Source organism: Bufo gargarizans, unplaced genomic scaffold (assembly GCF_014858855.1).
Source record: "Bufo gargarizans isolate SCDJY-AF-19 unplaced genomic scaffold, ASM1485885v1 original_scaffold_2076_pilon, whole genome shotgun sequence".
NCBI classification, from domain to species: Eukaryota; Metazoa; Chordata; class Amphibia; order Anura; family Bufonidae; genus Bufo; species Bufo gargarizans.
This window is the reverse complement of record NW_025334628.1, coordinates 123845-184792: the sequence shown is the minus strand read 5'-3', so window position 1 is coordinate 184792 and position 60948 is coordinate 123845. Positions and strand designations below refer to the sequence as shown.

Genomic DNA, 60948 nt, shown 5'->3' with positions numbered 1-60948 from the left:
CCACCCCTCAAGACCTGTACCCTACCGGATACCATCCCTCAAAAGCTGAACTCAACCATATACCACCCTTTAAGACCTGTACCAAACCATATACCACTCCTTAATACCTGTACCCAACTGTATACCACCCCTCAAGACCTGCACCCAATCATATACCACCCCTCAAGACCTGCACCCAACCGTATACCACTCCTCAAGACCTGCACCCAACTATATACCACTCCTCAAGACCTGTACCAAACCATATACCACTCCTCAATACCTGTACCCAACCGTATACCACCCTTCTAGACCTGCACCCAACCGTATACCACCCCTCAAGACCTGTATTCAACCGTATACCAATCCTCAAGACCTGCACCCAATCATATACCACCCCTTAAGACCTTCACCCAACAGTATACCACTCCACAAGACCTGCACCCAACCATATACCACTCTTTAAGACCTGCACCCAACCATATACCACTCCTCAAGACCTGTACCAAACCATATACCACTCCTCAATACCTGTACCCAACCGTATACCACCCTTCTAGACCTGCACCCAACCGTATACCACCCATCAAGACCTGTATCCAATCATATACCACACCTTAAGACCTGCACCCAACCGACAACCGTATACCACCCCTCAAGACCTGCACCCAATCATATACTACCCCTTAAGACCTGCACCCAACCGTATACCACCCCTCAAGACCTGTATTCAACCGTATACCAATCCTCAAGACCTGCACCCAATCATATACCACCCCTTAAGACCTTCACCCAACAGTATACCACTCCTCAATAACTGCACCCAACCGTATAAGGCCCCTTAAGACCTTCACCCAAACGTAAACCACCCCTCAAGACCTGTACCCTACCGGATACCATCCCTCAAAAGCTGAACTCAACCTCAACCATATACCACCCTTTAAGGCCTGCCCCCAACCGTATACCACCCCTCAAGACCCTGACCCAAATGTATACCACCCAAGACCTGCGCTCAACCGTATACCCCTCAAAAGCTGCACTCAACCATACATCAACCCCCAAGACCTGCTACCAATTTTATACCACCACCTAAGATCTTCATTCAACAGTATACCTATCCTTTAAGACCTGTACCCAACCGTATAACACCCCCCAAGACCCGCACCCAATCATATATCACCCCTCAAGACCTGCACCTAACCGTATACCACCCCTCAAGAGCTGCACCCAACCATATACCCCCCAAGACCTGCACCCAACCATATATCACTCCTCAAGACCTGTACCCAACCGTATACCACCCCTCAAGCCCTGCACCCAATCATATACCACCCCTCAAGACCTGCACCCAACCGTATACCAACCCTCAAGACCTGTATTCAACCATTTACCACCTCTCAAGACCTGCACCCAATCATATACCACCCTTTAAGACCTTCACCCAACAGTATACCACCCCTCAATATTTGCACCCAACCATATAAAGCCCCTTAAGACCTTCACCCAACCGTATACCATCCCTCAAGACCTGTACCCTACCAGATACCATCCCTCAAAAGCTGAACTCAACCATATACCACCTTTTAAGACCTGTACCAAACCATATACCACTCCTTAATACCTGTACCCAACTGTATACCACCCCTCAAGACCTGCACCCAATCATATACCACCCCTCAAGACCTGCACCCAACCGTATACCACTCCTCAAGACCTGCACCCAACCATATACCACTCTTTAAGACCTGCACCCAACCATATACCACTCCTCAAGACCTGTACCAAACCATATACCACTCCTCAATACCTGTACCCAACCGTATACCACCCTTCTAGACCTGCACCCAACCGTATACCACCCATCAAGACCTGTATCCAATCATATACCACACCTTAAGACCTGCACCCAACCGACAACCGTATACCACCCCTCAAGACCTGCACCCAATCATATACTACCCCTTAAGACCTGCACCCAACCGTATACCACCCCTCAAGACCTGTATTCAACCGTATACCAATCCTCAAGACCTGCACCCAATCATATACCACCCTTTAAGACCTTCACCCAACAGTATACCACCCCTCAATATTTGCACCCAACCATATAAAGCCCCTTAAGACCTTCACCCAACCGTATACCATCCCTCAAGACCTGTACCCTACCAGATACCATCCCTCAAAAGCTGAACTCAACCATATACCACCTTTTAAGACCTGTACCAAACCATATACCACTCCTTAATACCTGTACCCAACTGTATACCACCCCTCAAGACCTGCACCCAATCATATACCACCCCTCAAGACCTGCACCCAACCGTATACCACTCCTCAAGACCTGCACCCAACCATATACCACTCTTTAAGACCTGCACCCAACCATATACCACTCCTCAAGACCTGTACCAAACCATATACCACTCCTCAATACCTGTACCCAACCGTATACCACCCTTCTAGACCTGCACCCAACCGTATACCACCCATCAAGACCTGTATCCAATCATATACCACACCTTAAGACCTGCACCCAACCGACAACCGTATACCACCCCTCAAGACCTGCACCCAATCATATACTACCCCTTAAGACCTGCACCCAACCGTATACCACCCCTCAAGACCTGTATTCAACCGTATACCAATCCTCAAGACCTGCACCCAATCATATACCACCCCTTAAGACCTTCACCCAACAGTATACCACTCCTCAATAACTGCACCCAACCGTATAAGGCCCCTTAAGACCTTCACCCAAACGTAAACCACCCCTCAAGACCTGTACCCTACCGGATACCATCCCTCAAAAGCTGAACTCAACCTCAACCATATACCACCCTTTAAGGCCTGCCCCCAACTGTATACCACCCCTCAAGACCCTGACCCAAATGTATACCACCCAAGACCTGCGCTCAACCGTATACCCCTCAAAAGCTGCACTCAACCATACATCAACCCCCAAGACCTGCACCCAATTGTATACCACCACCTAAGATCTTCATTCAACAGTATACCTATCCTTTAAGACCTGTACCCAACCGTATAACACCCCTCAAGACCCTGACCCAAATGTATACCACCCCTCAAGACCTGCACTCAGCTGTATACCCCTCAAAAGCTGCACTCAACTATACACCACCCCTCAAGACCTGAACCCAACCGTAAATCACCCCCAAGACCTGCACCCAATTGTATACCACCCCCCAAGACCTTTATTCAACAGTATACCTATCCTTCAAGACCTGTACCCAACCGTATAACACCCTTCAAGACCTGCACCCAACCGTATACCCCCCAAAACCTGCACCCAACCATATACCACTCCTCAAGACCTGTACCAAACCATATACCACTCCTCAATACCTGTACTCAACCATTTTCCACCCCTCAAGACCTGTATTCAACCATTTACCAATCCTTAAGACCTACACCCAACTGTATACCAACCCTAAAAGACCTTCACCCAACCGTATACCACCCCTCAATACCTGGACCCAAATGTATACCACACCCCAAGACCTGCACTCACATGTATAACACCCATAAATATCTGCACTCAACTGTAATGAAGACCTGCACCCAACCATATACCACTCATCAAGACCTGGACCCAAATGTATACCGCCACTCAAGACCTGTACCAAATCATATACCACTCCTCAATACCTGTACCCAACCGTATACCACTCCGCAATACATGTACCAAACCGTATACCACCTCTTTAGACCTGCACCCAACCGTATATCACTCCTTAAGACCTGTACCCAACCATATACCATCCCTCAATACCTGCACCCAACCATATACCTACCCCTCAAGACCTGTATCCAACCGTATACCACTCCTCAAGACCTAAACCCAACCATATACCACTCCTCTAGCTGTGAGGCTCAGCAGTGGGTAGTATGATGTGTCCTCTCATTCTGCTTTGGATTGGATACTATGGGGTGAAGCAGCTGTTGGTCCACATTGTGCCCTTCACCCAGAGTTTAACACATTCCTTTCTGGACAGCGCAGCTGATAGAGAAGTATACAGACGAGCGGCATCAGAGTGATTATAGATTTATTACATCCGGTAATAACATGCAATTCTCCTTCATGTGTGTAATGTCCTAATACTGCATATCGGCTTCACATGTCAGCCAGCAATGTTCTCCGTCTATGCTGGGAGCTGTAGTCCTCCAACAAGTCCACATTAATACCACAGAAGATTTTGGCACAGATTTGGTCATGAGGACACACTTTTAGTTCTTGCAGATGTCACCTCCAAGATGACAGCTGTGACCCTCTGATGACACTTCCTGCCTCTCCTGTAACGTACAATACCATCTGGTGGTAAATGTACAGCAGGGTCTGTTCCTGAGTCATTTAGGGTTCACCATGACCCCCTGAGACGTCCAGCACCCCAGGGTCCTCAATATGGCAACCACCGCCTGCCCGTCCTTCCTGGCAGACCCCATGAGCCACGCGGGGCGTCCTCAGTCTTCATGGACTCTGTCCACCCACTAAGCAAGGTTCCAGTTCACTTTGGTGACCCGGTCACTGGGGGTGCAAGGCTCTGCGCAGGACGTAGCGGGAAGCAGCCTCCAGGTTCCACTGACACTTCTCCAGGATCCGCCGGCAATCCTCCTTACTGTGCCGACTCACATTGTACAGCTGCTCTACCTGTGCGGAGAACAAAGGGTTACACAGGTCAGACTCATCACCACCGTCATCTCCAGACATGGAGGACACACTGATCACCACCATCATCTCCAGACATGGAGGACACACTGATCACCACCATCATCTCCAGACATGGAGGACACACTGATCACCACCATCATCTCCAGACATGGAGGACACACTGATCACCACCATCATCTCCAGACATGGAGGACACACTGATCACCACCATCACCTCCAGACATGGAGGACACACTGATCACCACCATCACCTCCTGACATGGAGGACACACTGATCACCACCATCATCTCCAGACATGGAGGACACACTGATCACCACCATCATCTCCTGACATAGAGGACACACTGATCACCACCATCATCTCCAGACATGGAGGACACACTGATCACCACCATCATCTCCAGACATGGAGGACACACTGATCACCACCATCATCTCCAGACATGGAGGACACACTGATCACCACCATCATCTCCAGACATGGAGGACACACTGATCACCACCATCACCTCCAGACATGGAGGACACACTGATCACCACCATCATCTCCAGACATGGAGGACACACTGATCACCACCATCACCTCCAGACATGGAGGACACACTGATCACCACCATCACCTCCTGACATGGAGGACACACTGATCACCACCATCACCTCCTGACATAGAGGACACACTGATCACCACCATCATCTCCAGACATGGAGGACACACTGATCACCACCATCATCTCCAGACATGGAGGACACACTGATCACCACCATCATCTCCAGACATGGAGGACACACTGATCACCACCATCATCTCCAGACATGGAGGACACACTGATCACCACCATCATCTCCAGACATGGAGGACACACTGATCACCACCATCATCTCCAGACATGGAGGACACACTGATCACCACCATCTCCAGACATGGAGGACGCACTGATCACCACCATCATCTCCAGACATAGAGGACACACTGATCACCACCATTATCTCTAGACATAGAGGACGCACTGATCACCACCATCATCTCCAGACATGGAGGACACACTGATCACCACCATCATCTCCAGACATGGAGGACGCACTGATCACCACCATCATCTCCAGACATAGAGGACACACTGATCACCACCATCATCTCCAGACATGGAGGACGCACTGATCACCACCATCATCTCCAGACATGGAGGACGCACTGATCACCACCATCATCTCCAGACATAGAGGACACACTGATCACTACCATCATCTCCAGACATGGAGGACGCACTGATCACCACCATCATCTCCAGACATAGAGGACACACTGATCACCACCATCATCTCCAGACATGGAGGACACACTGATCACCACCATCATCTCCAGACATAGAGGACACACTGATCACCACCATCATCTCCAGACATGGAGGACGCACTGATCACCACCATCATCTCCAGACATAGAGGACACACTGATCACCACCATTATCTCTAGACATAGAGGACGCACTGATCACCACCATCATCTCCAGACATGGAGGACATACTGATCACCACCATCATCTCCAGACATGGAGGACGCACTGATCACCACCATCATCTCCAGACACGGAGGACGCACTGATCACCACCATCATCTCCAGACATAGAGGACTACTCACCTTCAGAGACTGCACAGCGCGGGTGACATCACCACCATAGCTGCGCAGGGCGCCCCGGCTCTCTTCTGTCGTCACTCCATGAACTCGCTCCTCCACCTGAACGGAAGAAAAAGCTCAGTGTCACATCTTATACTCCAGTCACATCCAGAGCTGCAATCATGTTATGTCCTACACTCCAGTCACATACAGCGTTGCAGTCACTACTCTGCTGTTACATAATGTCTTATACTCCAGTCACATCCAGAGCTCCAGTCACTATTCTGCTGTGACATCATGTCTTATACACCAGTTACATCCAGAGCTGCACTCACTATTCTGCTATATTATATCTCACACTCCCGTCACATCCAGAGCTGCACTAACTATTCTGCTGTTACATCATGTCTTATACTCCAGTCACATCCAGAGCTGCAGTCACTATTCTTCTGTTACATCATGTCTTATACTTCAGTCACACCCACAGCTGCAGTCAGTGCCTCACTGTTCCATCATGTCTTATACTCCATTCACATCCAGGGCTGCAGTCAGTGCCTCACTGTTCCATCATGTCTTATACTCCAGTCACACCCACAGCTGCAGTCAGTGCCTATTACACCGTGTTTTGCACTCCAGTCACATCCAGAGCTGCAGTCACTATTCTTCTGTTACATCATGTCTTATACTTCAGTCACACCCACAGCTGCAGTCAGTGCCTCACTGTTCCATCATGTCTTATACTCCAGTCACATCCAGAGCTGCAGTCAGTGCCTCACTGTTCCATCATATCTTATACTCCAGTCACATCCAGGGCTGCAGTCAGTGCCTCACTGTTCCATCATATCTTATACTCCAGTCACATCCAGGGCTGCAGTCAGTGCCTCACTGTTCCATCATGTCTTATACTCCAGTCACACCCAGAGCTGCAGTCAGTGCCTATTACACCGTGTTTTGCACTCCAGTCACATCTAGAGCTGCAGTCAGGCTCATCTTGGGATGATGGGGGAGGTCCTTAGCTGGCGGTCTCACCTCCTTGACCTTCCTCTGGAGGTCGCTCTCGGCTGAGCCTCCTTTCTGTGACGCCGTCTTTCCGTCTGACGGTAAACGATGGACTACATCCCCAGCAGGTGCCAGGGCCGGAGATGATGAGAACTTCTCTTTGCTGGTGCGGCTCATCTGTGGGGAGGGGTAGTCCATGCTGGGAAGGGGGAGGTGCCTCTCCTTGGGGGCGGGCAGTTTTGGTTTGGGCAGGACAGGGGGGCGGAGGTTGGCGAGGATCCTCCGGGGCGGGAGGTCGCTCATTCTTCTGGGGGACGGCTCGCGGGGTGGAGAGCTCTCCAAGTCTCGCACGCGGCTCTTGGGTCCGGGCCGGTTCTGACGAGTGTTCTGCTGGCCGAAGTCTGACAGAGACTCCAGACTTTTCGAGAGCCCTGATTGGAGAAAGAGGGAGGTCAGTGGGGGGTGTCCAGTGTACCCCACGATGGGAGGAGCCACCCAAAGGTGACCATAAAACGGGCACTCACCCTGCATGCGCAGTAACTTCACTCCTCCTCCTGCGCCTCCTCCTCTCCGTGCAGCTTCCTTCCCTCTGTTCCTCCTCCTGGAAGAAACACAACAAGTAAATACTGGGCAGAGTCTCCTGACTACATCCTAGAGCCGGCTATATACTGGGCAGAGCCTCCTGACTACATCCTAGAGCCGGCTATATACTGGGCAGAGCCTCCTGACTACATCCTAGAGCCACCTATATACTGGGCAGAGCCTCCAGACTACATCCTAGAGCCACCTATATACTGGGCAGAGCCTCCTGACTACATCCTAGAGCCGGCCATATACTGGGCAAAGCCTCCAGACTACATCCTAGAGCCGGCTATATACTGGGCAGAGCCTCCTGACTACATCCTAGAGCCGGCTATATACTGGGCAGAGCCTCCTGACTACATCCTAGAGCCGGCTATATACTGGGCAGAGCCTCCTGACTACATCCTAGAGCCGGCTATATACTGGGCATAGCCTCCTGACTACATCCTAGAGCCGGATATATACTGGGCAGAGCCTCCTGACTACATCCTAGAGCCACCTATATACTGGGCAGAGCCTCCTGAATACATCCTAGAGCCACCTATATACTGGGCAGAGCCTCCTGACTACATCCTAGAGCCGGCCATATACTGGGCAAAGCCTCCAGACTACGTCCTAGAGCCGGCTATATACTGGACAGAGCCTCCTGACTAGATCCTAGAGCCGGCTATATACTGGGCAGAGCCTCTAGACTACATCCTAGAGCCGGCTATATACTGGACAGAGCCTCCTAACTACATCCTAGAGCCGGCTATATACTGGGCAGAGCCTCCTGAATACATCCTAGAGCCACCTATAAACTGGGTAGAGCCTCCTGACTACATCCTAGAGCCGGCTATATACTGGGCAGAGCCTCCTAACTACATCCTAGAGCCACCTATATACTGGGCAGAGCCTCCTGAATACATCCTAGAGCCACCTATATACTGGGCAGAGCCTCCTGACTACATCCTAGAGCCGGCCATATACTGGGCAAAGCCTCCAGACTACATCCTAGAGCCGGCTATATACTGGACAGAGCCTCCTGACTACATCCTTGAGCTGGCTATATACTGGGCAGAGCCTCCTGACTACATCCTAGAGCCAGCTATATACTGGGCAGAGCCTTCTGACTACATCCTAGAGCCGGCTATATACTGGGCAGAGCCTCCTGACTACATCCTAGAGCCGGCTCTATACTGGGCAGAGCCTCCTGACTACATCCTAGAGCCAGCTATATACTGGGCAGAGCCTTCTGACTACATCCTAGAGCCAGCTCTATACTGGGCAGAGCCTCCTGACTACATCCTAGAGCCGGCTATATACTGGGCAGAGCCTCCTGACTACATCCTAGAGCCAGCTATATACTGGGCAGAGCCTTCTGACTACATCCTAGAGCCAGCTATATACTGGGCAGAGCCTCCTGACTACATCCTAGAGCCAGCTATGACGGAAATGAAAGTCACCCGATGAACCACTCTAACTACAAGCCTCATGCACACGGCAAACCGGCCGGTACATTCTACATCTGAATACATGAGGAAAAATACCACTCGGCAGCAGTGAGCTCAAGCTACTGGCACTGCCTCCTGACTACCGCAGCACACGGGGCAGAGCCTCCTCTGTCTACTCACTCGCTCTCAGCTTCAGCATCTCCCAGGGACAGCTTCCCCAGGCCGCTCGTCATCTGTACACAGCTCCGCGCCTGAGCCATGTCCTCCGGGCTGACCAGTGAAGATGGGAACTGTCCCACTTTCAGGGTTCGGCGGTTCTGCCCCCTCCACATCTGCAAGTCTGACCTAAGAACCAAAATAAGGAGGAAAGTGAATGATGGGGTGAAAAGATGAAGGGAACCCCAAATCTTCACTCCAGTCCCTATACCAGGAGAACCTACCCGACATCAATGAGGGTGACCACGTCCCCAGCGTCCAGACGCAGCAAATTGGCATCCATCACATCCTGCAGCACCCGAACCTCAACTGGCCGCGCCTGCCAAAACATGCCGGTCAGACCAAGTGTAAAGACTGGGGGTGCAGGAACAGAAAAGAGGGTGCTGAAGAGAAGAGGGGGTACAGAAGAGAAGAAGGGGTACTGAAGAGAAGAGGGGGTACTGAAGAGAAGAGGGGGTACCGAAGAGAAGAGGGGTCCCAAAGACAAGAGGGGGCACTGAGGAGAAGAGGGGGTGCTGAAGAGAAAAGGGGGTACAGAAGAGAAGAGGGGGTACCGAAGAGAAGAGGGGGTACCGAAGAGAAGAGGGGGTACCGAAGAGAAGAGGGGGTACCGAAGAGAAGAGGGGGTACCGAAGAGAAGAGGGGGTACCGAAGAGAAGAGGGGGTGCTGAAGACAAGACGGGGTACCAAAGAGAAGAGGGGGTACAGAAGAGAAACAGTTTTCTCAGGATGCAGTATTGGGGTGCTGCTTACCTCCTGGATCAGGGCCATCAGGTTGCTGAAGTTGGGGCGATGCTCTGGTTTGTGGGCCCAGCACCTCATCATGATGGAGTACAGGCCCTGTGGGCAATCATCCGGCCGCTCCAGCCGCTCGCCCTCACGGTCAATTTTGTTTAGGATCTGGTGAGAGACGAGGAAGCTTATAGAAACCATCATATAGAGGACCCCAGGGTAATCACCCCCCAGGTGTAGGACTTGTGGGGTACCTGTCGTCCGCTTAATCCCAGCCAAGGCTCCTGGCCATAGGTGAACATCTCCCACAGGGTCACCCCAAACATCCAGACATCGGACGGGTGAGAGAAGGTGCCGATCTTCAGACTTTCTGGGGAACACCTAGAAGATAATGTAAGAGTCACGTGTGTGCTCGTAGAACTTCGTGCCTTGCCCCCCTTGCACTGCATCATACGGGGTCTCACCATGCGAAGGGAATCTTGCGGTGAGCAGACATAATGTAATGGTCGCTGTGCCCGTTCAGCGCCCTCATCAGCCCGAAGTCGCCAATCTTCACCACCTCCTCACTGCTCATCAGGATGTTTCGTGCTGCCAGGTCCCGGTGGATGAACTTGCGGGATTCCAGGTAGCTCATGCCTGAGGCGATCTGCAGGGCGTACGACCACAAGAGCGGCAGAGGGAAGGTGCCGTAACGTGAGCGCAGGGTGTCATGGAGGGATCCCAGAGGTGCCAGCTCCGTCACCTGTAACCACAGAAACCACCAGATGACATAGTCCTCTACTGACTGACCCCCTGTCCCAACCTCAGGATAGCAAGGCGGTTACTCACCATCTTCAGCGGCTGCGCCAGGACCACACCATACAGGCGTATGAGGTGCGGGTGATCCAAGGCGTACATGGAATTCACCTCCTGCAGGAAATCGAGCAGCGCGTCGGGGTCTGAGCCAGCATCTGACCGGAGGGACTTTACTGCGACATTCACCTGTGGAGATATACTGTGTCATTATATGAAAGGATCCACCCAAATCTATCCCATGATCCTCCAGGTGCCAGCACAAAAGTCACGTACCACTCTTCCGCCTGGTATCCTCCACTCTCCTCTTCTGACCACGCCAAAACATCCATCCCCCAAGCGCTCAAACAGGCTTAGGTCCCGCTCGTTGATCAAGCATTTCAGGGAGCAGTCTGGATCCCCCTTGGGGGAGGAAGACGATGGCGAGATGACAGAATCCGGGAATGGGGCAGAATCTGGGCTGTCAGGGCTTCTTGTGGAGAACATCTGGGAAGGAAAAATAAGAGGTAAGTGAGAACCAACAGATAAAGTTTACACTATAGAAGGATTTCAGAGCTCTGCACCCACTGCTGACATCAGTGTAATGTACAGCACTAAAGTGTAACTCCACCCAGTGTCTTCTGATGACCCAGAGAACCATCAAGTGGAGGATGCCTAGGACCCAGTTATACGAGTCTCAAAGGAAATGGCTAACTCTGGGTGGAGCCATTAGGATGTAATGTTCTCATGGAAAGGTCTACTAGAAAATACTCATGGAGAGTCCTGAAGTTCTCACGAAGTTCGAATGAAAATCTCCTATTAAACGTTCTAATAGAGAGTTCTCATAGAAAGTTCTCCTGAAAAGTCTTAATAGAAAGCTCTCATGGAAACTTTCTCAAAGATGAGGCTGGCCATCCCTTTCCAGAGCGGAAGCCTTTACTGACTCCTCCTCGCCTGCCAGTCAACGTGAATCTTATTGATAAGCTTTAGCTAATTATCATCTTGCTAATAGTGAGTAAACAGCCGGCAGTGAATTGACTTCACCCATGGGCGCACCCACTGCCGGTGAGTCACTTGTGTGAACTGTGCTGTGGATGCCAGAGAGTGCGATACAAAGATCACCTGCAGCTGAGACAACAACCACCTGTCCTCACAGGGGTCACTCAAAGCAGCCAACTTACTCTTCAAAGGGAACTCCGCCTACATTCTTCCTGTGCCATGGGACTCTACTACATTTAGATGGAGCTCCCCTTATAGAACAGCTGTAGCCACAATGTTGAAGCCCCAAATGTAAAGGGACAACTAACAACCAATATAAAATATCAGATTCTAATAAAGTGTGGTGTGATGGATTTACCACCATAGACACAAGGACACAAGCATCCAAAAATAAGGGGAGCTTCCATTTACACCTGAAGAAGGGGTGATGGTAGGGTAAAGGTCATTGTCCCTACTACAAATCCCATCATTTAGGTAGATAGAGACCTACAGATAAGTTGAAGAATTTTTTTTTCTAGCAGAGATGAGGTCCTCAGCCTCGGTCCTCAGCTTGTTCATATACACTAGTGAATTATTTGCCCAGTTCCAGATTTGTCTGTCCCAGAAATCTCTATCATATCTGGAAAAATGGTCATCTGGAGACCTTCTACTCTACTGCCTGGAGTCATTCTTGTTATATCAGGGGCTCTTACCTTGTACATCCACGATTTTGGGCGCACTGGAGGCTTCCTTCGCTTCAGTGCTTCAAAGAGTCTTCTCTGTGCTGAAATTTGAAAATTGTCAGAGGTAAATATGATGAAGAAATAACAATCCTACCAACCTGAGGGAATGATGAAGAGATGCCAGACCCAGACCAAGAATCTACAGAGGGCTTAAAAGACAGTAGATGGTGGATGATGGGTCTAGATCAGAGGTGCACAACCTGCGGCCCGGGGGCCACATGCGGCCCTTGATACCATTCTGTGTGGCCCCCAACCATCTGGTAACAGACATGTATGCCTATGGCTTGTGGCTGCTCACATGTATTTTTCATGTATTTCTCCCATTAGATGGGAGTCCTGGAAGTTTAACTAGACATTAATGGTATATAATGTGTGTTCAATATGCCATAAGTACAATATTTCAGTTGTTAATACACATTTAAATTTTTATTTCGGCCCGCGTCATTAGTTAAGTCTGGCAATGTGGCCCTCAACCAAGAAACGTTGTGCACCCCTGGTCTAGATTGACTAGAGATGGTGGATAATGGATCTAGACTGACTGGAGACAGTGGATGATGGGTCTAGACTGACTGGAGATGGTGGATGATGGGTCTAGACTGACTGGAGACAGTGGATGATGGGTCTAGACTGGCGATGGTGGATGATGGGTCTAGACTGACTGGAGATGGTGAATGATGGGTCTAGACTGATTGGAGACAGTGGATGATGGGTCTAGACTGGAGATGGTGGATGATGGGTCTAGACTGACTGCAAAGTCTGAACAAACCACAAGACTTCTGGGACAATCTTCTTTGGACAGATGAGAACAAAATGGAGATGAACATATTGGCCATAATGTACAGCAACAAATCTGGTGAAAACCAAACACTGCATATCAGCAGAAACCCCTCATACTTGCTGTTCAGCATGGGGTGGAGGGGAATGATTTGGGCTTGTTTTTCAGCCACAATCTTGCAGTCTGTATACCAAATTATTCTAGTGTCAAATGCGAGGACATCTATCCAACAGCCAAGAGAGCTGTGCATAAATGAATGCCCACAAACCTCAATGACATGAAGAATGTGGTAAAGGAGAGTGGGTTAAAATTCCTCCAGAACCATGTGAGAAACTGAAAAAGTCATCCAGAAAACCAGGACTTCAAGTTATTGCTGCTCAGCAAGCTACTGATTCATGGGGTGAACTTAGTTTTTCCACACACTTTTCCATTTTGACTTCATTTTTGACAAGGTGAAATCTGCTATGTGTTTTTGTTCATCTGAGGTTGGATTTACCTAATTGTAAAACATTTTAAGGACCAGCTAATGATGTAGAATAAGACCTGGTGGACAAGTGAGGATGATGTAGAAAGAGACCTGGTGAAAAGGAAAGAATGATGTAGGTAAAGGACTTGCTGAACAGGAGATGATGATGTAGTATAGGACATGGTGGATAGGTGAGGATCATGTAATATAGGACTTGGTGGACAGGAGACAATGACGTAGAATAAGATCTGGTGGATAGGATATGATGATGTAGAATAACACCTGGTGGACAGGAAATACTGATGTAGTATAGGACCTGGGATACAGGAGATGATGGTTTATAATATGACCTGGTGGACAAGAGATGTTAATGTAGTATATGGCTTGTGGGACATAGATGATGATGTCATATAGGACTTGGTTGACAGTAGATGATGATGTAGTATGAGACCTGGTGAACAGGAGATGATGAACCTATGAGGGGTCTGGGTTGAAGATATAGTATTGGACCTGGTGATTTAAAATGGACTGGGGTAAAATGGAAAACTGTTCCCCAAAAACATTTTGGAAAACACAGGTGCCGTGTTCTGCGGACTCAAGATAAGAGGGACCATCCATCTTGTTATCAGCACCCCTGATGGTATTGGGGGTGTATTAGTGACTATGATGTGGGCAGCTTACACATCTGGAGAGACACTATCAGTGCTGAGCAGTATATGGAGGTTCAAGAACAACATATGCTCCATCCAGACGTCTCTTTCAGGGAAGGCCTTGTACATTTCAGCAAGACACTGCTAAACCACATCTTGCATTCATCACAACAGCATGGCTTCAGAGTCCGGGTGCTGAAATGGCCAAACCTCTCACCAACAGAAAACATTTGGTGCATTATGAAGCAAAAAATCTGGTAAAGACAACCCTGGACTGTGGGGCAGCTGGAATCTGACATCAGACAAGAATGGGACAGCATTGCTCTCACATAACTCCAGCAACTGGCCTCCTCACTTCCCAGACCTTTACAAACTGTTAAGAGTGGAGGCTACATGATGGAAGACATGAAGCTGTCCCGAGGGGTGACTACACAATGGGAGACACTGCCATGTCCAGAGAGGAGGCTACACAATGGATAACATGGCCCAACGTTTTTGAGCTGCGTTGCTGCCATCAAGTTCTAAATTATTATTATTTTTTTTCCATAAAATGGTAAAATGTCTCCCCTCCATCATCTGATGTTATGTTCTGTCATCTGTTATGTTCTGATATTATGATATCTATGTTCTGTAATCTACTTTGAATAAATGGGTCGATGGGATTTACAAATCATTGCATGATGTAATATAGGAGCTAGTGGACAGGAGATGATGATGTAGTATAGGGCCTGGCGGACAGAAGATGATGCATCTATGAGAGGTCTGAGATGAAGATGTAGTATAGGGCCTGGCGGACAGGAGATGATGCATCTATGAGGGGTCTGAGATGAAGATGTAGTATGGGACCTGGTGGACAGGAGATGATGCATCTATGAGGGGTCTGAGATGAAGATGTAGTATGGGACCTGGTGGACAGGAGATGATGCATCTATGAGGGGTCTGAGATGAAGATGTAGTATGGGACCTGGTGGACAATAGATGATGCATCTATGAGGGGTCTGAGATGAAGATGTAGTATAGGACCTGGTGGACAGAAGATGATGCATCTATGAGAGGTCTGAGATGAAGATGTAGTATAGGGCCTGGCGGACAGGAGATGATGCATCTATGAGGGGTCTGAGATGAAGATGTAGTATGGGACCTGGTGGACAGGAGATGATCTATCTGAGAGGGGTCTGATATGAAGATGTAGTATAGGACCTGGTGGACAGGAGATGATGCATCTAGGAGAGGTCTGAGATGAAGATGTAGTATGGGACCTGGTGGACAATAGATGATGCATCTATGAGGGGTCTGAGATGAAGATGTAGTATAGGACCTGGTGGACAGGAGATGATGCATCTATGAGAGGTCTTAGATGAAGATGTAGTATGGGACCTGTCGGACAGGAGATGATGCATCTATGAGGGGTCTGAGATGAAAATGTAGTATGTGACCTGGTGGACAGGAGATGTTGCATCTATGAGGGGTCCGAGATGAAAATGTAGTATGTGACCTGGTGGACAGGAGATGTTGCATCTATGAGGGGTCTGAGATGAAAATGTAGTATGGGACCTGATGGCCAGGAGATGTTTAGGATCACAATGAATGTGCAGAATGTTAACAACTTCCCTCTCCTGAGCTGCTCCAGGAATGACATATCTCCACTCATCATTCCATATGAAATAAGAGATCCCGTCCTATGACTCACAACACGCAACACGAAAGTTTCAGACACGGCAGAAGTGAAGCCGTAATAAGACAACGAGACCAGGAGTCTTATGTAAAGGACGGAGGACAAGTCACTTTCCTATCAGACCAAAGCGGTGAGGACGGCAGACCATTACATCCCCCATCATGTATTGTGTATCTGATAACTGCTCATATGCACTAAGTACTACTTACCGCATAATGAACCCGATATTTCAGTCCATCATGGGATACACTCCCTCTGATATCAACACTACATCCCCTATCATGAATCCTACATCTACCATGAGTAAAAAGGTCTCATACTCACAAAGTACTACATCCCCATCATGTCAGAGGATGCAAGCTCATCATGAATAATATTCTTCCATAGACCCATAAAGCACTACATCCCCCATCATGTTCTAAGAATCCTACCTGGTCTTCCCATTCCGATCTGATCCAAGTCAAATGGTTTGACAAAGTCGAAGTGTCCCGGTCGCGTGATGTTGAGTTCATCCTGGATTTTGGAGTGGAATTGCTCCAGCTGGACCTCCCGCAGGACAGCGAGCAGCCAGTCGCCCCCTTCTTCTGTCACCATCTCAGCACCTGGAGAGAAGAGGCCACCGGTCAGGAGAGAAGACGTGTCTGCGGCGCTGAGATGACGGGTGAGATTTATGGTGCCGTACGACGCCCGTTCTTGTGGTTTATTCAGGGGACAGCATACGTCCGCCACACTGTATACACACACAACAGACTGAGTGGCAGGACACGCCTGCTCCATGTTCTCATCCTCACCTCACGTGTGGGAAAACCAGACAACATGTACGGACATGAGAGGAATGAGGAAGAGACAGGACGATCAAAACACGCATGAATCACTGCATCATTGTACAGTACAGAGATCCCGGCCCCGTCACCCTCCTGTACAGTAATACCAACCTAGTCACCCTCCTGTACGGTATAACCGACCCCGTCACCCTCCTGTACGGTATAACCGACCCCGTCACCCTCCTGTACGGTATAACCGACCCCGTCACCCTCCTGTACGGTATAACCGACCCCGTCACCCTCCTGTACGGTATAACCGACTCCGTCACCCTCCTGTACGGTATAACCGACCCTGTCACCCTCCTGTACGGTATAACCGACCCGGTCACCCTCCTGTACGGTATAACCGACCCCGTCACCCTCCTGTACGGTATAACCGACCCCGTCACCCTCCTGTACGGTATAACCGACCCCGTCACCCTCCTGTACGGTATAACCGACCCCGTCACCCTCCTGTACGGTATAACCGACCCCGTCACCGTTCTGTATGGCAAAACCGACCCCGTCACCCTCCTGTATGGCAATACCGACCCCGTCACCCTCCTGTACGGTATAACCGACCCTGTCACCCTCCTGTACGGTATAACCGACCCGTCACCCTTCTGTATGGCAATACCGACCCCGTCACCCTCCTGTATGGCAATACCGACCCCGTCACCCTCCTGTACGGTATAACCGACCCCGTCACCCTCCTGTACGGTATAACCGACCCTGTCACCCTCCTGTACGGTATAACCGACCCCGTCACCCTTCTGTATGGCAATACCGACCCCGTCACCCTCCTGTATGGCAATACCGACCCCGTCACCCTCCTGTACGGTATAACCGACCCCGTCACCGTTCTGTATGGCAAAACCGACCCCGTCACCCTCCTGTATGGCAATACCGACCCCGTCACCCTCCTGTACGGTATAACCGACCCTGTCACCCTCCTGTACGGTATAACCGACCCGTCACCCTTCTGTATGGCAATACCGACCCCGTCACCCTCCTGTATGGCAATACCGACCCCGTCACCCTCCTGTACGGTATAACCGACCCCGTCACCCTCCTGTACGGTATAACCGACCCTGTCACCCTCCTGTACGGTATAACCGACCCCGTCACCCTTCTGTATGGCAATACCGACCCCGTCACCCTCCTGTATGGCAATACCGACCCCGTCACCCTCCTGTACGGTATAACCGACCCTGTCACCCTCCTGTACGGTATAACCGACCCCGTCACCCTCCTGTACGGTAATACTGACCCCGTCACCCACCCTTCAGAACAGAAGAGTCATATGGGGGTCAGAACAGAAGAGTCATATAGGGGGTCAGTACAGAAGAGTCATATGGGGGTCAGTACAGAAGAGTCATATGGGGGTCAGAACAGAAGAGTCATATAGGGGGTCAGTACAGAAGAGTCATATGGGGGTCAGTACAGAAGAGTCATATAGGGGTTCAGTACAGAAGAGTCATATGGGGGTCAGTACAGAAGAGTCATATAGGGGTCAGTACAGAAGAGTCATATGGGGGTCAGTACAGAAGAGTCATATAGGGGGTCAGTACAGAAGAGTCATATAGGGGGTCAGTACAGAAGAGTCATATAGGGGTCAGTACAGAAGAGTCATATAGGGGGTCAGTACAGAAGAGTCATATAGGGGGTCAGTACAGAAGAGTCATATAGGGGGTCAGTGAGGTCACTGTATTTTGGGATAATTAGTAATGACTCATTATGAGAATTTCACCTTCTGCTGATTTCATGCCTCCTGGGGGCAGACGCCGCACCCGACCAAGGATATAAACAGGATATCACCACCACCGACACGTGGAACCCCGCCACCAACATGACACATACATGTACACCCTGCCCTAGTCTTACCCCTCCGCTGTCCCTCACCTCGCAATACACTGTACAGGAGCCACTCTCTACCACATCATATACCCCATGTACTCTCTACAGAAGCCCCCTCTCTACCAAATCATAGTATATCGCATGTACTCTCTACAGGAGCTGCTCTCTACCCTATCATTGTATACCCCATGTACTCTCTACAGGAGCTGCTCTCTACCCTATCATTGTATACCCCATGTACTCTCTACAGGATCCCCTCTCTACCCTATCATTGTATACTCCAGGTGCTCTCTATAGGAGCCCCTCTCTACCCTAGCATTGTATACTCCATGTACTCTCTATAGGAGCCCCTCTCTACCCTATCATTGTATACCCCAGGTGCTCTCTACAGGAGCTGCTCTCTACCCTATCATTGTATACCCCAGGTGCTCTCTATAGGTGCCCCTCTTTACCCTATCATTGTATACTCCAGGTGCTCTCTATAGGAGCCCCTCTCTATCCTATCATTGTATACTCCAGGTGCTCTCTATAGGAGCCCCTCTCTACCCTATCATTGTATACTCCAGGTGCTCTCTACAGGAGCTGCTCTCTACCCTATCATTGTATACCCCAGGTGCTCTCTACCCTATCATTGTATACCCCAGGTGCTCTCTACCCTATCATTGTATACCCCAGGTGCTCTCTACAGGAGCTGCTCTCTACCCTATCATTGTATACCCCAGGTGCTCTCTACAGGAGCTGCTCTCTACCCCATCATTGTATACTCCAGGTGCTCTCTATAGGAGCCCCTCTCTATCCTATCATTGTATACCCCAGGTGCTCTCTACAGGATCCCCTCTCTATCCTAGCATTGTATATTCCAGGTGCTCTCTATAGGAGCCCCTCTCTACCCTATCATTGTATACTCCATGTACTCTCTACAGGATCCCCTCTCTATCCTATCATTGTATACTCCAGGTGCTCTCTATAGGACCCCCTCTCTACCCTATCATTGTATACTCCAGGTGCTCTCTACAGGAGCTGCTCTCTACCCTATCATTGTATACGCCAGGTGCTCTCTATAGGAGCCCCTCTCTACCCTATCATTGTATACCCCAGGTGCTCTCTACAGGATCCCCTCTCTATCCTAGCATTGTATATTCCAGGTGCTCTCTATAGGAGCCCCTCTCTACCCTATCATTGTATACTCCATGTACTCTCTACAGGATCCCCTCTCTATCCTATCATTGTATACTCCAGGTGCTCTCTATAGGACCCCCTCTCTACCCTATCATTGTATACTCCAGGTGCTCTCTACAGGAGCTGCTCTCTACCCTATCATTGTATACGCCAGGTGCTCTCTATAGGAGCCCCTCTCTACCCTATCATTGTATACTCCAGGTGCTCTCTACAGGATCTCCTCTCTATCCTATCATTGTATACTCCAGGTGCTCTCTATAGGAGCCCCTCTTTATCCTATCATTGTATACCCCAGGTGCTCTCTATAGGTGCCCCTCTCTATCCTATCATTGTATACTCCAGGTGCTCTCTATAGGAGCCCCTCTCTATCCTATCATTGTATACCCCAGGTGCTCTCTACAGGAGTTGCTCTCTAACCCATCATTGTATACTCCAGGTGCTCTCTATAGGAGCCCCTCTCTATCCTATCATTGTATACCCCAGGTGCTCTCTACAGGAGTTGCTCTCTACCCCATCATTGTATACTCCAGGTGCTCTCTATAGGAGCTGCTCTCTACCCTATCATTGTATACTCCAGGTGCTCTCTATAGGAGCCCCTCTCTACCCTATCATTGTATACTCCAGGTGCTCTCTACAGGAGCCCCTCTCTACCCTATCATTGTATACTCCAGGTGCTCTCTATAGGAGCCCCTCTCTACCCTATCATTGTATACTCCAGGTGCTCTCTATAGGATCCCCTCTCTACCATATCATTGTATACCCCATATACTCTCTACAGGAGCTGCTCTCTACCCTATCATTGTATACTCCAGGTGCTCTCTACAGGAGCTGCTCTCTACCCTATCATTGTATACTCCGGCTGCTCTCTACAGGAGCCCCTCTCTACCCTATCATTGTATACCCCATGTACTCTCTACAGGAGCCCCTCTCTACCATATCATTGTATACCCCATATACTCTCTACAGGAGCTGCTCTCTACCCTATCATTGTATACTCCAGGTGCTCTCTACAGGAGCTGCTCTCTACCCTATCATTGTATACTCCGGCTGCTCTCTGCAGGAGCCCCTCTCTACCCTATCATTGTATACTCCGGCTGCTCTCTACAGGAGCCCCTCTCTATCCTATCATTGTATACCCCATGTACTCTCTACAGGAGCCCCTCTCTACCCTATCATTGTATACTCCGGCTGCTCTCTACAGGAGCCCCTCTCTACCATATCATTGTATACCCCATGTACTCTCTACAGGAGCTCCTCTCTACCATATCATTGTATACCCCATATACTCTCTACAGGAGCTGCTCTCTACCCTATCATTGTATACTCCAGGTGCTCTCTACAGGAGCTGCTCTCTACCCTATCATTGTATACTCCAGGTGCTCTCTACAGGAGCTGCTCTCTACCCTATCATTGTATACTCCAGGTGCTCTCTACAGGAGCTGCTCTCTACCCTATCATTGTATACTCCGGCTGCTCTCTACAGGAGCCCCTCTCTACCCTATCATTGTATACTCCGGCTGCTCTCTACAGGAGCCCCTCTCTATCCTATCATTGTATACCCCATGTACTCTCTACAGGAGCCCCTCTCTATCCTATCATTGTATACCCCATGTACTCTCTACAGGAGCCCCTCTCTATCCTATCATATACTCCAGGTGCTCTCTACAGGAGCTGCTCTCTACCCTATCCTATACTCCGGCTGCTCTCTATGCTATCAGTACATACTCAAGTGCTCTCTACAGGAGCCACTCTCTTGGTAACTTTCTCTGTTCTCCTATTCCTCAGGTACAATGTAACGTGTGACACGTATGTAATCCTGGGAACATTTGGAAAGGTGACTACTTTCTCCCAGAGCGGTTTGTGATGTCAGGCGTACACGAGGCGGTCCTGGTCCACGCAGCTTTTATAAACACTCTCCATATCAGAAATTGCTTGGGTAATTTGGAAACAATCAGTAAGAATAAGAACACCCCATGCTCAGCGGCCACACCCCACGTCTGTCCTCACGTGTGGAGGGCGTAACTGGATCACCTGGAGAGCCACACGTGTCTGTGCTGCCAAAGATTCTCTGTGTTTTCTGTACAGCCCCTGGTACATGATACACGGGTGACACAAGTGTGACCCCTGCAAGTACCAGAACAGACATGAACATCCCTCACAGCCTGGACAACAGAGCTTACAATCTATAACTCACTGACCTGCAGTATAATAAGTGTGCCCTTCATGGCACAGTAATACACTCTCATCCAGGCACCTCACTTACAGCATGCACACTCACTATTACATAAATAGAAAGCGCCTGACTGTATACCGAGTGTCTGCTCAGTATAGGTATACTCAGTGTGAATACACACTCACAGTCTGACTGTATACAGTGTCTGCTCAGTATACGTATACTCCGTGTGAATACACACTCACAGTCTGACTGTATACCGAGTGTCTGCTCAGTATAGGTATACTCAGTGTGAATACACACTCACAGTCTGACTGTATACAGTGTCCACTCAGTATACGCATACTCCGTGTGAATACACACTCACAGTCTGACTGTATACAGTGTCTGCTCAGTATATGTGGACTCCGTGTGAATACACACTCACAGTCTGACTGTATACAGTGTCTGCTCAGTATACGTACACTCCGTGTGAATACACACTCACAGTCTGACTGTATACCGAGTGTCTTCTCAGTATACTTATACTCAGTGTGAATACACACTCACAGTCTGACTGTATACAGTGTCCGCTCAGTATACGTATACTCCGTGTGAATACACACTCACAGTCTGACTGTATACAGTGTCCGCTCAGTATACGTATACTCCGTGTGAATACACACTCACAGTCTGACTGTATACAGTGTCCGCTCAGTATATGTGGACTCCGTGTGAATACACACTCACAGTCTGACTGTATACCGAGTGTCTGCTCAGTATAGGTATACTCCGTGTGAATACACACTCACAGTCTGACTGTATACAGTGTTTGCTCAGTATATGGTATACTCCGTGTGAATACACACTCACAGTCTGACTGTATACAGTGTCCGCTCAGTATATGTTATACTCAGTGTGAATACACACTCACAGTCTGACTGTATACAGTGTCCGCTCAGTATATGTTATACTCAGTGTGAATACACACTCACAGTCTGACTGTATACAGTGTCCACTCAGTATACGCATACTCCGTGTGAATACACACTCACAGTCTGACTGTATATATTGTCTGCTCAGTATACGTATACTCCGTGTGAATACACACTCACAGCCTGACTGTATACTGAGTGTCTGCTCAGTATACGTATACTCCGTGTGAATACACACTCACAGCCTGACTGTATACTGAGTGTCTGCTCAGTATACGTATACTCCGTGTGAATACACACTCATAGTCTGACTGTATACAGTGTCCGCTCAGTATACATATACTCTGTGTGAATAAACACTCACAGTCTGACTGTATACAGTATCTGCTCAGTATAGGTATACTTCGTGTTAATACACTCACAGTCTGACTGTATACAGTGTCCGCTCAGTATACATATACTCCGTGTGAATACACACTCACAGTCTGACTGTATACAGTGTCTTCTCAGTATACGCATACTCCGTGTGAATACACACTCACAGTCTGACTGTATACAGTATCTGCTCAGCATAGGTATACTCCGTGTGAATACACACTCACAGTCTGACTGTATACAGTGTCTGCTCAGTATATGTGGACTCCGTGTGAATACACACTCACCGTCTGACTGTACACAGTGTCTGCTCAGTATACGCATACTCCGTGTGAATACACACTCACAGTCTGACTGTATACAGTGTCTGCTTAGTATACGTACACTCCGTGTGAATAAACACTCACAGTCTGACTGTATACAGTATCTGCTCAGCATAGGTATACTCCGTGTTAATACACTCACAGTCTGACTGTATACAGTGTCCGCTCAGTATACGTATACTCCGTGTGAATACACACTCACAGTCTGACTGTATACAGTGTCTGCTCAGTATATGTGGACTCTGTGTGAATACACACTCACCGTCTGACTGTATACAGTGTCTGCTCAGTATACGTACACTCCGTGTGAATAAACACTCACAGTCTGACTGTATACAGTATCTGCTCAGCATAGGTATACTCCGTGTGAATACACACTCACAGTCTGACTGTATACAGTGTCCGCTCAGTATACGTATACTCCGTGTGAATACACACTCACAGTCTGACTGTATACAGTGTCCGCTCAGTATACGTATACTCCGTGTGAATACACACTCACAGTCTGACTGTATACAGTGTCTGCTCAGTATATGTGGACTCCGTGTGAATACACACTCACCGTCTGACTGTATACAGTGTCTGCTCACTATACGTACACTCCGTGTGAATAAACACTCACAGTCTGACTGTATACAGTATCTGCTCAGCATAGGTATACTCCGTGTTAATACACTCACAGTCTGACTGTATACAGTGTCCGCTCAGTATACATATACTCCGTGTGAATACACACTCACAGTCTGACTGTATACAGTGTCTTCTCAGTATACGCATACTCCGTGTGAATACACACTCACAGTCTGACTGTATATATTGTCTGCTCAGTATAGGTATACTCCATGTGAATACACACTCACAGTCTGACTGTACACAGTGTCTGCTCAGTATAGGTGTACTCCGTGTGAATACACACTCACAGTCTGACTGTATACAGTGTCTGCTCAATATATGGTATACTCCGAGTGAATACACTCTCACAGTCTGACTGTATACAGTGTTTGCTCAGTATATGGTATACTCCGTGTGAATACACACTCACAGTCTGGCTGTATACAGTGTTTGCTTAGTATACATATACTGTGTGAATACACTTACAGTCTGACTGTATACAGTGTTTGCTCAGTATATGGTATACTCCGTGTGAATACACACTCACAGTCTGGCTGTATACAGTGTTTGCTTAGTATACATATACTGTGTGAATACACTTACAGTCTGACTGTATACAGTGTTTGCTCAGTATATGGTATACTCCGTGTGAATACACACTCACAGTCTGGCTGTATACAGTGTTTGCTTAGTATACATATACTGTGTGAATACACTTACAGTCTGACTGTATACAGTGTTTGCTCAGTATATGGTATACTCCGTGTGAATACACACTCACAGTCTGGCTGTATACAGTGTTTGCTTAGTATACATATACTGTGTGAATACACTTACAGTCTGACTGTATACAGTGTTTGCTCAGTATATGGTATACTCCGTGTGAATACACACTCACAGTCTGGCTGTATACAGTGTTTGCTCAGTATATGGTATACTTGTGAATACATTTAGTCTGACTGTATACAGTGTGTCCGCTCAGTAAATGTTATACTCAGTGTGAATACACACTCTCACCCAGTGTTATATGGTCCCACTCAGTTTCACAGTCTGAATGTATATAGTGAGCAAATACTTACTGAATATATACTCACTCTAAGTGTAAATACACAATCATTCAACGTTACATGGACAAATGCCTAGTATCACAGTCTGCAGTATAGTGCGATGCACACACTGCGACACACGCTCAGTATTACACCCACACACACTTGGTCTGGCAGTACTCGGTATAATGGCTGCACTCACCCGCTCACACAGTATAATGGCCGCACTCACACTCTGTGTTACACCCGCTCACACAGTATAATGGCCGCACTCACACTCAGTGTTACCCTTACTCACACTCAGTGTTACACCCGCTCACACAGTATAATGGCTGCACTCACACTCAGTGTTACCCTTACTCACACTCAGTGTTACACCCGCTCACACAGTATAATGGCTGCACTCACACTCAGTGTTACCCTTACTCACACTCAGTGTTACACCCGCTCACACAGTATAATGGCCGCACTCACACTCTGTGTTACACCCGCTCACACAGTATAATGGCCGCACTCACACTCTGTGTTACACCCGCTCACACAGTATAATGGCCGCACTCACACTCAGTGTTACCCTTACTCACACTCAGTGTTACACCCGCTCACACAGTATAATGGCTGCACTCACACTCAGTGTTACCCTTACTCACACTCAGTGTTACACCCGCTCACACAGTATAATGGCTGCACTCACACTCAGTGTTACCCTTACTCACACTCCGTGTTACACCCGCTCACACAGTATGATGGCCGCACTCACACTCCGTGTTACACCCGCTCACACAGTATGATGGCCGCACTCACACTCCGTGTTACACCCGCTCACACAGTATGATGGCCGCACTCACACTCCTGGCAGGAGGCACTGTGCATAGTCACTATGTACATACAATACAGGAAGAGGCAGGAGGTGGAGGAGCCTCATTTACATGATAACAGCAGGTTTCAGTATCCACAAGAAATCTTAAAGGGGACTACAACCCCCCAAATCCAGTGCGGTCCTGATTGTGGGGGCCCTGCAGGCACTGGACAGAGGGTTACCCCCACCTCGACTGGTGACACTCAGACTGGATGTCACTGCGCCGGCCCCGACCTGACAGACACTCACCTGCGAGACGGCCAAAGCGAAGACGAGAAGCCTGAATCCACACCAGCGGGACTGTCTCTTCTGTCTCCGGGGGTCTAGTCAGAGCTCCAGTGAGGTGTGTCTGTGCACTCTGTCAGACAGTCCTCAGCTCTCTCTCTGTACCCCCTTCTTGTACAGTCTATTAGACCTCCGCTCAGTATATATATATATGTCTCTCAGTAGGTTATGGGTACAGGACGGTCTCCGTGACATACATTTATACCTGTGATCTCTTCCGTGCTCTGCGCTCTCTCCTCCTTCTACTTTCTCCCCTGACCACAACCTGTCTATCCAGATTCTCGTGTCCCCGTCACCGCCTGGCTGTACGTCTCGCCCAGCGGTACTCAGTGCGCAGTCTCTCAGGGACTCGCTCAGTGCACAATCCTTAGGTCTCATCCAGTGTCTGGGACTCTCTTAGTGAACAGTCTCCAGATGCAGTCTCTGGTGTCTGCTCTCCAGGCCTCTGTCTCTCAGTGCACACTCTGTATCTGCTCTCCAGGCCTCTGTCTCTCAGTGCAGTCTCTGTATCTGCTCTCCAGGCCTCTGTCTCTCAGTGCAGTCTCTGTATCTGCTCTCCAGGCCTCTGTCTCTCTCAGTGCAGTCTCTGTATCTGCTCTCCAGGCCTCTGTCTCTCAGTGCAGTCTCTGCTCTCCAGGCCTCTGTCTCTCTCAGTGCAGTCTCTGCTCTCCAGGCCTCTGTCTCTCTCAGTGCAGTCTCTGCTCTCCAGGCCTCTGTCTCTCTCAGTGCAGTCTCTGCTCTCCAGGCCTCTGTCTCTCTCAGTGCAGTCTCTGCTCTCCAGGCCTCTGTCTCTCTCAGTGCAGTCTCTGGTGTCTGCTCTCCAGGCCTCTGTCTCTCTCAGTGCAGTCTCTGTATCTGCTCTCCAGGCCTCTGTCTCTCTCAGTGCACAGTCTCTGGTGTCTGCTCTCCAGGCCTCTGTCTCTCAGTGCACAGTCTCTGTATCTGCTCTCCAGGCCTCTGTCTCTCTCAGTGCACAGTCTCTGTATCTGCTCTCCAGGCCTCTGTCTCTCTCAGTGCAGTCTCTGGTGTCTGCTCTCCAGGCCTCTGTCTCTCTCAGTGCAGTCTCTGCTCTCCAGGCCTCTGTCTCTCTCAGTGCAGTCTCTGCTCTCCAGGCCTCTGTCTCTCTCAGTGCAGTCTCTGCTCTCCAGGCCTCTGTCTCTCTCAGTGCAGTCTCTGGTGTCTGCTCTCCAGGCCTCTGTCTCTCAGTGCAGTCTCTGGTGTCTGCTCTCCAGGCCTCTGTCTCTCTCAGTGCAGTCTCTGTACCTGTGCTCCAGGCCTCTGTCTCTCTCAGTGCAGTCTCTGTATCTGCTCTCCAGGCCTCTGTCTCTCTCAGTGCACAGTCTCTGGTGTCTGCTCTCCAGGCCTCTGTCTCTCTCAGTGCAGTCTCTGCTCTCCAGGCCTCTGTCTCTCTCAGTGCAGTCTCTGTAAATGTGCTCCAGGCCTCTGTCTCTCTCAGTGCAGTCTCTGTACCTGCGCTCCAGGCCTCTGTCTCTCTCAGTGCAGTCTCTGTATCTGCTCTCCAGGCCTCTGTCTCTCTCAGTGCAGTCTCTGTACCTGCGCTCCAGGCCTCTGTCTCTCTCAGTGCAGTCTCTGGTGTCTGCTCTCCAGGCCTCTGTCTCTCTCAGTGCAGTCTCTGTGTCTGCTCTCCAGGCCTCTGTCTCTCTCAGTGCAGTCTCTGGTGTCTGCTCTCCAGGCCTCTGTCTCTCTCAGTGCAGTCTCTGTATCTGCTCTCCAGGCCTCTGTCTCTCTCAGTGCAGTCTCTGGTGTCTGCTCTCCAGGCCTCTGTCTCTCTCAGTGCAGTCTCTGTGTCTGCTCTCCAGGCCTCTGTCTCTCTCAGTGCAGTCTCTGGTGTCTGCTCTCCAGGCCTATGTCTCTCTCAGTGCAGTCTCTGTGTCTGCTCTCCAGGCCTCTGTCTCTCTCAGTGCAGTCTCTGTATCTGCTCTCCAGGCCTCTGTCTCTCTCAGTGCAGTCTCTGTACCTGCGCTCCAGGCCTCTGTCTCTCAGTGCACAGTCTCTGTATCTGCTCTCCAGGCCTCTGTCTCTCTCAGTGCAGTCTCTGTACCTGTGCTCCAGGCCTCTGTCTCTCTCAGTGCAGTCTCTGTATCTGCACTCCAGGCCTCTGTCTCTCAGTGCACAGTCTCTGTATCTGCACTCCAGGCCTCTGTCTCTCTCAGTGCAGTCTCTGCTCTCCAGGCCTCTGTCTCTCTCAGTGCAGTCTCTGTATCTGCACTCCAGGCCTCTGTCTCTCTCAGTGCAGTCTCTGCTCTCCAGGCCTCTGTCTCTCTCAGTGCAGTCTCTGTACCTGTGCTCCAGGCCTCACGTCCTCTGCAGTCTCTGGTGAGACCGGTCTTATCACCTGTACCTGTCCAACCCTGTAATGTGACACCGGCCCCCCTGCCCTGTCCTCCCCCACTGGAGGCCTCAGCTCCTGGCACTGCAGCAGAGTGTCAGCTCCTGGGACCAGTGAGAAGCAGCATGCTCAGCACACGTGTACAGCGTTTATTATCTGCAGAGAAGATGATCAGCGGCGACGAGAGCGATCACTGCTTATCCTCAGAGGACGACCTGCGCCGGAGGAACCTGCACCAAAAATATAACATATCCATATGTGAAGATAACAATCCATATAGACTGATAATAATCCATATCCATATAGACTGATAATAATCCATATCCATATAGACTGATAATAATCCATATCCATATGTGAAGATAACAATCCATATCGACTGATAATAATCCATATCCATATAGACAGATAATAATCCATATAGACAGATAATAATCTATACTCATATATACTGATAATAATCCATACTCATATATACTGATAATAATCCATACCCTTATATACTGATAATAATCCATATCCATATGTGAAGATAACAATCCATATCGACTGATAATAATCCATATCCATATAGACTGATAAAATCCATATCCATATAGACTGATAATAATCCATATAGACTGATAATAATCCATATCCATATAGACTGATAGTAATCCATATATACTGATAATAATCCATATAGACAGATAATAATCCATATATACTGATAATAATCTATACTCATATATACTGATAATAATCCATATCCATATAGACAGATAATAATCCATATATACTGATAATAATCCATACCCTTATATACTGATAATAATCCATACCCTTATATACTGATAATAATCCATATCCATATAGACTGATAATAATCCATATATACTGATAATAATCCATACTCATATATACTGATAATAATCCATACTCATATATACTGATAATAATATATACCCATATATACTGATAATAATCCATACCCTTATATACTGATAATAATCCATATCCATATAGATAGATAATAATCCATATATACTGATAATAATCCATACCCATATATACTGATAATAATCCATATCGACTGATAATAATCCATATATACTGATAATAATCCATACCCATATATACTGATAATAATCCATATCGACTGATAATAATCCATATCCATATAGACTGATAATAATCCATATATACTGATAATAATCTATACTCATATATACTGATAATAATCCATACTCATATATACTGATAATAATCCATACCCATATATACTGATAATAATCCATATCCATATAGACTGATAATAATCCATATATACTGATAATAATCCATACCCTTATATACTGATAATAATCCATATCCATATAGACTGATAATAATCCATATCCATATAGACTGATAATAATCCATATCCATATAGACTGATAATAATCCATATCCATATATACTGATAATAATCCATACCCATATATACTGATAATAATCCATATCCATATAGACTGATAATAATCCATATATACTGATAATAATCCATACTCATATATACTGATAATAATCCATACTCATATATACTGATAATAATATATACCCATATATACTGATAATAATCCATACCCTTATATACTGATAATAATCCATATCCATATAGATAGATAATAATCCATATATACTGATAATAATCCATACCCATATATACTGATAATAATCCATATCGACTGATAATAATCCATATATACTGATAATAATCCATACCCATATATACTGATAATAATCCATATCGACTGATAATAATCCATATCCATATAGACTGATAATAATCCATATCGACTGATAATAATCCATATAGACTGATAATAATCCATATCCATATAGACTGATAATAATCCATATATACTGATAATAATCCATATAGACTGATAATAATCCATATCGACTGATAATAATCCATATCCATATAGACTGATAATAATCCATATAGACTGATAATAATCCATATCGACTGATAATAATCCATATCCATATAGACTGATAATAATCCATACCCATATATACTAAAAATAATCCATATCCATATAGACTGATAATAATCCATATCCATATAGACTGATAATAATCCATACCCATATAGACTGATAATAATCCATACCCATATATACTGATAATAATCTATATCCATATATACTAATAATAATCATTAATACTGTTGATACTATATCCATACATGAGGATAACACATAATCACCCTGTGGTTTTCCTCAGTGATGCAATGGTCGGCAGCGGGTACAGTGCGGAGGAATGTGCTGCAGGAAGTACAGTAGAGGAGCCGCGCCTGTGTACAGGACGTACAGATGTGACCGACATCATACACAAACGTGCTGCTCATGAGCCAACCGCCAATGTACCAGGACAGAACATGGCAGCACTTCACATGACCTCAGTTCTCCCATCACATGACCTCAGCCAACACATCACATGACCTCAGCTACCTTATCACATGACCTCAGCCAATACATCACATGACCTCAGCCAACGTATCCCATGACCTCAGCCAACGTATCCCATGACCTCAGCCAACGTATCCCATGACCTCAGCCAACGTATCCCATGACCTCAGCCAACGTATCCCATGACCTCAGCCAACGTATCCCATGACCTCAGCCAACGTATCCCATGACCTCAGCCAACGTATCCCATGACCTCAGCCAACGTATCCCATGACCTCAGCCAACGTATCCCATGACCTCAGCTACCTTATCACATGACCTCAGCCAATACATCACATGACCTCAGCCAACGTATCCCATGACCTCAGCCAACGTATCCCATGACCTCAGCCAACGTATCCCATGACCTCAGAAAACACATCACATGACCTCAGCTACCCCATCACATCATCTCAGCCACCCCATCACATGACCTCAGCTACCACCATCACCTGACCTCAGTCCCCATCACATGTGAGGGCGGTGGCAGAGGTCATATGATGGAGGTGGCTGAGATCATGTGATGGTGGAAGCTGAGGTCATGTGATGGTGAGGGCTGAGGTCATGTGATGGTGAGGGCTGAGGTCATGTGATGGTGAGGGCTGAGGTCATGTGATGGTGAGGGCTGAGGTCATGTGATGGTGAGGGCTGAGGTCATGTGATGTGAGGGCTGAGGTCATGTGATGTGTACCTCCCAACTTTTTGGACGTTCAAAAAGGGACACTTATGGTTCATTGCGTGAAAGCTCTATTTTCCCTCCATATTTATGCACCTCAATAGTTTTCTCTTACGAAATAGCGCAAAAATGATATGAATATAGAAATTTAGAAAATTCTTATTGCATCAAATAATAAAACAATATCCGAGGCGGCTCTTAAATACAGAGGAACCGGAGAAGCATTTTCTGGGTCAATACTGTAAATGTGATAACGAAAATCTATCCCTCAGATCAAAGATGGTCAAAGAGACGTGGGTCCAAAAGAGGGACACTTGGAAGGTCTGTGATGGGGGGGCTGAGGTCATGTGATGGGAGGGCTGAGGTCATGTGATGGGAGGGCTGAGGTCATGTGATGGGAGGGCTGAGGTCATGTGGTTGGGGGGCTGAGGTCATGTGATTGGGGGATGAGGTCATGTGATGTATACCTCCCAACTTTTTGGACGTTCAAAAAGGGACACTTATGGTTCATTGCGCGAAAGCTCCATTTTCCCTCCATATTTATGCACGTCAATACTTTTCTCTTACGAAATAGCGCAAAAATTATATGAATATAGAAACTTCGAAAATTCTTATTGCATCAAATAATAAAACAATATCCGAGGCGGCTCTTAAATACAGAGGAACCGGAGAAGCATTTTCTGGGTCAATACTGTAAATATGATAAAGAAAATCTATCCCTCAGATCAAAGATGGTAAAAGAGACGTGGGTCCAAAAGAGGGACACTTGGAAGGTCTGTGATGGGGGGGCTGAGGTCATGTGATGGGAGGGCTGAGGTCATGTGATGGGAGGGCTGAGGTCATGTGATGGGAGGGCTGAGGTCAAGTGATGGGAGGGCTGAGGTCAAGTGATGGGAGGGCTGAGGTCAAGTGATGGGAGGGCTGAGGTCATGTCATGGGAGGGCTGAGGTCATGTCATGGGAGGGCTGAGGTCATGTCATGGGAGGGCTGAGGTCATGTAATGGGAGGGCTGAGGTCATGTCATGGGAGGGCTGAGGTCATGTCATGGGGGGCTGAGGTCATGTCATGGGGGGCTGTGGTCATGTGATGGGGCCTCAGGTCATGTGATTGGGGGCTCAGGTCATGTGATGGGGGCTCAGGTCATGTGATGGGGGCTCAGGTCATGTGATGGGGGCTCAGGTCATGTGATGGGGGCTGAGGTCATGTGATGGGGGCTGAGGGCTTGTGATGGGGGGCTGAGGTCATGTGATGGGGGGCTGAGGTCATGTGATGGGGGGCTGAGGTCATGTGATGGGGGGCTGAGGTCATGTGATGGGGCGCTGAGGTCATGTGATGGGGCGCTGAGGTCATGTGATGGGAGGGCTGAGGTCTTGTGATGGAAGGGAGGAAGTCATGTGATGTCCTGGTACATTGACGGTTTGTCCATGAGCAGCACGTTTGTGTATGATGTCGGTCACATCTGTACGTCCTGTACACAGGCGCGGCTCCTCTACTGTACTTCCTGCAGCACATTCCTCCGCACTGTACCCGCTGCCGGCCATTGCATCACTGAGGAAAACGAACCTGTCTAACCAGGAAATGTGCCAGTACAGTGTCAGTACATTATGTCACTGTACAACACTGCCGGGAACAACGACCATACTATAATCACACTGACCAGGACATAATACAGGCTGAACCTGAGTTACATCCACCGACTGTTACCATACAACACTGCCCTGTACCCTGTACTGTAATCACACTGACCAGGACATAATACAGGCTGAACCTCAGTCACCTCCACCGACTGTTACCATACAACACTGCCCTGTACCCTGTACTGTAATCACACTGACCAGGACATAATACAGGCTGAACCTCAGTCATCTCCACCAACTGTTACCATACAACACTGCCTGATAACCTGTACTGTAATCACACTGACCAGGACATAATACAGGCTGAGCCTGAGTTACATCCACCGACTGTTACCATACAACACTGCCCTGTACCCTGTACTGTAATCACACTGACCAGGACATAATACAGGCTGAACCTCAGTCATCTCCACCAACTGTTACCATACAACACTGCCTGATAACCTGTACTGTAATCACACTGACCAGGGCATAATACAGGCTGAGCCTGAGTTACATCCACCGACTGTTACCATACAACACTGCCCTGTACCCTGTACTGTAATCACACTGACCAGGACATAATACAGGCTGAGCCTGAGTTACATCCACTGACTGTTACCATACAACACTGCCCTGTACCCTGTACTGTAATCACACTGACCAGGACATAATACAGGATGAACCTGAGTTACATCCACCGACTGTTACCATACAACACTGCCCTGTACCCTGTACTGTAATCACACTGACCAGGACATAGTACAGGCTGAGCCTGAGTTACCTCCACCGACTGTTACCATACAACACTGCCCTGTACCCTGTACTGTAATCACACTGACCAGGACATAATACAGGCTGAGCCTGAGTTACATCCACTGACTGTTACCATACAACACTGCCCCATACCCTGTACTGTAATCACACTGACCAGGACATAATACAGGCTGAGCCTGAGTTACATCCACCGACTGTTACCATACAACACTGCCCTGTACCCTGTACTGTAATCACACTGACCAGGACATAATACAGGCTGAGCCTGAGTTACATCCACCGACTGTTACCATACAACACTGCCTGATAACCTGTACTGTAATCACACTGACCAGGACATAATACAGGCTGAGCCTGAGTTACATCCACTGACTGTTACCATACAACACTGCCCTGTACCCTGTACTGTAATCACACTGACCAGGACATAATACAGGCTGAGCCTGAGTTACCTCCACCGACTGTTACCATACAACACTGCCCTGTACCCTGTACTGTAATCACACTGACCAGGACATAATACAGGCTGAACCTGAGTTACCTCCACCGACTGTTACCATACAACACTGCCCCATACCCTGTACTGTAATCACACTGGCCAAGACATAATCAGGGCTGAACCTCAGTCACTTCCACCGACTGTTACCAAGATTCTGCATGTGGAGCTAACTGAAGCCTGTATATAGTTGAACTGTTCAGTAAAAGGAGTTCTGGTTCACTACAACTGTGTGTACCTCAATTATTCCTACAATAAATCGGTGTGCCACCGTTACCGGCACTGGCGTCACAAACTTTAAGGGATCTTGCCACTGGCACACTAAACCTACAACACCCAGGGCACCTCACCTACCACCAGGCCTGGTCCCTATACCCAGAGAGTGCCCTAGAGGATCTATGTGCCAGCCTCTCCATCACTGCTGTACGCCTACCCAGGGTATATAAAAACTGTGAGTATTAATAGCAACCCTTGGTCTGTTAACTGTCCCCTGTGATCTCAATCGCTCACCCTGCAGGACTGGCGTACTGCATACCCTGTACTGTAATCACACTGACCAGGAAATAATACAGGCTGAGCCTGAGTCACTTCCACCAACTGTTACCATACAACACTGCCCTGTACCCTGTACTGTAATCACACTGACCAGGACATAATACAGGCTGAACCTCAGTCACCTCCACCGACTGTTACCATACAACACTGCCTGATACCCTGTACTGTAATCACACTGACCAGGACATAATACAGGCTGAGCCTGAGTCACCTCCACCGACTGTTACCATACAACACTGCCCTGTAACCTGTACTGTAATCACACTGACCAGGACATAATACAGGATGAACCTGAGTTACCCTGTACTGTAATCACACTGACCAGGACATAATACAGACTGAACCTGAGTTACCTCCACCGACTGTTACCATACAACACTGCCTGGTACCATGTACTGTAATCACACTGACCAGGACATAATACAGGATGAACCTCAGTCACCTCCACCGACTGTTACCATACAACACTGCCTGATAACCTGTACTGTAATCACACTGACCAGGACATATTACAGGCTGAGCCTGAGTCACCTCCACCGACTGTTACCATACAACACTGCCCTGTACTGTAATCACACTGACCAGGACATAATACAGGATGAACCTCAGTCACCTGCACCGACTGTTACCTTACAACACTGCTCGGACCTCTGACATCAACTAGGAGACGTCACTTCAGACTGTCACAATACATCAGTACTACTAACCATCAATGCCAGGAAGTCTGTACCGTAATTGCAACATAGAATGTTGATATATTAGAAATCTGAGGAAACTGGAGGGTTAGACTGAGAGGCGGCAAAAGAAGTTCTGTGTGGATAAATGTAAAGTTCTATGTTTTCCTTTTTCTGGATCAACACATAAGATAAGTTAGGTGCCCAAAACCTCAACCTCCTAAAACTGACTATATAACAGTACCTAAACCTCATCCCCCTCAAGACTGACTGTACAACAGTGCCTGAAACCCCAACTCCCCAAAACTGACTGTACAACAGTGCCCAAACTTCAACCCCCAAAACTGACTGTACAACAGTGCCCAAACTTCAACCCCCCTAAACTGACTGTACAACAGTGCCCAAACCTCAACCCCCTAAACTGACGGTACAACAGTGCCCAAACTTCAACCCCCAAAACTGACTGTACAACAGTGCCCAAACTTCAACCCCCTAAACTGACTGTACAACAGTGCCCAAACTTCAACCCCCCTAAACTGACTGTACAACAGTGCCCAAACCTCAACCCCCCTAAACTGATGGTACAACAGTGCCCAAACTTCAACCCCCAAAACTGACTGTACAACAGTGCCCAAACCTCAACCCCCCTAAACTGACTGTACAACAGTGCCTAAACTTCAACCCCCAAAACTGACTGTATAACAGTACCTAAACCTCATCCCCCCAAGACTGACTGTACAACAGTGCCTGAAACCCCAACCCCCCAAAACTGACTGTACCACAGTGCCCAAACTTTAACCCCCCTAAACTGACTGTACCACAGTGCCCAAACGTTAACCCCCCTAAACTGACTGTACCACAGTGCCCAAACTTCAACCCCCCTAAACTGACTGTACCACAGTGCCCAAACTTCAACCCCCAAAACTGACTGTACAACAGTGCCCAAACCTTATCTTTAATTCATCCATCACCATTCCAGCCATACCTCATCACCCCACTTCCCTAGTCACCCATACACTTTCCTGCAACGGGTATAGTTGAGACCGGGGCGTTGCTAGGTTAAAACATTCGGGGCCTGGGCCCCTGTTGTTTTGTCCGAGGCCCTGAATGTCCTGCCTGCTAGATACAACTGTATTGCCATCCTCAGGACAGCAATACAATTGAATCTAATGCCCTGCAAGAGCTGAAGAACCTGTGATGACATCACAGGTCATGTGTTCAGTGCTAAATGCAGTAGCTGAAAAGGACCTGCAATGATGTCACCATCATGTGAACAGTGCCGGAGAGGACGGCAGTGAAGAGAAGAAGACCTGGGGGAAGAAGATGTGGTGAGGTCTGCTACATGAGGAGAGGTAAGTGAAGGGAGAGAGAGAAATGTTGGGAGTTGTGGTTATTTAACTGGGAATGTATGTTAGGCTGAAAGGAGGGATGTTATTTACATGGGACTGTGTGTTGGAGGTGGCTTGGGAGGGGGTCATGTTATTTACATGGGACTGTATGTTGAGGGCGCAATGTTATTTACATGGGACTGAATGTTGAGGGGGTGATGTTTACATGAGATTGCATGTTGAAGGCGGCTCGGGAGGAGGTGATGTTATTTACATGGGAATGTATTTTAGAGGGGGCTGGAGAGATGGTGTGATGTTATTTACATGGGACTCTGATGGCATAGAGAGAGGGAAATAGTGTTATTTACATGGGACTGTATGTTGGAGGGGCTGAAGGGAGGGGAGTGATGTTATTTACATAGGCCTGTATTTTGGAGGGGGCAGGAGAGATGGTGTGATGTTATTTACATGGGACTGTATGGTGGAGGCGGGAATATAATTACAGGGGGCACTGCAGGGTGACCATTATAACAGTAGGGGGCAGTATAAATACTGGGGGCACGGTAGGGGTATTATAAATCCAGGGGACATTAGATGTTCTTATTACTACTGGGGGCTCTGTGAGGGTATTATTATTACTGGAGGCCTATTCTACTAATGGGGGCACTCTTGGGGAGCATTATAACTATTTGGGGCACTGTAGGGGGCAGTATTACTAATGCGGGCATTCTAGAAGGGAATTACTATTGGTGGGACTATGAGCAGCACTGTTACTATGGGGGCACTAGTATTTCTTCAGGGGCACAGCGAGCAGCAGGATAACACTGTGGGGGCTCCAGGTTGGGGGATGATGATAGAGCAGTGAGGAAGCTGAGATGTCCGTGTGTCACACTCTGCAGAGACGAGGCGGCTGAGAGAAGTGTCCGGGCTGGATGGAGAAGATGATGAGAAGATCTACATCGGAGGAGACGTCACCTGGGGGCGCCGGATGTGACAGGTACCTGCTGCTGTATGGCGAGTACGGGAAAGTGCGGTGTGTGGGGGAGGGGAGACTTAGAGAACTGGGCCATATTCACTGGGGCTTGGGCCCCGGATGTTTTGAGACTCTAGCAACGCCCCTGGATGAGACAGTGATTATAACAGCCCTACAGGGTCCTTCCAGACAGTCCTATTACTTACCCCCAGCAGCAGATGAGGACTCCTGCAAGAAGGGACACCAGGGAGCAGTAGAGAACCAGCCGCACACTCTCATACATGGTCCTGGTCCCTGCAGAACACAAGTGACATACTGCAGGTGAGGAGGGGGATAGCGGTAGTGATAGTAATGGTGGTACTGGACAAAATGATGATAGTAATAATGATACTGGTGGTGATGGTAATGGTGATACTGGTGGTAAGTGATAGCAATGGCGAGTTGTGCTGCTGGTGAGAGGCTGCAGCATGTTTGTTGTATATAATACACCTGATTACCCCCGGGGCCCCCTCTTATCATACATTTCGTTACCCCCAGGGTCCCCTCGTCATACACCTCGTTACTAGGGGCCCCGCCTGTTATACACCTCGTTACCCTGGGGCCCCCTTCTGTCATACACCTCATTACCCCGGGTTCCCTCCCGTCATACACCTCATTACCCTGGGGCCCCCTTCTGTCATACACCTCATTACCCCGGGTTCCCTCCCGTAATACACCTCGTTACCCCCGGGTCTTCCTCCCGTCATACACCTCGTTACCCCAGGTCTTCCTCCCGTCATACACCCCCTTACCCTCAGAGTCCCCTCATAATACACCTCGTTACCCCCGGGGCCCCCCTGTAATACACCTTGTTACCCCAGGGTCCTCCTGTAATACACCTCATTACCCCAGGGCCCTCCCATCATACACCTCATTAGCCCGGTCCCCTCCTGTCATACACCTCGTTACCCCCGGGTCTTCCTCCCGTCATACACCCCCTTACCCTCAGGGTCCCCTCATAATACACCTCATTACCCCCGGGGCCCCCCCGTAATACACCTTGTTACCCCAGGGCCCTCCCATCAAACACCTCGTTACCCTTAGGGTCCCCTCGTAATACACCTTGTTACCCCCGGGCCCTCCCGTCATAAACCTCGTTACCCTGGTCCCCTCCCATCATACACCTCGTTACCCCGAGTCCCCTGCTGTCATACACCTCGTTACCCCGCAAGCTGTTACACAGTTAATATTTACATTATTGTACATGGGAATTTATATTGTTTATTCTTTTGTACCATTTCCTATGGATATTTCTATGGTTAGTTATAGGCTGCCATCTAGTGGCCTTCTCTTGGTAATGCACTTGTTTTTTCCATGTTCCCTCCCCTGAGATCTACGACCCCATATAACAGGGACACATGTATTCTTCATGGCGCCTGTTCTGTCCACCTTATGAAGGTACATAGCTTGACTGACAGCTAAACCTTTCCTGGCAATGAATTGACAATGGAGTAACGTCCAACTTCGTCTTTATTGCAAGAGTATATATCAGGTAAAACTGAGGAACAGAAAAATAATGCTCTTACTGATGTAGTCTGACATAGGAAAATACATACAGATGCAATGTGAAACATGCCAGGGATGCTTAGCTGTAGAGGATGGATGCGGACACTACCAGACCGGGTGGATACCTCTGCAATGGTGGCCGTGAGTGACTGCTATGTGCAGGGCTGATGATGTCACTAGAGTTCAGAGGCTACAAGTTATGGAAGCTGAAATGGGTCAAACTTCTAGTGAGAAGAGCTGCAGTGTATATACAACGGCCACTAGATGGCGCAGTTACACAATGAACAGAGAATTATACATGATAAAGCAAACTAACTGCTGGAGGCATGACAGCACGCTAAGGAAAGCATCATCTACTGACCGATACCGAGATCCGTTCATTCTGCTGCAGGGGCGTTGCTAGGGTCTCAAAAGGTCCGGGGCACAAGCCCCAATAAATATGTCGTCCCCCCCCGTACTTTGCTGTACTTACTATACAGCAGCACTTACCTGTCACATCCAGGGCCTCCAGGGGACGTCTCCTCTCTGTCATCATCTTCTCCACTCGGTCCGGACACTTCTCTCAGCCGCCTCGTCTCTGCAGAGTGTGACACACGGACATCTCAGCTTCCTCACTGCTCTATCATCATCCCCCAACCTGGAGCCCCCACAGTGTTATCCTGCTGCTTGCTGTGCCCCCCCCCCCCCCCACAGTGTTATCCTGCTGCTTGCTGTGCCCCCCCCCCCCACAGTGTTATCCTGCTGCTTGCTGTGCCCCCCCCCACAGTGTTATCCTGCTGCTTGCTGTGCCCCCCCCCCCACAGTGTTATCCTGCTGCTTGCTGTGCCCCCCCCCCCCACAGTGTTATCCTGCTGCTTGCTGTGCCCCCCCCCCACAGTGTTATCCTGCTGCTTGCTGTGCCCCCTCCAGGGTGTAGCTATAGGGGGTGCAGAGGTAGCAGTCGCTACAGGGCCCAGGAGCCTGAAGGGGCCCAAAGACACTTGTGCCGCATAAGAAGACACACAAAGCACTGAGGGAAGGGGGGCCCCAGTCTAACTCTTGCACCGGGGCCCATGAGCTTTTAGTTACACCCCTGCCCCCCCAATACCCCCAAATACTATCCTGAAGAAACATTACTGCCCCCCATAGTAATAGTGCTCCTCATAGTCCCACCAATAGTAATTCCCTTCTAAAATGCCCTCGTTAGTAACACTGCCCCAACCGTGATAATGCGCCTCAACAATGCCCCTATTATTAGAAGAGCCCTTCCATATTAATAATACCCTCACAGAGCCCCCAATAGAAATAAGGCCCCTATTGTTCCCCCAGTGGTAATAAAGCTCCCTACAGACCCCTCAGTAGTAATAAGACCCCCATAGTGCGCTTAGTAGAAATAAGGCTGATCTATAAGACCCTCCTATAGAGCCCCCAGCAGTTATAAGCCTATAATGCCCCCTGCAGTTATAATCCTCCCTCCACCATACAGTCCCATGTAAATAACATCACCTCCTCCCCAGCCACCTCCACCATACAGTCCCATGTAAACATCACCCCTAAGGCTACTTTCACACTTGTACAGGACGGATCCGCACTGATAATACAAACGAATGCATCCGTTCAGGACCGATTCGCTTGTATTAGATTTGAAAGTCCCAATACGGATCCGTCCTGACTTACAGCGAAAGTCAATGGGGGACGAATCCGTTTACAGTTGCACCATTTTGTGGCAATGCAAAGGGATCCGTCCCTATTGACTTACATTGTAAGTCAGGACAGATCCGTTTGGCTCCGCAAGGCCATGCGGACACAAAAACGCTGCGTGCAGCATTTTGGGGTCCGCCTCCAAAACGGAACGGGGGGGCCGTACGGAGCCGAACGAATGCATTCTGAATGGATCCGCATCCATTCAGAATGCATTGGGGTTAAACGGATGCATTTGGGGCTGCTGTGAGAGACCTGAAACGGATCTCACAAACGGATCCCCAAACGCAAGTGAGAACGTAGCCTAAACATACAGTCAGTCCCATGGACATAAACATCATTCCCCCCCACCATCCACATACAGTCCCATGTAAATAACATCCCTCCCTCCCCCAGCCACCTCAAGCACACAGTTCCATGTCAATAACATCCCTCCCTTCAGCCCTAACATACATCCCAGTTAAATAACTACAACTCCCAGCATTGCTCTGCCTCTCCCTTCACTTACCTCTCCTCGTGTACAGACATCACCATTAGGCTTCTTCTCCTCTTCACTCCGGTCCAATCCTGCACTGGTCACATGATGGTGACATCATCCTGGTCATCCTATCACAGCCTGTTTTGCTGATCACATGACCTGTGATGTCACCACAGGTCCTTCACCTCTTCCCAGTGTAAGATTCAATTGTATTGCCGTTCTGTGTACAGCAATACAGTTGTATCAGGCAGGCAGGACATTCGGGGCCTGGGACAAAGCATCCGGGGCCCAGGCCCCGAATGTTTTAACCTAGCGACGCCCCTGTTCTGCGGTATCCTGTTGTGTGATGTACAGAATAAAGCAACTTGTGGATGATCTCGGTGTTGGTGCTTTCAGCTATCTGATGAGGATTATCCGCAGGGTTTATATCTGCTCATACAGGCCAGGGCATAGAGGTCTCACTAGGGATAGATCGCTATCACAACAATCACAGTCAGAATAGTCAAAAGATGCAGAGACTTGCTCCAGCCTGCTGTGTGTATGTGCGTGCCTAATCTGCAATCAGTGCCATCCGCCATCTTGTGGAAGCACATGGTCGCACAAGCTTCCTGCACTTCACGTGAATGTTGAAAACAGTTTCTCTACATTGCACTGTGTTACCTCCCTGTCTAAGCTGCTGTTCGTCTTCTTAAAGAGACAGTACCATTTTTTGCTATTCGTCTTCTTAAAGAGACAGTACAATTTTTTTGCAAAACCGTAAAAAATTTCCAGACAAGGCTCTGAACACTCTTTTATGGCTGAGCCAACGCAGACACATCATGCCTCTGAAACGGCAGACGTACAGTGAGCAGATTCTGCAGATATTACCAAACAGAGTGTAAGACCCAAACGTACAATAAAACCGACACAGAAACTCAGAGAAAACTATGAAGCCACTAGAGAGGAGTTCTCCAGCAATCTGTCAGACCTCTGGGACAGAACCTCACACCGCATGTCAGTTTTGTCACACTAATGATCAACCAGCTGAAATAAGAGTCTCTATAAATCACCTATTTGCTGCTTATGTACGCTACCAGCGGCTGTCTGCAAAATACTCAGCCTTCTTGCAGGACTCTAATAGAGGATTCTTCAGCAGAACTGATGCACTGAACCAACAAAAGGATCTCGTAGTGCAAAATGTTAAGTTTAAGGCAGAACTCTGCATTACTCAACTGCAGGAGACGAGATCTCAGAGATCCACCTCAACCAAGCGCACTGCACTTTCTTCTAGATCCCTCTCGTTCCAGGAGTTCTACATTAAGCAACAAGCTAATAGAGGCCCGCGCTGATGCGGAATCAAAAAAGGCGCAAAGCTCTTTTACCAGAAAGCAAGCAGAGGTAGAAGCACGCAAGGTAGCACAACAAGCAGAGATGGAAGCTCAAAGGGAAGCTCACCAAGCAGAGATGGAAGCTCAAAGAGTAGCTCAACATGCAGAGATGGAAGCTCAAAAGGTAGCTCAACAAGTAGAGATTGAAGCTCAAAAGGTAGCTCAACAAGTAGAGATGGAAGCTCAACAAGCAGAGATGGAAGCTCAAAGGGAAGCTCACCAAGCCAAGATGGAAGCTCAAAGAGTAGCTCAACAAGCAGAGTTAGAAGCACAATGGCTACTCAACAAGCAGAGGCAGATTCACAAATAAAGATTCTGCAAATAGAAGGCTGAAAGTCCTTGAACAAGCAATGGGACAAAGTACTCATTCAGACTGCTTTATCCAAGCAGAACTGGAAGATCTAGCTGAACGCACCAGTGAATACTAAAACATAACATTTGCAAAGATACAGAGTCATCTCCTGTACCTCCTACTAACAACACTGTTCTGACTCAACAGAGAGACCTCTCAGCTCTATATGTCTGAGCCTCTTCAAGTCTACAACGCAAGTACATCTACGCAGCAAACCACATCAAGTCCTGTCAGCAACAAAGTGACTTCCAGTGATAGGCCGCAGCTCAAGCCACAGACAGCACAAGCCTTAGAGACTACACCATAGTTAAACGCTCATGCAACATCATTCTACCCTGGTAAACCTCACCCTACATCACCAGAGAACTTTCACACCCAAGGGGCTCCACAAGTTACTTTGGCACCAAAGAGTGAGAGACCAGACTTGAATGACTTTGCCAGATACATGGTACGCCGTGAGCTCATTAACACCAGCCTCTCAAAGTTTGATGACCGTCCAGAGAGCTACAGGGCCTGTAGATCAACCTTCAAGGCTGCTATTACTGATCTCAACCTTACTGCTAAGAACTTGATTTGCTCATAAAGTGGCTGGGACCAGAATCTGCAGGTCGTGTTAAAAGACTCAGAACAGTACATGTTGACCACCCAGATGCAGGTCTTGTTGTTGGATGGGCAAGACTTGAGTAAGCCTATGGTAGCTCTGAAGCCATAGAAAGCGCTCTATTCAAGAGACTGCAACACCTCCCAAAAATAGGGAACAAAGACTACCGCAAGCTCCAAGATCTAAGTGACCTCCTCATGGAGCTAGAGTTGGCAAAGACTGACCCACGTCTACCTGGAGTAAGCTTCCTGGACACCGCTCATGGTGTCAACCCAGTGGTGTCTAAACTGACATACGGACTACAAGAGAAATGGGCACAACAGGGCTCAAGATACAAAAGAGACTATAATGTATCCTTTCCTCCATTCTCAAGCCTGGACGAGAAACGATCCCAGCTTCAGTGAACCCAACGTGCCTGCTTCATCCTCATCATCATCAAGGTATGATAACACAGCAGCTAAATGTAGATACTTTAATAGAGCAATATCTATTAAAAGGACAGACATCTCACCCTTTACAACCTCAGCTACTAATCGGGGCGTTGTGAATGACAGAGAGAAAGACCCTAATAGTCAGTGTCCTATTCACAAGAAGCCTCACCCTCTGAAGAAATGTCGTGGGCTTAGGGCAAAGACTTTACAAGAGCGCAAGGAGATTCTCCATTAACCTGGAATATGCTACAAGTGCTGTGCTTCTTGTGCTCCCTATAGCCATTTTGCTGTGAACCTGTCATCAGGTGCACAGAATGCAGTTGGTGACAGACATGTTACTGCTATGCATTCTACAACACTTCCAGACAACCCACAGCAGCTACCTACCTCAACCCCTTTCTCAAATCATGGCAGGGAGCAACAAAGTCATGCCCCAGCCAAAGATAATGTTTCTTCTTCATGCACAGAAGTCTTTGGAGAAGGCATGGATCACAAATGCTGTGCCAAGATATGTCTAGTCAAGATATACCCAAGGGATCATCCTAAGAAAGCTGCTAGGATGTATGCCATAACAGAGCAACAGATCCCTGGTTAAGCCTAAATTATTATTATTATTTATTATTATAGCGCCATTCCTTCCCTGGCGCTGTACATATGATAAGCGGTGCACATACATAATACAGACAATTGCACTAATCATGAACAAGACGAGTTACAGACTGGTACAGAAGGAGAGAGGGCCCTGCCCGCGAGGCTTACAATCTACAGGGAGAAGGACACAGTAGGTGCGGGTGAAGCGGGTCATGGCGGTATAGAGGCAGCAGGGTTGTCGGCTTGTCTGAAGAGGTGAGAATGATGATGATGATGTATAGTCTTGTGTACACGCAGTCTAACCCTTCGAGCCTCGATGCGCTTAGCTGACTAATTCAACAGGGAGGAAAAAAAGAAGGCATGACACTTTGCCCTGGGCCACAAAGGCCTAGAGAATAAGGCACCTATTCCAGAGACCAATTTCCTAGCACTTATCAAATGGAGAGTCAGGAAAAAGGGGAGGAAGGTCGGGGGATCTCAAGGTTCAAAGGGTTCAGACGAGATGTAGAGAATGTGAAGAAAACAATTTAATAAACGTGGGGAAAAAGTATCTTTAACATAAAAGAACATTACCAACCATGAATTTATAGACTAAGATTTAAGAAAACCCCCAAATTATATAAACCAAATAAGTGTTATATAGGAAGATCAAACGCCTGTTTGGTGGGTTTTCAGGTTCCTCCTGATGGTCTCCACTGTAGGTGAGAGTCTGATATGTTGGGGCAGCGAGTTCCAGAGTGTGGGGGATGGACAGGAGAAATCCTGGAGGAGATTGTGGGAAGAGGCGATAAGAGGAGAGAAGGAGGTCTTGTGAGGATCGGAGAGTGCGGGTGTACCGGGAAAGTAGCTCAGAGATGTAGGGAGGGGACAGGTTGTGGACGGCCTTGTATGTGTTTGTTAGTACTATGAAGTGAATTCACTGGGCAAAGGGGAGCCAGTGAAGGGATTGGCAGAGGGGAGAGGCAGAGGAGTAACAGGGTGAGAGGTGGATTAGTCGGGCAGCAGAGTTGAGGATAGATTAGAGGGGTGCGAGAGTGCTAGATGGAAGGCCACAGAGGAGAGTGTTACAGTAGTCTAGGCGGGAGATGATGAGGGCATGTACAAGTATTTTCGCAGATTCAAAGTTGAGGAAAGCACAGATGCAGGAGATGTTTTTGAGTTGGAGGCGGAAGGTGGTGGAAAGGGCTTGGATGTGCGGTTGGAATGAGAGGGCAGAATCCAAGGTCACTCCAAGACATTGGACTTGGTTGACCGGGGAGAGTGCGCAGCCATTGATCGTGATTAGGGATGAGCGAACTCGAACTGTATAGTTCGGGTTCGTACCGAATTTTGGGGTGTCCGTGACACGGACCCGAACCCGGACATTTTCGTAAAAGTCCGGGTTCGGGTTCGGTGTTCGTCGCTTTCTTGGCGCTTTTGTGACGCTTTCTTGGCGCTTTTTGAAAGGCTGCAAAGCAGCCAATCAACAAGCGTCATACTACTTGCCCCAAGAGGCCATCACAGCCATGCCTACTATTGGCATGGCTGTGATTGGCCAGAGCACCATGTGACCCAGCCTCTATTTAAGCTGGAGTCACATAGCGCCGCCCGTCACTCTGCTCTGATTAGCGTAGGGAGAGGTTGCGGCTGCGACAGTAGGGCGAGATTAGGCAGATTAACTCCTCCAAAGGACTTGATTAACTGATCGATCTGCAGCTGTGGATCATTGAGCTGCTGATACTCAATTGCTCACTGTTTTTAGGCTGCACAGACCGTTTGTCAGTCACATTTTTCTGGGGTGATCGGCGGCCATTTTGTGTCTTGTGGTGCGCCAGCACAAGCTGCGACCAAGTGCATTTAACCCTCAATGGTGTGGTTGTTTTTTGGCTAAAGCCTACATCAGGGTGAAGCTGTCACACCAAGTGCATTTAACCAGCAATAGTCTGTTCATTTTTTGGCCATATACAAAATCAGGGGCAAGCTGCGCCTGTCACCAAGTGCATTTAACCCTCAATGGTGTGGTTGTTTTTTGGCTAAAGCCTACATCAGGGTGAAGCTGTCACACCAAGTGCATTTAACCAGCAATAGTCTGTTCATTTTTTGGCCATATACAAAATCAGGGGCAAGCTGCGCCTGTCACCAAGTGCATTTAACCCTCAATGGTGTGGTTGTTTTTTGGCTAAAGCCTACATCAGGGTGAAGCTGTCACACCAAGTGCATTTAACCAGCAATAGTCTGTTCATTTTTTGGCCATATACAAAATCAGGGGCAAGCTGCGCCTGTCACCAAGTGCATTTAACCCTCAATGGTGTGGTTGTTTTTTGGCTAAAGCCTACATCAGGGTGAAGCTGTCACACCAAGTGCATTTAACCAGCAATAGTCTGTTCATTTTTTGGCCATATACAAAATCAGGGGCAAGCTGCGCCTGTCACCAAGTGCATTTAACCCTCAATGGTGTGGTTGTTTTCTGGCTAAAGCCTACATCAGGGTGAAGCTGTCACACCAAGTGCATTTAACCAGCAATAGTCTGTTTATTTTTTGGCCATATACTACATCAGGGGCAAGCTGCGCCTGTCACCAAGTGCATTTAACCCTCAGTAGTGTGGTTGGTCAAGCTGTGACACCAAGTGCATTTAACCAGCAATAGTCTGTTCATTTTTTGGCCATATACTACATCAGGGGCAAGCTGCGCCCGTCACCAAGTGCATTTAACCAGCAATAGTGTGGTTATTTTTTGGCCATATCCCAGTCTAATTCTGTCACTAAATCCATACCGGTCACCCAGCGCCTAAATACTAGGCCTCAAATTTATATCCCGCTAAATCTCTCGTTACCGCTGTCCTGTTGTAGCTGGGAAAGTTATTTAGTGTCCGTCAAAGCACATTTTTTGTTCTGGGTTGAAGTACAATTCCCAATTTAGCAATTTCATAATTTAGTGGTTTCTGCTATATCAGAGCTATTTGAAATCTATCCCTAAAAGGGTATATAATATTCAAGGTGCACATAGGGTCATTCAGAATAACTTCACACACACCCGCTACTGTGTATTTTCAAGTCTAATTCTGTCACTAAACCCATACCTGTCACCCAGCGCCTAAATACTAGGCCTCAAATTTATATCCCGCTAAATCTGTCCTTAGTGCTGTAGCTGGGCGAGTTATTTAGTGTCCGTTCAAGCACATTTCTTGTTCAGGGTTGAAATACAATTCCCAATTTAGCAATTTCATAATTTAGTCGTTTCTGCTATATCAGAGCTATTTGAAATCTATCCCTAAAAGGGTAGATCATATTGAAGGTGCACATAGGGTCATTCAGAATAACTTCACACACACGCTTCTGTGCATTTCCAAGTCTAATTCTGTCACTAAATCCATACCGGTCACCCAGCGCCTAAATACTAGGCCTCAAATTTATATCCCGCTGAATTTGAATACAATACATTGGGCCAAATAATATATTTGTTGTTGTGGTGAACCATAACAATGAGAAAAACATCTAGTAAGGGACGCGGACGTGGACATGGTCGTGGTGGTGTTAGTGGACCCTCTGGTGCTGGGAGAGGACGTGGCCGTTCTGCCACATCCACACGTCCTAGTGTACCAACTACCTCAGGTCCCAGTAGCCGCCAGAATTTACAGCGATATATGGTGGGGCCCAATGCCGTTCTAAGGATGGTAAGGCCTGAGCAGGTACAGGCATTAGTCAATTGGGTGGCCGACAGTGGATCCAGCACGTTCACATTATCTCCCACCCAGTCTTCTGCAGAAAGCGCACAGATGGCGCCTGAAAACCAACCCCATCAGTCTGTCACATCACCCCCATGCATACCAGGGAAACTGTCTCAGCCTCAAGTTATGCAGCAGTCTCTTATGCTGTTTGAAGACTCCGCTGGCAGGGTTTCCCAAGGGCATCCACCTAGCCCTTCCCCAGCGGTGAAAGACATAGAATGCACTGACGCACAACCACTTATGTTTCCTGATGATGAGGACATGGGAATACCACCTCAGCATGTCTCTGATGATGACGAAACACAGGTGCCAACTGCTGCGTCTTTCTGCAGTGTGCAGACTGAACAGGAGGTCAGGGATCAAGACTGGGTGGAAGACGATGCAGGGGACGATGAGGTCCTAGACCCCACATGGAATGAAGGTCGTGCCACTGACTTTCACAGTTCGGAGGAAGAGGCAGTGGTGAGACCGAGCCAACAGCGTAGCAAAAGAGGGAGCAGTGGGCAAAAGCAGAACACCCGCCGCCAAGAGACTCCGCCTGCTACTGACCGCCGCCATCTGGGACCGAGCACCCCAAAGGCAGCTTCAAGGAGTTCCCTGGCATGGCACTTCTTCAAACAATGTGCTGACGACAAGACCCGAGTGGTTTGCACGCTGTGCCATCAGAGCCTGAAGCGAGGCATTAACGTTCTGAACCTGAGCACAACCTGCATGACCAGGCACCTGCATGCAAAGCATGAACTGCAGTGGAGTAAACACCTTAAAACCAAGGAAGTCACTCAGGCTCCCCCTGCTACCTCTTCTGCTGCTGCCGCCTCGGCCTATTCTGCTGCTGCCGCCTCGGCCTCTTCCTCCGCCTCTGGAGGAACGTTGGCACCTGCCGCCCAGCAAACAGGGGATGTACCACCAACACCACCACCACCACCTCCGTCACCAAGCGTCTCAACCATGTCACACGCCAGCGTTCAGCTCTCCATCTCACAAACATTTGATAGAAAGCGTAAATTCCCACCTAGCCACCCTCGATCCCTGGCCCTGAATGCCAGCATTTCTAAACTACTGGCCTATGAAATGCTGTCATTTAGGCTGGTGGACACAGACAGCTTCAAACAGCTCATGTCGCTTGCTGTCCCACAGTATGTTGTTCCCAGCCGCCACTACTTCTCCAAGAGAGCCGTGCCTTCCCTGCACAACCAAGTATCCGATAAAATCAAGTGTGCACTGCGCAACGCCATCTGTGGCAAGGTCCACCTAACCACAGATACGTGGACCAGTAAGCACGGCCAGGGACGCTATATCTCCCTAACTGCACACTGGGTAAATGTAGTGGCAGCTGGGCCCCAGGCGGAGAGCTGTTTGGCGCACGTCCTTCCGCCGCCAAGGATCGCAGGGCAACATTCTTTGCCTCCTGTTGCCACCTCCTCCTTCTCGGCTTCCTCCTCCTCTTCTTCCACCTGCTCATCCAGTCAGCCACACACCTTCACCACCAACTTCAGCACAGCCCGGGGTAAACGTCAGCAGGCCATTCTGAAACTCATATGTTTGGGGGACAGGCCCCACACCGCACAGGAGTTGTGGCGGGGTATAGAACAACAGACCGACGAGTGGTTGCTGCCGGTGAGCCTCAAGCCCGGCCTGGTGGTGTGTGATAATGGGCGAAATCTCGTTGCAGCTCTGGGACTAGCCAATTTGACGCACATCCCTTGCTTGGCGCATGTGCTGAATTTGGTGGTGCAGAAGTTCATTCACAACTACCCCGACATGTCAGAGCTGCTGCATAAAGTGCGGGCCGTCTGTTCGCGCTTCCGGCGTTCACATCCTGCTGCTGCTCGCCTGTCTGCGCTACAGCGTAACTTCGGCCTTCCCGCTCACCGCCTCATATGCGACGTGCCCACCAGGTGGAACTCCACCTTGCACATGCTGGACAGACTGTGCGAGCAGCAGCAGGCCATAGTGGAGTTTCAGCTGCAGCACGCACGGGTCAGTCGCACTACAGAACAGCACCACTTCACCACCAATGACTGGGCCTCCATGCGAGACCTGTGTGCCCTGTTGCGCTGTTTCGAGTACTCCACCAACATGGCCAGTGGCGATGACACCGTTATCAGCGTTACAATACCACTTCTATGTCTCCTTGAGAAAACACTTAGGGCGATGATGGAAGAGGAGGTGGCCCAGGAGGAGGAGGAGGAGGAGGAGGAAGAGGGGTCATTTTTAGCACTTTCAGGCCAGTCTCTTCGAAGTGACTCAGAGGGAGGTTTTTGGCAACAGCAGAGGCCAGGTACAAATGTGGCCAGCCAGGGCCCACTACTGGAGGACGAGGAGGACGAGGATGAGGAGGAGGTGGAGGAGGATGAGGATGAAGCATGGTCACAGCGGGGTGGCACCCAACGCAGCTCGGGTCCATCACTGGTGCGTGGCTGGGGGGAAAGGCAGGACGATGACGATACGCCTCCCACAGAGGACAGCTTGTCCTTACCCCTGGGCAGCCTAGCACACATGAGCGACTACATGCTGCAGTGCCTGCGCAACGACAGCAGAGTTGCCCACATTTTAACCTGTGCGGACTACTGGGTTGCCACCCTGCTGGATCCACGCTACAAAGACAATGTGCCCACCTTACTTCCTGCACTGGAGCGTGATAGGAAGATGCGCGAGTACAAGCGCACGTTGGTAGACGCGCTACTGAGAGCATTCCCAAATGTCACAGGGGAACAAGTGGAAGCCCAAGGCCAAGGCAGAGGAGGAGCAAGAGGTCGCCAAGGCAGCTGTGTCACGGCCAGCTCCTCTGAGGGCAGGGTTAGCATGGCAGAGATGTGGAAAACTTTTGTCAACACGCCACAGCTAACTGCACCACCACCTGATACGCAACGTGTTAGCAGGAGGCAACATTTCACTAACATGGTGGAACAGTACGTGTGCACACCCCTCCACGTACTGACTGATGGTTCGGCCCCATTCAACTTCTGGGTCTCTAAATTGTCCACGTGGCCAGAGCTAGCCTTTTATGCCTTGGAGGTGCTGGCCTGCCCGGCAGCCAGCGTTTTGTCTGAACGTGTATTCAGCACGGCAGGGGGCGTCATTACAGACAAACGCAGCCGCCTGTCTACAGCCAATGTGGACAAGCTGACGTTCATAAAAATGAACCAGGCATGGATCCCACAGGACCTGTCCGTCCCTTGTCCAGATTAGACATTAACTACCTCCCCATAACCATATATTATTGGACTCCAGGGCACTTCCTCATTCAATCCTATTTTTATTTTCATTTTACCATTATATTGCAAGGCTACCCAAAGTTGAATGAACCTCTCCTCTGCCTGTGTGCTAGGCCTAAATATATGCCAATGGATTGTTGCAGTGGTGGCTGACGTGAAGCCTCATTCTCTGCTATGACATGCAGACTGATTCTCTGGTGACATGAAGCCAGATTGTCTGTTACGGGACCTCTCTCCTCTGCCTGGGTGCTGGGCCTGAATTTATGACAATGGACTGTTGCAGTGGTGGCTGACGTGAAGCCTCATTCTCTGCTATGACATGCAGACTGATTCTCTGCTGACATGAAGCCAGATCCTCTGTTACGGGACCTCTCTCCTCTGCCTGTGTGTGTGCTGGGCCTAAATATATGCCAATGGACTGTTGCAGTGTTGGGTGACGTGAAGCCTCATTCTCTGCTATGACATGCAGACTGATTCTCTGGTGACATGAAGCCAGATCCTCTGTTACGGGACCTCTCTCCTCTGCCTGTGTGTGTGCTGGGCCTAAATATATGCCAATGGACTGTTGCAGTGTTGGGTGACGTGAAGCCTCATTCTCTGCTATGACATGCAGACTGATTCTCTGCTGACATGAAGCCAGATTGTCTGTTACGGGACCTCTCTCCTCTGCCTGTGTGCTAGGCCTAAATATATGCCAATGGATTGTTGCAGTGGTGGCTGACGTGAAGCCTGATTCTCTGCCATGACATGCAGACTGATTCTCTGCTGACATGAAGCCAGATTGTCTGTTACGGGACCTCTCTCCTCTGCCTGTGTGCTAGGCCTAAATATATGCCAATGGATTGTTGCAGTGGTGGCTGACGTGAAGCCTGATTCTCTGCTATGACATGCAGACTGATTCTCTGGTGACATGAAGCCAGATCCTCTGTTACGGGACCTCTCTCCTCTGCCTGGGTGCTGGGCCTAAATATCTGACAATGGACTGTTGCATTGGTGGCTGACGTGAAGCCTGATTCTCTGCTATGATATGAAGACTGATTCTCTGCTGACATGAAGCCAGATTGTCTGTTACGGGACCTCTCTCCTCTGCCTGTGTGCTAGGCCTAAATATATGCCAATGGATTGTTGCAGTGGTGGCTGACGTGAAGCCTGATTCTCTGCTATGACATGCAGACTGATTCTCTGGTGACATGAAGCCAGATCCTCTGTTACGGGACCTCTCTCCTCTGCCTGGGTGCTGGGCCTAAATTTATGAAAATGGACTGTTGCAGTGGTGGGTGACGTGAAGCCTGATTCTCTGCTATGACATGCAGACTGATTCTCTGGTGACATGAAGCCAGATCCTCTGTTACGGGACCTCTCTCCTCTGCCTGGGTGCTGGGCCTAAATTTATGAAAATGGACTGTTGCAGTGGTGGGTGACGTGAAGCCTCATTCTCTGCTATGACATGCAGACTGATTCTCTGCTGACATGAAGCCAGATTGTCTGTTACGGGACCTCTCTCCTCTGCCTGTGTGCTAGGCCTAAATATATGCCAATGGATTGTTGCAGTGGTGGCTGACGTGAAGCCTGATTCTCTGCTATGACATGCAGACTGATTCTCTGGTGACATGAAGCCAGATCCTCTGTTACGGGACCTCTCTCCTCTGCCTGGGTGCTGGGCCTAAATATCTGACAATGGACTGTTGCATTGGTGGCTGACGTGAAGCCTGATTCTCTGCTATGATATGAAGACTGATTCTCTGCTGACATGAAGCCAGATTGTCTGTTACGGGACCTCTCTCCTCTGCCTGTGTGCTAGGCCTAAATATATGCCAATGGATTGTTGCAGTGGTGGCTGACGTGAAGCCTGATTCTCTGCTATGACATGCAGACTGATTCTCTGGTGACATGAAGCCAGATCCTCTGTTACGGGACCTCTCTCCTCTGCCTGGGTGCTGGGCCTAAATTTATGAAAATGGACTGTTGCAGTGGTGGGTGACGTGAAGCCTGATTCTCTGCTATGACATGCAGACTGATTCTCTGGTGACATGAAGCCAGATCCTCTGTTACGGGACCTCTCTCCTCTGCCTGGGTGCTGGGCCTAAATTTATGAAAATGGACTGTTGCAGTGGTGGGTGACGTGAAGCCTCATTCTCTGCTATGACATGCAGACTGATTCTCTGCTGACATGAAGCCAGATTGTCTGTTACGGGACCTCTCTCCTCTGCCTGGGTGCTGGGCCTGAATTTATGACAATGGACTGTTGCAGTGGTGGCTGACGTGAAGCCTGATTCTCTGCTATGATATGAAGACTGATTCTCTGCTGACATGAAGCCAGATTGTCTGTTACGGGACCTCTCTCCTCTGCCTGGGTGCCGGGGCCTAAATATCTGAGAATGGACTGTTCCAGTGGTGGGTAACGGGAAGCCAGATTCTCTGCTATGATATGAAGACTGATTCTCTGCTGACATGAAGCCAGATTGTCTGTTACGGGACCTCTCTCCTCTGCCTGGGTGCTGGGCCTAAATTTATGAAAATGGACTATTACAGTGGTGGGTGACGTGAAGCCTGATTCTCTGCTATGACATGAAGACTGATTCTCTGCTGACATGAAGCCAGATTGTCTGTTACGGGACCTCTCTCCTCTGCCTGGGTGCCGGGGCCTAAATATCTGAGAATGGACTGTTCCAGTGGTGGGTGACGGGAAGCCAGATTCTCTGCTATGGAACCTCTCTCCAATTGATTTTGGTTAATTTTTATTTATTTAATTTTTATTTTAATTAATTTCCCTATCCACATTTGTTTGCAGGGGATTTACCTACATGTTGCTGCCTTTTGCAGCCCTCTAGCCCTTTCCTGGGCTGTTTTACAGCCGTTTTAGTGCCGAAAAGTTCGGGTCCCCATTGACTTCAATGGGGTTCGGGTTCGGGACGAAGTTCGGATCGGGTTCGGATCCCGAACCCGAACATTTCCGGGATGTTCGGCCGAACTTCTCGAACCCGAACATCCAGGTGTTCGCTCAACTCTAATCGTGATAGATAGGTCTGTTGGGGGGGTTGAGCAAGATGGGGGAAAGATGATGAATTCTGTTTTATCCATGTTAAGTTTTAGAAAGTGAGAGGAGAAGAAGGAGGATATAGAAGATAGGCATTGTGGGATTCTTGATAGTAAGGTGGTGATGTCTGGACCAGAAAGGTAGATTTGTGTGTCGTCAGCATAAGAGTGATACTGAAAGCCATGGGACTCTATGAGATGTCCCAGACCAAAAGTGTAGATAGAGAAGAGCATGGGTCCTAGGACAGAGCCTTGCGGGACACCAACATAGAGGGAATGAGACGAGGAGGTGGTGTGAGAGTGGGAGACGCTAAACGTCCGGTCTGTGAAGTATGATGTGATCCAGGAGAGGGCCAGGTCAGTGATGCCAAGAGATGAGAGAGTTTGTAACAGAAGGAAGTGGTCGACAGTGTCGAAGGCAGAGGACAGGTCAAGGAGAAGGAGGACTGAGTAATGGAGAAGGCAGAGGACAGGTCAAGGAGAAGGAGGACAGAGGAATTTTTGTTTTGTTTTGGCTGTTAGTAGGTAATTGGTGACTTTGGTAAGGGCAGTCTCGATCAAGTGGTGGGGTCGGAAGCCAGATTGTAACCGGTCAAAGAGGGAGCAGGAGGAGAGGTGAAAGGACAGTTCAGGATGGACATGTTGTTCAAGTAGCTTTCGGGCATACGGAAGAAGTGATAAGGGGCGATAACTGGACAAAGAAGACGGGTCAAGTAAAGGCTTTTTGAGGATGGGTGTAATGGTAGCATGTTTAAAACCTGAGGGGAAGACACCAAAGGTTAGTGATAGGTTGAAGAGATGAGATAGGGCTGGAAGTGGAGAGTTTTTCTTCTGTAATGGTGGAGAAGTGGGTTTTGGGAGAAGAGGACCGAGCAGTTGTGTAGAGGGTCTGTAGGGACTGCACTGAAGCTTTCTCTGATGTGGACTATCTTTTGTTTGAAGTATGTGGCAAAGTCCTCAGATGAGAGGCGAGGGTGGGGGCGCTGGGGGACGGAGAAGGGAGGTAAAAGTGTTAAAAAGTTATTTAGGGCTGTGGGACAGGGAAGATATGAGGGATGAGAAGTCGTCTGTTTTGCATCAGAGAGTGAGGATTTGAATATGAGGAGGGATTGCTTGTATGCGGTGAAGTGATCCTTAGAATGGGATTTCTTCCATCGCCGCTCAGCAGCCCTGGAAGCTTGTCTGAGGTTTTTGGTCAGGTTGGTGTGCCAGGATTGTCTGTTACCAAGTCCCTGCATATGGAACTAACTGAAGCCTGTATATAGTTGAACTGTTCAGTAAAAAGGAGTTCTGGTTCACTACAACTGTGTGTACCTCAATTATTCCCACAATAAATCGGTGTGCCACCGTTACTGGCACTGGTGTCACGAACTATAAGGGATCTTGCCACCGGCACACTAAACCTACAACACCCAGGGCACCTTACCTACCACCAGGCCTGGTCCCTATACCCAGAGAGTGCCCCAGAGGATCTATGTGCCAGCCTCTCCATCACTGCTGTACGCCTGCCCAGGGTATATAAAAACTGTGAGTACCAATAGCAACCCTCGGTCTGTTAACTGTCCCCTGTGACCTCACATTCGCTCACCCTGCAGGACTGGCGTATTGCAGTTGCACCATTACCTCTTCGTGCTACAAGGGCCAAACTCCCAACTAATCGTGAACAGACTTCATCCAGATTCAACTCACTTCAACGAACTCTAAGAAACAGGCCTGAAATGAAGGACCATTTCATCACTTTTATGAAAAGGATCTTTGACAATGATCACGCCGAACCAGCGCCACCACTTCAAAGACACAATGAGTGCTGGTATCTGCCTTTCTTCGGAGTGTATCATCCATGTAAGCCAAAGTCAGGGTAGTATTTGACTCCAGTGCCAAGCATCAAGGCGTATCCCTAAACAATGTTCTCACTGGCCCGAATCTAACCAACAACCTTGTAGGCGTACGTATGAGATTTAGAAGAGAACCAGTTGCCATAACTGCTGATATTGAACAGAACTTCCTAAGGTTTCTGTGGCACTGTAAAAACAACATGGACAATGAGATTATTGAATACCGCAATAAGGTACATGTTTTCAGAAATAGTCCCTCACCCGCTGTTGCAATATACGGTTTACGAAGGACTGCTCTTCATGGAGAAAAGGAGTATGGCGCAGATGCTCGACACTTCGTTTAGAGAGACTTTTATGTTGACGATGGACTTAAGTCCTTACCTACATCCAAGAAGCCATAGACCTGTTCCAAAGGACACAAGGTATGCTTTCTGAGGCTAACCTCAGACTACACAAGATTGCCTCAAATAGTGTTATAAAAGCCTTTTAACCTGGCGATCATTCCACAGGGTTTAAAGACTTAAATCTGGGAATAGACATGCCACATGTAGAGAAGTCTGGGCCTATGGTGGGACTTATTAAAAGACACCTTCGGCTTTCAAGTCAGCCCTGCAGACAAGCCATTTACCAAGCGTGGTGTTCTGTCAGTGGTGAAAAGTCTATACGATCCAATGAGATTTGTGGCTCCCATCACCATACAAGGTAAAGCCTTACTTAGACAGCTCTCAGTCTACTAAAGATTGGGACGCTCCACTGCCATCTGACAAGCTTTCAAGGTGGGAGTCCCGGAAACAATCTCTACATGTCTTAGATGGAATCCATATACCACGCTGCTACACTTCAGCTTCCCTTGCTACAAGTCAGAGAAAAGAGCTTCACATCTTCTCAAATGTATCTACTGAGGCCATAGCGGCTGTTGCCTACCTCAAGGTGAGAGACTCCTCTAATCAAACCCACGAGATTCTAACCACCTTCCTGGCAGAAGCATCTGCCATAATCAATTCAAGACCACTTGTTCCAATGTCTACAGATCCAGGGACCCCAACTATCCTGCTTACCAAGAAGCTTGAGTTCCTCTCCCACCTGGAAACTTTAAAGCAGGAATTCTGTGCTACAACCAGTGGAAGCGAGTACAACACCTCGCCAACTGCTTCTGGAATCTATGGAAGATGGAGTATCTTTCTACTTTGCAAGGACGCTGGAAATGGCAATGCCTGAACCCTAACATGCAAGTTGGAGATCTCGTTCTGCTCAAGGACCAGCAAGTTGAAAGAATCGAGTGGCCTATGGGACTTATTGTAAAGAGTGTTCCTAGTGATGACGGTGAGGTACACAAGGTGGAGGTGAAAGTTGCAAGAAAAGGGACTGTAAAGACTTTCATCAGACCTATCACGGAACTTATTCCGCTCTTGCCCTTTAGAGAATGAACTTGCTTGCGTATGCTGCTGGTCCCTACCTGTGACTTCAAGAAGGAAGTGTCTTGAACTTTAATTGATACAACTTGAAGCCTTACATTATATTTGTTGCATTATACGCATGTTCTCTTTTATGTCTTTCAGGTCTTTAGACATCAAAGCAAATTGCACTGTTGTTTATTTGCATTTGTATAACTACAGTTAAGGTATAAATAGTGACATTTACAATGCCCGGCGAGGAGTGTGCTGTTACACAGTTAATATTTACATTATTGTACATGGGAATTTATATAGTTTATTCTTTTGTACCATTTTCTATAGATATTTCTATGGTTAGTTATAGGCTGCCATCTTTTTGGTAATGCACGTGTTTTTTCCATGTTCCCTCCCCTGAGATCTACGACTCATTTCCTTACAATGCTCCACCCTTCTTGTGGAGTGCAGCACTTCCTGTGTCATGGATGCCGCTAACAGACCACATGGAACAGGGACACATGTATTCTTCATGGCACGCTAAAGAAAGTATCATCTTTTGACCGCATAATACTGAGATCCGTTCATTCTGCTGTATCCTGTTGTCTGATGTACAGAATAAAGCAACTTGTGGATGAACTCGGTGTTGGTGCGTTCAGCTATCTGATGAGGATTGTCCGCAGTGATTATATCTGCTTATACAGGCCGGGCATAGAGTATCACTAGGGATAGATCGCTATCACAACAATCGGAGTCAGAATACCCCGGGTCCCCTCCTGTCATACACCTCGTTATCCGGGGCCCCTCCCATCATACACCTCATTACCCCGGGGTCCCCTCCCATCATACACCTCGTTATCCGGGGCCCCTCCCGTCATACACCTCATTACCCCGGGGTCCCCTTCTGTCATACACCTCGTTACCCTGGGACACCTCCCGTCATACACCTTGTTACCCTGAGGGCTAGGGAAGGTGACTTTAGGGCGTGGTTTAACACAGGGTGTTAAGTTTCTGTCATACTGCTCACAATAATATTAATGCCTCCATTTGTGCCCCCTCAGTAATATCAGTAATAGTAATGCCCCAATTAGTCCCCCTAGTAAGAATAATGCACCCATTAGTGACCCCAGTAAGAATAATGCCCCCATTAGTCCCCCCCAGTAATAGTTAAACCCCCATTAGTGCCTCCAGTAAGAATAATGCCCCCATTAGTCCCCCCAGTAATAGTTAAACCCCCATTAGTGCCTCCAGTAAGAATAATGCCCCCATTAGTGCCCCCAGTAAGAATAATGCCCTCATTAGTTCCCTCTTCTTTGCTTCTGCCAAAAAAAAGCCTTCCCCTCCTCCATTAGATGGAGCCGCTGTAAGTGCCCCCTGCTGACTGGAAGCTGTGGACAGGAGCTCCAGGAGTCCCACCAGTCATACACCCCATTACCCCGGGGCCCCCTCCCACTATACAACTAGTTAGTTACCCCTGGAGTCCCTACCATCATATACCCTGTTACCCCAGGGTCCCCTCCCATCATACACATCGTTATCCCCGGGTTCCCCTCCCATCATACACCTCGTTACCCCAGGGTCCCCTCTCGTCATACACCCCATTACCCCAGGGTCCCCTCCAATCATACACTTCATTATCCCCGGGTTCCCCTCCCATCATACACCTCGTTACCCCAGGGTCCCCTTCTCTCATAAACCACGTTACCCCTGGGGCCCCCTCCCATCATACACTTTGTTAATTACCCCTGGAGTCCCACCATCATACACCCCATAACATCCAGGGCCCCCTCTCGTCATACACCATGTTACCCCTGGGTTCCCCTCCCGTCATACACCTAGTTAGTTATCCCTGGTGTCCCACAAGTCATACACCTCGTTACCCCCAGGGCCCCCTCCTGTCATACACCCCGTTACCCTAGGGTCCCCTCCCGTCATACACCACGTTACCCCTGGGACCCCTCCCACCATACACCTCGTTAGTTACCCCTGGAGTCCCACCATCATACACCACACTACCTCTGGGGCCCCCTCCCGTCATACACCTTGTTAGTTACCAATGGAGTCTCCC

At 48.5% G+C, this 60948-nt stretch overlaps 1 protein-coding gene across 3 annotated transcripts; it reads right to left on the bottom strand.

The window, feature by feature from the left end:
* Window positions 1–4029: 4029 nt before the first annotated feature.
* LOC122923930 (non-receptor tyrosine-protein kinase TNK1-like) lies at window positions 4030–27204 on the bottom strand. Of its 3 annotated transcripts, none has more exons than XM_044274801.1 (14): window positions 26930–27204; window positions 16738–16908; window positions 12711–12781; window positions 11317–11526; window positions 11077–11229; window positions 10713–10990; window positions 10503–10629; window positions 10270–10416; window positions 9741–9835; window positions 9481–9645; window positions 7810–7886; window positions 7316–7716; window positions 6311–6406; window positions 4030–4648 (listed from the first exon to the last, which is right to left on the bottom strand). In XM_044274801.1, the coding sequence occupies exons 1-14, from the start codon at window positions 27108–27110 to the stop codon at window positions 4523–4525; spliced, it is 2298 nt and encodes a 765-aa protein (XP_044130736.1). In that variant the 5' UTR covers window positions 27111–27204; the 3' UTR covers window positions 4030–4522. The 3 variants fall into 3 exon arrangements, with proteins under 3 accessions (XP_044130736.1, XP_044130738.1, XP_044130739.1); XM_044274803.1 differs by having other exon boundaries at window positions 26697–27053; XM_044274804.1 differs by having other exon boundaries at window positions 26938–27048.
* Window positions 27205–60948: the final 33744 nt, after the last annotated feature.

What these genes read in the sequence shown, in the direction of transcription:
- LOC122923930 (XM_044274801.1), bottom strand. Translation starts at nt 27,110, where the DNA reads ATGAGACCTAAGGATTGTGCACTGAGCGAGTCCCTGAGAGACTGCGCA. An exon ending in CGCAAGATTCCCTTCGCATG is followed by an intron (nt 10,630 to 10,712) that starts GTGAGACCCCGT and finishes ATTATCTTCTAG; the next exon opens with GTGTTCCCCAGAAAGTCTGA. An exon ending in GTCACCCTCATTGATGTCGG is followed by an intron (nt 9,646 to 9,740) that starts GTAGGTTCTCCT and finishes TTTGGTTCTTAG; the next exon opens with GTCAGACTTGCAGATGTGGA.